Raw genomic sequence first — 71,750 nt, 5'->3', positions numbered from 1 at the left:
TTGCCAGATCATATGGTAGTTCTATTTTCAGTTTTTTAAGGAAACTCCATGCTGTTCTCCATAGTGGCTGCACCAGTTTACATTCCCACCAACAGTGTACTAGGGTTCCCTTTTCTCCACATCCTCACCAACATTTGTTATTTGTAGACTTTGTGATGACAACTATTCTGACAGGTGTGAGTTGATATCTCATTGTGATTTTGATTTGCATTTCTCTGATGATTAGCGATGTTGAACATCTTTTCATGTGCCTGTTGGTCATCTGTCTATCTTCTTTGGAAAAGTGTCTTTTCAGTCTTCTGACCATTTTTTTAATTGTTTTTTTTTTTTGATATTGAGTTGTAAGAGCTATTTATATATTTTGGATATTAACTCCTTATCGGTCACATCATTTGCAAATATTTTCTCCCATTCAGTAGGTTGTCTTTTCATTTTGTTGATGGTTTCCTTTGCTGTGCAAAAGCTTTTAAGCTTAATTAGGTCTCTTTTGTTTATTTTTGCTTTTCTTTTTTTTTTTTTTTTTGCCTTAAGAGAAAGATCAAAAAAAAAAAAGCTGCAGTTTTTTGTCAAAGAGTGTTCTGCCTATGTTCTCTTCTAGCAGTTTTATGGTTTCAGGTCTTACATTTAGGTCTTTAGTCCATTTTGAGTTTATTTTTGTATACAGTGTGAGAAAATGTTCTAATATCATTCTTTTACATGGGGCTGTTCAGTTTTCCCAGCACCATTTATTGAAGAGACTGTCTTTTCTCTATTGTTCAGTATTTGTTTAGTATTTTTTTCCTTTGAGGTAAAATGTCAATGAAAAGTACAAATATTAAGTGTACATTCTTTTTTTTTTTTTTTTTTTTTAAATTTATTTACTTATTTATTTATGGCTGCGTTGGGTCTTCGTTTCTGCGCAAGGGCTCTTTCTAGTTGTGGCAAGCGGGGGCCGCTCCTCATCGCGGCGCGCGGGCCTCTCACTGTCGCGGCCTCTCCTGTCGCGGAGCACAGGCTCCAGACGCGCAGGCTCAGTAATTGTGGCTCACGGGCCCAGCTGCTCCGCGGCATGTGGGATCCTCCCAGACCAGGGCTCGAACCCGTGTCCCCTGCATTGGCAGGCAGACTCTCAACCACTGCGCCACCAGGGAAGCCCTAAGTGTACATTCTTAACAGATAAACTTGCGTAACCCAAACTCCTGACAAATTATAGAACGTTACTGTCACTTCCAGAAAGTTTCCTTTCCCTGTTAATTCCCATTTCCATCTGCCTAGAGGCAGCCACTGTTCTGATTTTTTCCACCATAGATTGGTTTTACTAGTTCTGTACTAGGGAGTATTTATATATATGAATATATATGGATAAATGGAATCTCACATATACACTCTTTTGTATCTGGCTTCTTTCTTTTTTGTGGACAAGCATATTCATTTCTTTTGGGTAATACCTAAGAGGGGAATTGCTGGGTCATTAGGGTAGGTATATGCTTTAGTTTTATAAGATAACTGTCAGACCTTTTCCAAAGGCCCATCAACAAAAGAATGCATAAATACATTGTGGTGTATTCATATTATGGAATGCTGTGCTATGGTTAAAATCAAGTAGAGCCACATGTATCAACATGGGTAAATTTCAAAAACATAATTTTTGGGGGGGGGCATATTTTAGATCAAAACATGCAGTATGATACCTTTATATAAAATGTGAAAGCTCGTGAAAGAAATATTATATAATAGTTATGGATACTTACTTATGCAGTAATAGCATAAAAGCAAGCTTTGCAAAAATAATCAATTTCAGGATAGTGGTATCTCAGGTGGGGGTTGGAGAGACGAATGGGATCAGAGGGGTTCATGATTGGCTTCAACTATATCTGTAAAGTTGTATTTCCTGAAAAACATCTGAAGCAAATATGGTAAAAGGTTAAGATTTTATGTAGTTGGGTGCTAGATACATGTTCCTTTTATTAATCTCTAGTTTTTGGTTCACCTTATCTAAGGTGCTGCCCCTGCCCTCTACTTCTGCAGGTGGTGGAGACTGGGCTGAGCCCGGATGTGGGAGCAGAGCTGCTCGCTCCCACTCTGTCTCACTCACGTGGCTGCCACGGTTCAGGGGAAGCTCCCCAGAGACCCCAGGTAGGACGGCCTGGCAGACAGCACCCTGACCTGCTCCCGGTTACCGCAGCCTTGCAGATGACTTCCAGCCCTGCCTTCTCCACCTCGCTCCTAAATTTAGGTCTGTGACCTGGACCTAGCTCTCCCTCCAATCCTAGTTCCAAACCCTACTTAAAATTGAGTTTATTTTAAAATATCTGTTCTGTTCCATTGTTTTGGGGTTTTTTCTTCAGGAACTCTGACTTTACACTTGTGTAATTTCCTTTGTCTGTCTTCCCTATCACTCCCTCTCTAATGATTTTTATTCATTTCCATTTTATCTTCTTCACTTTTATTTCTATTCTTTTTATCTTCCATGGTGTCCCTTAGAGTGGTGTCTCCTCTCTCTTGTGTTTCTTGTAATTTGGTTTTTGTATCTGAAATGTTTTGTATTTATTTTTCTTACACTTATTTAGTAAATCTACCCATATCTGTTCCCTGTCCTCCTCTTGTCTGTCACCTTCCGTTCCTTGATCTCACCATCACTTCCTTGAGTTATTTCTGCTTTGTCAGCTCCCTGCATAGCTGCCACTGCCTTGTTACATTTTTGAAAATTCATAACAGGATATTGGGTTAAAATTTTCTTCTGCTTTGTGGCCACATTTCTCTGATGAGTTTTCTTAGTCTGCAGGGAAGTTTTGTTACTCCTTTTCAGATTTTCTTCTGACGGTACCTTTGTATGGATGTTTTTCTTACAGTACCTTTGATTGGATGTTGAGTTATAAGTTTTTATCGTTTTGGAATGAGTTGGATTTTTCTAAAACAACTATTGGCAAGAGAATCCCATGATAGGAACAAGGGAGCTTTCCTCATTTCTCAGCTCAAGGCTTCCTTCTGTCGGTCTGGGGGTGTGTACTTTACTTTAGGGCACCTACCTGTAACGGGACCTCCTCTCAATTTAGGATTCTAACCTGGCTCAGCTAGTCTGGAGCTCCCCTGGTTCCTCCCCCAGCCACTGGTTTCCAGGCATTCTGCCCCTTCCTGCCAGCCTGCTCTTCTCTTTTTCCTAAGCTGCACCTGTGGGTCCTCCAGGCACTTACGGATTAATTTCTTCCTCTCCCAGTATTCGTGCCCTCTTCCTTCTTAATCCTGCTCACATCTATTCCCACCCAGGCTGAGCACTCTCCTGAGTTGAATTTTTGCTGAGAATTGCTGTACCTCCACCCTCTGGACTCTTGTGCCATTTCTGGTCTTCCCTGGGGCACCTGCTAAACCGCACGTTATGGTTTCCTGTGCTGGTTTGGGGAGGGGGGGTGATGCTATACACCATATGAAGTTTGTGAAATTTCTCACTTCCTTGTTTTACTGAAGATGTAAGCATGTAGGCGTTTCATACCCTTGTTCTCATTGCTCTGAATGATTTTCAGGAAAATTGGAAAGATTCTGAACAAAGCTGTCACCACGTACCCTTCAGGCTGACCTAGAGTCCTTAGCCAGGCATTCAAAGCCCTCCACAGGCTGACGTTGGTTTTTCTCCCTGCTCTTAGGTGTGACCACGGGTCCAGCCAGACTAATCTCCCACCATCCTAGGAACTCACCATGCACATTCCTTCCTCTGTGTTCTAGATGTTTTCCACAATTGCAGTGTTCCCTTCAGGGGCTTCTTTAAGGTAGCCATTGTTTTTGGTGACCCAGCATGTATTTCTCCCTTTCTCTACCACCCATCAACAGGGATAGATGCATAAACCCAGCTTGTTAATCATGGTGCCCCTTCCCTGGGCAACAGTTTCAGGGAAAGCTGAATGGTCCAAGTAGGGCCAGAGTCCCTCCCTGACTTCCTTCCACTAGAGCTAGCTGGGAAGCCTGCCTCTTGCCTCTGGTGTCACTGTGTCAAAGAATATTCATCTGGAAGAACACACCATCTGCAAAATTAAAGGATATGGTGATACAGAGAGAGAGAGAGAGTTTCCTTGTTTAAGTCCTGGATCCACCCTGAAGTTCCTGGTGACATAAGCCAGTCGATCACAGTTTAGATTAAGTGCAACTGAAAGACTCCTAACAAACACACCTTACTGTGTTCTCCCATCACCCTGGTGTTTTTACCTGTCGTAACACACATCACACCATATGGTGATTGTAATTGCCTGTTTATTTGTTTGTATCCCCCACTGAAAGCCCTTTACCACAAGGTCCACACTGTTCACCATTGGGTGCCTGGTACCTTGCATTATGCCTGGGCAGCATTGGGCCGTCATTTAGCATTCAGTTGAAACTTCATTTCTGCCTTTCCTAATTCTTCCCATCACTCAAGGTCTTAGACTCCAAGTTCTTTTTGACGCATTCCACATCAAGTTGAAGAATCTACATAAAATGTCCAGGATAAAGCAGGCTCTCATCAGAGCTGCATCCTCCTCGTCCCTAGTTACTCGAGTCAGAAGTGATGTCTCCCTCGTGGGAGCTCCTATATCTCATTTAATCAAATGATATCTACTCATACTGTCTTAAAAGAGAAATGCAAATGACTTATAACTAACGTAAGTTTTCAAATGTGATTGTAAATGCCAGAAGCAAGGACCTAGTACAGTGCCTCATATAAAAGAATCCACAGTTGTTGAATATACAGCTGAATATACAGCACAATGATCAATACTTTAGAGGTTAAATGGAAACCGGTAGTCTGTTATTGGCTGTGGGAGTCCTTATGTTAAGTGAGTCGCGGGGTAGATTCAAAGGAACCTGAAAGAAGGATAAAGCTGAATCACACTTTTGCAGAATGCGTGAATGCTGTTTGAAAATCGAATTAAGCCATAACAACTGACCACAGCTGAAAAATAGTCGTGGTTTTTTTCTACGCCCAAATGTCTCATTACTTGGTAAAGGCTGTTAACTTGTCCAAGCTGAATAGTTGGAAGGAGAAATGAGGCATGAGGAGGGCAAGTTAGAGTTTATTGTGCCTTCCATTTCGATAAGGGGAAACTGAGTGTGGCTAGGAAAAGAAGCCTGAAACTCTGGCTCCAGAACTATGTTCATACCTCTCATATCAGCCTCATATTTTTCTTTGGCTGTGTCTTCTATATATAATTAGTGATAGTCTGATTGATTCAATTCTTCTGGTGGGATGTAAGCTCCAAAAGGCCAGGGACTTGGTCTGTCTTGTTCAATGCTGAGCCTCCCAACACCTAAAACAGTGCCTAGTCCTTGTGTCTGGGGCCATAGTAGGAGCTCCATACATATTTATTGAATTCATATCTCTACAATACTGGACACAGCTTGTTTACCTTTTATGGATCTTGCTAAAATATTTATATGTCCCGATTTCCTTTTCTGATGCAGATGTTAAAAGAACATCTTCAACTCCAAGTTCTATGATATCAGTGACCTCCAGTGTCTTATTCACTAAAGTATCTCTAGTGCCTAAAACAGGAGACATTCTGTCAATACTTATGGAATGAATGATTTAAGTATTTGATTAGTGAATTTTAAATTGAGCGAAAAAATGGAAATGATTGGCTCAGACTTCTTGGGGTTTTTTTTGGAAACTGTTTATTTTCCGTCAACCTACTTTCATTTTACGAGTTTGCGGAAGAACAGTTTAAGACCACTCAGTGGTTGTTCCTACCCATTCAGTGGCCTGAGCAGTGGGAGCTGCAGACCAGTCTTCAGTGGCAGGCTGAGCACTCCAGTCTTCAGTGAGGGACTACTGAATAGGCACAGAGGGCACCTGCACACCTCGGACCAGTCTGCCCCCTCAGGTTGCGTAGCAGTGAACTCAGAAGCTGGAGCAGATCATTCACCCTGAAATTCCTCCATGGTCACAGCCTTCTCAGCTGCCGCCTGCTCTTCCTTTTCATTCTCTTCAGGATCTCCGTAGAAGCAGAGATCAGGTATGACCTCCCATGGGTGTTCGCGGGAGATGGTGCCACGCATGCACAGAACTTCCCGGGCGAGCGTCCACAACATCAGACCCCCTGAGTGAGCTCCCTTGTTGTTGCATGGGAGGCAATGTCCACATAACACAGAGGAGAGTCTGTGTTACACAGAGCAAAGGTAGGCAGGTTAGCGTAAGAGGCCTCTGTGAGAGGCTGGTGGTCAGCCCTGGGATCAGTAACCACCGGAAGTCTTGGCTCCCGGAAGGCTTCCTGGATCTGGTTAGTGAAGATTCCAGGAGAGAAGCAGCCAGCAATAGGAGGGGCTCCAGTGACAGCAGCAAACTTCAGCACAGCTCACTGGCCAGTATTCCTAGAGGATACGACACTGACATCAGCTGGGTTTTCAATGGCAACAGTGGCACGAGCTGCCAGCAGAAGCTTGTCCCAGGTTCTCTTCGGATTTATGTTGTAGACGCCATCACTTTTCCTTTTGTAGATGTACTGTTCCATTTGGAAGTCTAGGTTGGTGCCACCTAAGTGGGTTCCTGCTGCAAGAAATTTGAGTACATCCTCCTCCTTCATTTGCAGGAAATCAAGGGCTCCGGACATTGTGAAAGTTTCCCTTTAAGTTACAGTGGGAATCCAGAACAATGCCATATGGACCCCTGTCTGGGTAGTGCGGAAGGGGCTCAGACTTAGTAAGAATGTTCTGCTATGTTTGTTTTAACCTCTACAGTTTATAAGTACCCTCACAAATATCCCCTCACTTGAATCTTACAACAACCCTATGAGATTTATTTTGTCAGTTTTATAGATGAGGAAAAAGGCTCAGAGGAATTACGGGGCTTGTCTAAGGTTACATAGTTGGCAGATTGGGACTTGAACCCTAGACTTGACTCCAAATTGTATGATCTTTCAACTTTTTCATGGATACCAATTGAAGATGAGGTGGAATTATTAGAACACTGTCAACATTGTATCATTGGAATTATAGAGTCTTAGAGGTGGAAGTGGCCTTATGCATCACAAATTCCAAACCCCTCTCTAATTTTTCAAAATAGGAAAAGAAGGTTTGGAGAATTTCTATGACATGTCTAAAGGCACACCTCCGGTTTGAGAAGTCATTACGCCAAAGCTGGCTCTTCCACTGACTGCTTCTGGCTTGTCCTCAGATCTCATTGTCAGTTGGAGATTGTGGACTGAGCTTGTGGGAGACCAAGCTCCCCTCTGCTTTCCTGCATCAGAGGCCCTGGACACCGGGCCCTTTCTGACAGGAGCCTGGCCCTCGCTGAAGGAAACAGGGTTTTTCTCTCTCCCCCTTTCTGTCATTTCTTCTTCCTCTTTCTTATTTACCTAGCAGGTGAGGGGCGAGGGTTGTAAAAGAGGCATCCAGTCTTCAAGGTTCCCTACTCCCTCCCCTATAAGACCTGGTTTTGATAAAGGTTTCCAAGTTTGAAAGTTAATAAAAATAATGCCACTGACCTCTTCATTTATTTATTGTTTTTGAACTGTCTACACCTCAGAGTCCAGTTTTGTTTTCCTTTCTTTCTATGATGCCCTGGGTATAGACCCTGCTGGCTACCTGAGGGTGCGCTTTGCACAGAATCCAACAGAATCTTGCCCCTGTCTTGTAGGAATAGCTACCAGGCCTTAGAGAAGATAGATTCCATTGTTTGGCTTTGCACGTCACAGTTTTTTTATGAGTCAAATCTGATAACAGAAGAGCACAAATCTAAATTTTACCAGTAATCAAAGAAGTGTAATGAAATACCCTTTTGACCATCAAATAGGCAAAAAGTAGAGAGATTGATATTTTGTGCTGGCAAGAGGGTGAGAAAACGAGCGCTCATATGTTGCTGCTGTAAATATGAATTGCTGTACCTTTTGGGAATGAGGCCAGCTATCTATTTAAAAATACAGAGATTACATTCAGTACTGTCATTTTTGTTCATTTAGCCTGTGGAAATCAAGGTTCCAGTTTGTAAGGTTATATGTTCAAGAAAGTTTACTAAAGCTCTGTTTGTAATTGCAAAAACCTAAAAACCCCTTGAATTTCTGTCAGGAAACGTTGAATAAATTATGGTTTATCTGTAATACAGAGTATATCATATAGCAATAAAGTCACAGAGTAACGTTCATGGAATTATCTTACTTTTGGAAAAAGGAAGAAAATCTTCGTATGTGTGTATACGTGATTACAGATCTTCCTGGACTTATGATGGGGTTACATCCCAATAAACCCATTGTAAGTTGAAAATGCATTTAATACACCTAACCTTCCGAACTTCATAGCTTGCCTTCATAGCTTAGCCTTAGCCTTGCCACATTGGATTACTGGACTGAATGTCAATATTATGACATAGTATAAGTGTGCTTCATGTTTGGTAATTTCAATCATTGTTGCTTTTGTTGTGGTCATCCATGTACAATGCTTGGTGTCAGTCTATTTATCTCTTATAAAAATAAAATACAGTGTGTGTGTGTGAAAAAAAAAAAGAAAATGCATTTAATACACCTAACCTTCCGAACTTCATAGCTTAGCCTTGCCTACCTTAAACGTGCTCAGAACACTTCTATTAGCCTAGAGTTGGGCAAAATCTTTGAACACAAAGCCTATTTTATAATAAAATGTTGAATATCTCATGTCATTTATTGAATACTTTATTGAAAGTGAGCATCAGAATAGTTGTCAGGGTACAGAATGGTTGTCAGAGTATTGGCTGTTTCCCCTTGTGATGGTGTGGCTGACTGGGAGCTGCGGTTTGCTGCCACTGCCCAGCATCTCGAGAGTATCAGACCACATATCGCTAATCTGGGAAGAGATCAACATTCAAAATTCGAGTACAGTTTCACTGACTGCGTGTTGCTTTTGAACTGTAGTAAAGTCAAAAAATAGTGAGTCAGGGAGTTCCCTAGTGGCCTAATGGTTAGGGATTCGGCACTTTCACTGTGGAGGCCCGGGTTTGATCCCTGGTCACAGCTAATAAAATGTATGCCTCGAGGGTAGAATTGGGATTGGGAAACAGACATCAACATGTCTGTGTTGTTTGTCTTGTTATAACGAGCATGCATTGATTTTGTGATTTTTTTTTTAATAAAGTGAAAAAATTTTGAGAGAGTGGGTTTGAGAGATAGATGGGTTATAATCTATTTTCTGTCACTTAATAGTTGTGAGAGAGGTTTGGTGAAGTACTTAACCTCAGTCCTCATCTGTAAAAGGGAAATAATATCTACATCACTGTGTTTGATTAAAGGAAGTAAAGTATACAAAGCATGTAGCACATTGGAATCCATCTATAAATGTTAGTTTCTTTTTCCCTCCACACAAGCAATTTGGAGTAGACTATTAACACACACGCAAAATGTGTTGGCGCTGCTACCAGTGTGTGTTATCCTGATGTGCACAGTGTGGCATTGGCCTACCAAAGGGGTGATTTAGTGACTCTATTTGCCCCCTTAATCCTTATAGAGACGAAGAATAATGTACAATGGTGCCTTGGCCCTCTGGGGTTATTTACCTGGTACCTCAGTTATTAGTAATCCAGTTGCAAAGTAGGGAGGAGGGAAGAGGACCTCTGAATAGCCAAAACAGATGTCTGAAGTTCAAGCTCCTGCTGGATCATTTATTCTTATTTTAGGTAACCCAAACAAGCTTTTCCAGTGATGATGCTATGGCAGTTACCCAGAGAGCAGCCAGGAGGGTCTGAGCCCAGGGGTGCATGGTAGACTAAAATGCAAACACAAGTACTCAGGAAGCCGGATGGTCTGGGGCCAGGCCCTGTTTTCACAATTAATAACTGATCTTAATAATGATGATACTGGATTATTAGGGAGAAATTAATTCATGCTTCATATAATCTTGTAAAGGCCCCTAATTAGAGTATGATACAGTCTAGAAGTATTACCACCAAAGATGATTAAACTTTTCAGTTTCATTGTGTAAAAAGTGAGTTTTGTTTTTGTATTAGTGCCAGAATATAACAGAGGTCTTTATCCTATGAGGGAAAGATAGAGTAGATGCCTATAGTTAGAAATCTGGACAGCCAAGTGTGGCAGATGTTAGAAATTGTTCAAAAAGGATTTTAACCTGGAACAATGGAATGATGTCTCACAAGTGCATTATTTGCTTTTTGACTAAAAGAAGGTCCACAATCTATAATCCAAAATCCCTGGGGCCTGGTGAGTTTTGGAATTCAGAATTTTTCAGACTTCTTGAGAAGTAGTATGTAATGTAGTAGCCCTAGCAGGGTCTGAGGCAGCACACGATAGTCAAACATATTAATATTTCTGTAGTGAAGTATTTATTAGAACAAATAGTGTATAGTTTATTTAAATAACAAACCACTCAATGAAATAGTGGGATAAATATAGAATATAAATATTCTAATAATCTTATTTCTAAGAAAACATTTTATAAATCTTTAAATTTATGCAGGTTTGATTTCAGCTAAATGTGCTGGGCCATACACAAACCGTGAACATCCATCTCCTCTGGTTGCTTGAGCATCTTAGAGGAACCTCAGTGCCTGTCACCAGCAGCAGCTGGAGGGGCACCTGTGATTGCAGAAGCAGGACTAAGGGCCATTTTAAGTACTTTTTCCTGGGTCAAATGCTTCATTAATTTAGGTTTCCATCTAAGCAGTCCCTGCTAAATTATGAAAACCACCATAAGCTCGTGTTCATTGATAAATGTGCATGGTTCAAAGCTAGCCACTGACTGATCACACATTTTCACCATCTCATGTAGGGATTTTTTTTACCACCTGTGTTTACAAATTCGTCACCATCATCACTGTTATCCTCATGATTAACTATATTTAAAACCATTTCACACAACCATGAGGATAGTTACTATCAAAAAAAACCAAACAACGACATTCACAGAAAGATAGACAAGATGAAAAGGCAGAGGGCTATGTACCAGATGAAGGAACAACATAAAACCCCAGAAAAACAACTAAATGAAGTGGAGATATGCAACCTTCCAGAAAAACAATTCAGAATAATGATAGTGAAGATGATCCAGGACCTTGGAAAAAGAATGGAGGCAAAGATCGAGACGATGAAAGAAATGTTTAACAAAGACTTAGAAGAATTAAAGAAAAAACAGAGATGAACAATACAATAACTGAAATGAAAACTACACTAGAAGGAATCAATAGCAGAATAACTGAGGCTGAAGAACGGATAAGTGGCCTGGAAGACAGAATGGTGGAATTCACTGCTGCGGAACAGAATAAAGAAAAAAGAATGAAAAGAAATGAAGACAGCCTAAGAGACCTCTGGGACAACATTAAACGCAACAACATTCGCATTATAGGGGTCCCAGAAGGAGAAGAGAGAGAGAAAGGACCAGAGAAAATATTTGAAGAGATTATAATCGAAAACCTCCCTAACATGGGAAAAGAAATAGCCACCCAAGTCCAGGAAGCACAGAGAGTCCCATACACGATAAACCCAAGGAGAAACATGCCAAGACACATAGTAATCAAACTGGCAAAAATTAAAGACAAAGAAAAATTATTGAAAGCAACAAGCGAAAAATGACAAATAACATACAAGGGAACTCCCATAAGGTTAACAGCTGATTTCTCAGCAGAAACTCTACAAGCCAGAAGGGAGTGGCATGATACACTTAAAGTGATGAAAGGGAAGAACCTACAACCAAGATTACTCTACCCGGCAAGGATCTCATTCAGATTCAATGGAGAAATCAAAAGCTTTACAGACAAGCAAAAGCTAAGAGAATTCAGCACCACCAAACCAGCTCTACAACAAATGCTAAAGGAACTTCTCTAAGTGGGAAACACAAGAGAAGAAAAGGACCTACAAAAACAAACCCAAAACAATTAAGAAAATGGTCATAGGAACATACATATTGATAATTACCTTAAATGTGAATGGATTAAATGCTCCAACCAAAAGACACAGGCTTGCTGAATGGATACAAAAACAAGACCCATCTATATGCTGTCTACAAGAGACCCACTTCAAACATAGTGACACATACAGACTGAAAGTGAGGGGATGGAAAAAGATATTCCATGCAAATGGAAATCAAAAGAAAGCTGGAGTAGCAATACTCATATCAGATAAAATAGACTTTAAAATAAAGAATGTTACAAGAGACAAGGAAGGACACTACATAATGATCAAGGGATCAATCCAAGAAGAAGATATAACAATTATAAATATATATGCACCCAACATAGGAGCACCTCAATACATAAGGCAACTGCTAACATCTATAAAAGAGGAAATCGACAGTAACACAATAATAGTGGGGGACTTTAACACCTCACTTACACCAATGGACAGATCATCCAAAATGAAAATAAATAAGGAAACAGAAGCTTTAAATGACACAATAGACCAGATAGATTTGATTGATATTTACAGGACATTCCATCCCAAAACAGCAGATTACAGTTTCTTCTCAAGTGCGCACGGAAAATTCTCCAGGATAGATCACATCTTGGGTCACAAATGAAGCCTCAGTAAATTTAAGAAAATTGAAATCATATCAAGCATCTTTTCTGACCACAACGCTATGAGATTAGAAATGAATTACAGGGAAAAAAACGTAAACACAAACACATGGAGGCTAAACAATACGTTACTAAATAACCAAGAGATCACTGAAGAAATCAAAGAGGAAATCAAAAAATACCTAGAGACAAATGACAATGAAAACACGACGATCCAAAACCTATGGGATGCAGCAAAAGCAGTTCTAAGAGGGAAGTTTATAGCTATACAAGCCTACATCAAGAAACAAGAAAGATCTCAAATAAACAATCTAACCTTACACCTAAAGGAACTAGAGAAAGAAGAACAAACAAAACCCAAGGTTAGCAGAAGGAAAGAAATCATAAAGATCAGAGCAGAAATAATGAAATAGAAACAAAGAAAACAATAGCAAAGATCAATAAAACTAAAAGCTGGTTCTTTGAGAAGATAAACAAAATTGATAAACCATTAGCCAGACTCATCAAGAAAAAGAGGGAGAGGACTCAAATCAATAAAATTAGAAATGAGAAAGGAGAAGTTACAACAGACACTGCCGAAATACAAAGCATCCTAAGAGACTACTACAACTGTATGCCAATAAAATGGACAACCTGGAAGAAATGGACAAATTCTTAGAAAGGTATAACCTTCTAAGACTGAACCAGTAAGAAATAGAAAATATGAACAGACCAATCACAAGTAATGAAATTGAAATTGTGATTAAAAATCTTCCAACAAACAAAAGTCCAGGACCAGATGGCTTCACAGGTGAATTCTATCAAACATTTAGAGAAGAGCTAACACACACCCTTCTCAAACTCTTCCAAAAAATTGCAGAGGAAGGAACACTCCCAAACTCATTCTACGTGGCCACCATCACCCTGACACCAAAACCAGACAAAGATACTACAAAAAAAGAAAATTACAGACCAATATCACTGATGAATATAGATGCAAAAATCCTCAACAAAATACTAGCAAACAGAATCCAACAACACATTAAAAGGATCATACAACATGATCAAGTGGGATTTATTCCAGGGATGCAAGGATTCTTCAATATACGCAAATCAATCAATGTGATACACCATATTAACAAACTGAAGAATAAAAACCATATGATCATCTCAATGGATGCAGAAAAAGCTTCTGACAAAATTCAGCACCCGTTTATGATAAAAACCCTCCAGAAAGTGCGCATAGAGGGAACCTACCTCAACATAATAAAGGCCATATATGACAAACCCACAGCAAACATCATTCTCAATGGTGAAAAACTGAAAGCACTTCCCCTAAGATCAGGAACAAGACAAGGATGTCCACTCTCACCACTATTATTCAACATAGTTTTGAAAGTCCTAGCCACGGCAATCAGAGAAGAAAAAGAAATACAAATTGGAAAAGAAGTAAAACTGTCACTGTTTGCAGATGATATGATAGTATACATAGAGAGTCCTAAAGATGGCACCAGAAAACTACTAGAGCTAATCAATGAATTTGGTAAAGTAGCAGGATAAAAAATTAAGGCACAGAAATCGCTTGCATTCCTATACACTAATGATGAAAAATCTGAAAGAAATTATGGAAACACTCCCATTTACCATTGCAACAGAAAGAATAAAATACCTAGGAATAAACCTACCTAGATAGACAAAGGACCTGTATGCAGAAAACTATAAGACACTGATGAAAGAAATTAAAGATGATACCAACAGATGGAGAGATATACCATGTTCTTGGATTGGAAGAATCAATATTGTGAAAATGACTATACTACCCAAAGCAATCTACAGATTCAGTGCAATCCTTATCAAATTACCAATGGCATTTTTTACAGAACTAGAACAAAAAATCTTAAAATTTGTATGGAGACACAAAAGACCCCGAATAGCCAAAGCAGTCTTGAGGGAAAAAAATGGAGCTGGAGGAATCAGACTCCCTGACTTCAGACTATACTACAAAGCTACAGTAATCGAGACAATATGGTACTGGCACAAAAACAGAGACATAGATCAATGGAACAAGATAGAAAGCCCAGAAATAAACCCACACACCTCTGGTCAAGTAATCTATGACAAAGCAGGCAAGGATATACAATGGAGAAAAGACAGTCTCTTCAATAAGTGGTGCTGGGAAAACTGGACAGCTACATGTAAAAGAATGAAATTAGAACACTCCCTAACACCATACACAAAAATAAACTCTAAATGGATTAGAGACCTAAATGTAAGACCAGACACTATAAAACTCTTAGAGGAAAACATAGGAAGAACAGTCTTTGACATAAATCACAGCAAGATCTTTTTTGATCCACCTCCTAGAGTAATGGAAATAAAAACCAAAGTAAACAAATGGGACCTAATGAAACTTCAAAGCTTTTTGCACAGCAAAGGAAACCATAAACCAGACGAAAAGACAACCCTCAGAATGGGAGAAAATATTTGCAAACGAATCAACAGACAAAGGATTAATCTCCAAAATATATAAACAGCTCATGCAGCTCAATATTAAAAAAACAAACAAACAACCCAATCCAAAAATGGGCAGAAGACCTAAATAGACATTTCTCCAAAGAAGACATACAGATGGCCAAGAAGCACATGGAAAGCTACTCAACATCACTAATTATTAGAGAAATGCAAATCAAAACTACAATGAGGTATCACCTCACACCAGTTAGAATGGGCATCATCAGAAAATCTACAAACAACAAATGCTGGAGAGGGTGTGGAGAAAAGGAAACCCTCTTGCACTGTTGGTGGGAATATAAATTAATACAGCCACTATGGAGAACAGTATGGAGGTTCCTTAAAGAACTATAAATAGAATTACCATATGATCCAGCAATCCCACTACTGGGCATATACCCAGAGAAAACCATAATTCGAAAAGACACATGCACCCCAATGTTCATGGCAGCACTGTTTACAATAGCCAGGTCATGGAAGCGGCCTAAATGCCCATCGACAGATGAATGGATAAAGAAGGTGTGGTACATATATACAATGGAAAATTACTCAGCCATAAAAAGGAACGAAATTGAGTCATTTGTTGAGACGTGGATGGATCTAGAGACTGTCATACAGAGTGAAGTAAGTCAGAAAGAGAAAAACAAATATCGTATATTAACGCGTATATGCGGAACCTAGAAAAATGGTACAGATGAACTGGTTTTCAGGGCAGAAATTGAGACACAGATGTAGAGAACAAACGTATCGACACCAAGGGGGGAAAGCAGCGGGGAGGTGGAGGGGTGATGAATTGGGCGATTGGGATTGACATGTATACACTGATGTGTATTAAACTGATTAAAAAACAAACAAACAACAAGTGTTGGAAAGGATGTAGAGAAACTGGAAGACTTGTGCACTGTTGGTGGGAATGTATAATGGTAGAGTCATTGTGGAAAAGAACGTGGCAGTTCCTCAAAAAATTAAAAATAGAATTACTATATAATCCAGCAATTCCACTACTGGCTAAATACTCAAAAGAATTTAAAACTGGGTCTCGAAGGGATATTTGTACACCCATTTTCATGGCAGCACTATTCACATTAGCTAAAACATGGAAGGAACTCAAGTGTCCGTCACTGATGAATGGATAAGCAAAATGTAGTATATACAGCCTTAAAAAAAAGGAAATTCTGCAGTATGCTACAAGATGGATGAACCTTGAGGACATTATGCTAAGTGAAATAAGCCAGTCACAAGGCAAATACTATATGATTCCACTTATTTGAGGTACTTAGAGTAGCCCAAATCATAAAGACATAAATTGCAATGGTGGTTGCCAGGGGCTGAGGGGAGGGCAGGCTGGGGAGTTGTTTATATAAGGAAAAGGGTTTAAGTTTCACAGGATGAAAAGAGTTTTGGGGATGGATGATGGCACTGGTTGTACAACAGTGTGACTGTATTTTAATACCACTGAACTGTACACTTAAAAATGGTTAAGATGGTAAATTTTATGATGTGTATTTTACCACAAGAAAAAAAAATACATCCACACAAAATCTTAAAAAAAAAACCACTTCAGCAATTTCCCCACTCAAGACATGCATAATGGAAGCATCATTGTCAATGTGGAATGTTTCATTGATGTCAACTTAATTTATACTTTTAGCTGATAAACTTTTAGCAAAAGGTGGTCTTCTCATTAGTGATATGAAATCCTTCAAAGTATTCATCTGTGGATTTAGCTTCAAACACCACTGTAAACCAAAGCCCAAGCACAGACTTTTAATTTTGAAATAATCTTAGATTTTCAGAAAAGTTGCAAAGATACTACAGAGTTCCCATATACTCTGCGCCCATCTTCCACTAATGTTAAGTAACCATGGCGCGTTTGCCAAAACTAAGACATTAACAATGGTATCATACTATTCCTTAATGCCCACACTTTATCAGATTTCACCAGTTTTCCCATTAATGACCTTTTTTCTGTTCTAGGATCCAATCCAGGTTACCCTGTTGCATTTAATCATCATGTCTCCTTGGTCTCCTTGAGTCTGTGGCAGTTTCTCAGTCTTTCCTTTTTATCACCTTGAAACTGTTGTGGTGTGCTGGTCAGGTATATTGTAAAATGTCCCTCTATTTGAGTTTGTCTGATTTTTCTCATGATTAGTGTGTGGTTTTGCATCATATCAATGACAAGCACTTTTGATATTGATTTATCACCGTAATTCCAAGCCTTAGCGCCTGTATTAATGGCATCCTGAAGACTGAACTTTTCCAGGAAGTCTTTGATTCTGAGGCCCTCGTTAACTGCTGCAAGCAAGCACCTAGGGTAATTTTTGTCTTATTTCTTAAGTGATTTTACTTGTTCTTCCCGGAGGGTAAAATTTCACATTGGCATCACAAGAAGTTCAGGATGGGCATGTGGAACACTTCTCTAGGAAGAGTAAAACCTCACAGTCCTTCCTGAGCAGCCTGCCTGCAGTGAACGCCCACTGCCATGGTAAAATCCTTCTTGACCCGTCACAGTACAGTAAGTCCCCTACTTACAAAGTCTCCGTTCAGAGAGCACCATTCGTAAGTCCAATTTGTAAGTCCAGCAAAGTTAGCCTAGGTACCCAACTAACACAATTGGCTATATACTACTGTACTGTAATAGGTTTATAATATTTTTCACACAAATAATACATAAAAAATAAACAGAAAAAATAAAACATTTTTAATCTTACAGTATGGTACCTTGAAAAGTACAGTAGTAAAGTACAACAGCTGGTATACAGGGGCTGACATCAAGTGAACAGGCAAGAAGAGTTACTGACGGGAGGAGGGAGAGGAGGTGGGAGATGGTAGAGCTGAAGATCGTTGGCAATAGGAGACGGAGAGCAAGTTTCACTTTCACGCACGCCTGACGTTATGGCACAGGTTCTGGTTCCTTGCTGGATTCAATTCTATCTACCCTCTTCAAAAAATGATACAGTGATGTCTGGGTAGTAGCTCTTTTTTTCTCGTCACAAATGACACAGTAGCACTGGATTGCATACTGAATGGCTCCTGCAACCTTTGTGTACCATTCTACGTTTGGGTCCTGTGCCTCAGAACCTAACAGTACCTCCTCAAGGAAAATACCCTTGCCATTTCCTGTGCTGTGAATCTCCTCGGTTCTTTAGTTACTTCTTCTTCCTCTTGTCTGTCTTCGTCCTTTCTCTGGGCCTCCAATTGCATCAGGTCTTCATTAGTAAGCTCCTCGTTTTGCACAGCAGGGCGTTCAGTGAAGTTGTCCTCTTGCAGATCTAGCTCCAGCTTCTCGCTGAGGGTCACTCAGTCGCTGAAGACCTCTTTGGACTCCTCATCCACCTTCTCAAATCTACAAAAATAGTGAACAAACTGCAGGCAAAGTTTCTTCCAAACCTCATTCATGGTGACGGCTGTAAACTCACGCCAAGCGAAGTCAATGTTTTTTATGGACTTGTAGATGTTATAGTCCTTCCAAAATTGTCACAAGGTTGTTCCTGATTCATCACTTGCCTTTACTGCCTGATGAAAAGTGTGATGTGAATAATATTTCTTGAAAGTCTCTATAACTCCTTGGTCCATAGGTTGGATGAGCGACGTAGTATTCGGTGGTAGATGCATTACTTTGACATTGGGATGAAAGTCATCCATGAATGGGGGGTGTCCCAGAGCACTGTCGAGCAGCAAAAGAATTTTGAATAGGATGTCCTTCTTCAAGCAATATTTCTCTACCTCCGGGATAAAGTGGTGGAAAAACCAGTCCGGGAAAATGGCCTGTGTAACCCCGGCTTTGGGGTTACTCTTCCACATAACAGGAAGAGAGCCCTTGGCTATGTTTTTAAGGGCTCTTGGGTTCTCTGAATGATAAACTAAGAGAGGCTTCAGCTTCATATCGTCGGAAGCATTGCCACCAAACAACAGAGTTAGCCTATCCTTTGCTGAGTTATAGCCTGGCATCAACATTTCCTCCTTCCTGATGTAACTTCGGTCTGGCATCCTCTTCCAGTACAGTCCTGTCTCATCCACATTAAAAACCTGCTTGGGTAAATACATGCCTTCATCAAGAATTTCTAGAAGTGTTGCAGGAGATTCCCGGGCAGCTACTGTATCTGCACTCACTGCATCGCCACTTACTTTTACATTGTGAAGGTTGGTTCTAGCCTTGAACAGATGAAACCAGCCATGGTTGGCATGAAAAGATGCGCCCTTTGATACTTCACTGTGTTTCTTCTTCAAGTCTTCATAAAGGCTTTTAGTTTTCTCTAGAATCAGCATTAAGCTGAGCGGGACTCGATGCTGATGCTGATCCTGCATCCACACACTGAGAAGATTCTCCATCTCCTCCATCACTTTTCCATGCTTCGATATTATTGTCGACATCATCGGCACAGCAGACTTCACATGTTCCATGATCTTGTCCGTGTTCTTTAGAATCGTACCGATGGTTGAACGATTCATGTTATAAGAATGAGCGACATCTACCATCTTTTCGTCTCACTCCACTCTCTCAATTATTTTCGCTTTTATTTCCATCGTTATCACTTGGCACTTCTTAGCAGTACCAGCTACATCACCGCTGCTTTTATGCTTGCTTCCGGACATTCTGGGCTTGAAATAAAGATCCTGTACTACTGTACAGTAAAGTACACAAAAGCACAGCCACGTGTAGAGGATGCACACACGTGACAATGTACGCCAGACACATGAACTAACAACGTGGTTTGAAAGTTTGAAACTTGAAGGTTCACGTGTAGGGTACTTACTGTATTTCTCTGGTTACCTATGTTTTGTTTGCATAGTGCAGCCCAGGTAAGGCATGTACACCTTTTGCACATCTTGGATGCTGCTCTTTCCAGTCACTACCAGTTTTGTCTAACGTGGGCAGCAGCTGTGGCACACCCAAGACCTGTGCATCTCACTCTTCAGAGTTGTTGATGTCTTTCCAGGAATGTATCTCCAGGAAAGAGCTGTTTCATCAGCATTGTCAATTTGCTCAAGAATAAGGTTTTTACCAGATATGATTTTATCAAATTTACCCACATAATTTTCTGATGTTTTCTGATCATTAGAAGCTTTTTCCACTTGATTTTCAGATTATTTTACACAATGATGCTTCTTTAATATCTGTAGCCAATTCTAATAAATGTTCACACATAACTTCAGGTTCCATTCTTCATGGCACAGTCTAGCTATATTCTAGATATATGTTCCCTTCTTGTGGAATCCACTCAACCAAAACATGGTCAAGATCTTACATTTTTGTCCTATGCAGCGTTTTCTTGTTTTTATTAATTTTTGTTAATTATCACTATATATCTTAAACAACTTCTGTTTCTTTAAGTCATATTTAACAATTATTCTACTCCATAATCTTCAGTAAAATGCCTCACAGACACCAGGATCAAGCTTCTGTAATAACTTCACTGTCTGTGCTGTTGTTAATGAGAGACGCTTCTTTTCTTCTGTTTATCTTCTCACTGTTACAACAGGGGTATCTTTGACTCTGTTTGACGTTTTCATGGTTACAAAGAACAAAAAAAAGCAACAAAACACCAGCACTCAGCAGATATTTTGGGAGGAATGTTATGACACAACTGAGTCTTAGGTCAGTTCAAGCCAGGTTTTGCTGCAAAATAAGTTTTGTGCCAAACTTATGGAACAACTTTTGGTTTTAAGAGCTTTCAGACTTCAGAATTGCCAATAAGGAATATGGGCCTAATTTTTTGGAAGAAATTTTTTATGTAGTGAAAGAAATAACAGTTTCCTCATACATTCATTAAAACATGTTTCCTGAGCACCTAGGACAGTGACTCCCATTTTTTTTGTTTTTAACCAGAGACCCCGTTAGCCTTGGAGCTCTATATATACAACTGCCAAACACAGGTTCTGATCAGTATGGATAACCAGCTTAACCAAACTGAAATGTCATTTATAGAAACAACAAATATTTTGACTTGTATAATAATTCAGGCTATGCATAAAATTTATTAGCTTAATATATATTGTAGTTTAAATATATGTTGAAAATAGCATAGATTCGAAGTCCAAAGGTCTCAGGCTGCTAACTACCACATATGTCCCAGGTTCTGCACACAAAAGTAAACGTACAGTTCTTAGAAGTACAAAGTGAGTAACATGGAGCCCCCCATATGAAGCTGAGCCGTAGGTGTCCATGGCTCAGGACTTACAATTTAGAATGAGCTCTGAGAAGTTTCATAGATCTTGTACTCAAGGCGAAAAAGCAAGCAGAAGTAGAAGTGGGACTTCAGAGGAATGAGTGACTAGGAGTCCGCCTAGGGAGGTTAGGGAAGAAATAGGAAGACCTAACAGAGTTAAGTGTTGCCTGTCCTTGACTTTGTAGAATGAGTGGATTTTAGTGGATGAGTGGGAGAGATTTCTAGACATTGCCCACCCTGATATCTGTGCCCTCCCTCTTTATCAGTAGTAGATCTTCTTATTTGGCTGAAAGAAAGGCTAAACTTCCCATTCTTCCTTGAAGCTAGGAGAGGCCACTGACTGAATTCTAGCCAGTGGCACATAAGCAGAAATGGTGTATACAACTTAGGGAGTGAGACATGAACGTGTGGTGAGTCTGAAGGTCATTAAGTAGCTGGGGAAGTAGCAAGATGGCATAGAAAAGAGAAGAAATAAAGCCTTGTGCAAGTTCTTAGAGGCTGATGCAATACTTTTCCCTCTGTTGTTTCTCAATAGCAGTTCAACACTGAATCAACACAGCAAACAACACAGAGACCAGCCAGATCCTTGTCCCGTGGGATCAGTGCCACCCGACAGCAAGAAACTTCCTTAATAGAGACATTGTCCACCGGTCCATCCATCTGAGGGGGAAAGGCCAGTGCCCTGCCTTTAACACCTCATCAATGACCCGGCTCCTTTTACATCCCAGCCGTCATGTCATCCTGTCAGCCACTTAAGTGTATTTAGTATTTACATTTAAAGGAATTACTACAGAGTAGGCCCAATTTTAGCTTACTTTACTTATTCAAAACAAAACAAAACAGCCACAAAAGATAGACTTAGAAGACAAACCACTGAAAAGGGTGGTATCAGTGTACAAGTTCTTATAATAAAAATACTACAATCAGGACTTCCCTGGTGGTCCAGTCGTTAGGACTCTGTGCTTCCACTGCAGGGGGCATGGGTTCATCCCTGGTTGGGGAACTAAGATCCTGTGAGATGAGAAGCGCAGCCAAAAAAAAAATTTTTTTTAAAACAAACAAAAAACTACAATAATCTAAGGATTGCAGTCCTCTGGTTTCTACCTGTTCCCAAGGATCCTCATGTGACAGCCATGGAGGCACTTACTAACATCTTCAAATTAGCCTTACATCCTTGTGGTAGTTTCACATACTTACTGGAATTTCAACTACAACACAGGTGTTGCTGTGCGATACAACCAGAACCCACGTTTCCCAGTGTCTGACTAGGATATTTCCTCCCAATATAACAATTGGAAAATAGAAGTGAAAGTAAGTTCTGCCAAAATTGACAGTAAAACTTTGGGTCTGAAATGGGTTATTTTTATGTAATAACCAGCTATTTGAATTACCCGTAAGTGTATGGCAATGGCACCCCCCAAAACTGGTTGTAAAACTACAACACTACAGAGATTTTAGAAGATGTCAATAAATGTACAGAGTCTATTAAAAAAAAAAGAGGGGGGGCAAAAATTTTAGTTGGAACCTAAAACTAATGTCATCTCACTTTGTCAAGTCCTCCCCTAAATGTTATGGCCTCATGCATTAATGTTTTACCAATCCAATTTTATGACGGGGTATACAAGGAAGAATTCTTAAGTTTATTCACGTTGCTTTAAGAATATAAAATGTCAATTTCTCCATGTTTGCTTTTTATTTTATTTTATTTATTTATTTTATTTTTTTTGGCTGTGTTGGGTCTTTGTTGCTGTGCGCAGGCTTTCTCTATTTGCAGCGAGCGGGGTCTACTCTTCGTTGCAGTGTGCGGGCTTCTCATTGTGGTGGCTTCTCCTTGTTGAAGCTTCTCTTTGTTGTGGAGCAGGGGCTCTAGGCTCAGGCTCTGTAGTTGTGGCTCATGGGCTCTAGAGCACAGGCTCAGTAGTTGTGGCACACAGGCTTAGTTGCTCCGCGGCATGTGGGATCTTCCCGGACCAGGGCTCGAACCTGTGTCCCCTGCACCGGTAGGCGGATTCTTAACCACTGCACCACCAGGGAAGTCTCATCACGTTTGCTTTTTAAGGGCAAAAGTATTAATGGAAGTTTTGTTATGCTAATAGGCCCCTCAGGTACTTCTGCAGAACTCTGGGGCTGCAAATTCATTCTCCAGCACGTGTTGCCAAATGCAACATATTTTTGGATCAGCAAAACTGTTTTTTGTAAGTTGTTCCTTGGTTCCAAGACTTTCTAACTTGCTCTGGATTTCTGGATAGATATTTGTAACTTTTTTTTTTCCCAGAAAAACTACTGCCTACTTGTAAAACTCAGGAACTTCTAAGTGCAACATACTAACCAGTTTGACTCCCTTCCCGAGCAGTGCCATTGGCACTGTCTGGGCTCATCAGGGAGACAAAGCCAGGTGTTCTTCTTGTCTCCTGCGGCCCAGGCTTGGTTTGAAGCAGGGGACATTGGCCAGGGCCTCCCAGGGTTTCAGAGGTAATAGTGACAGGGTGGGTCCTGGGAGGCTGGTTAAGAAAAAGCTGTCCAGGGAAGCCACCACTTCAGACTCTGTTGCTGTTACTTTAGAGGCTTCGTTTATCACAGACAAAGCCTGGTCAGCTCTTTAACTACTAATCCATTTTTCAGCTTTACAAACATCTCTAAGGTGAGCTTGTTAGAAATGCAGAATCTCTGGCCTCACCCTAGACCTACTGGATCAGAATCTGCATTCTTAATAAGGTCTCCCAAGTGATTCGCTTGCACATTAAAGTTTGATAGCACTGGGTGTGGGGTCTTGAGGAGAGTAGAGAAGGGGAATTGTATAGAGTTGACGAGGGGCACACAACAGGACGGCCCAACAGTGGCACTTGAGCTTGTACCCCTGAGTGTCTCATGGCCCCGATCCCCACAGTTGGGTGATTTCCTCCAGTAGCTCTTAGGCAGCTCAGGTATAGAAACAAAGTCCTGCATTCGATTGACAGGAGGTTGGAGATTAGCAGAGCAGGCATGTCTGAAAGAGAAAAGATTCAGAGTTGAGCATGTTATCATGAGAATGGCCCAAATGGTGAAGAATGGCGTCAAGGCTGGATAGGAAGGAGGGTGGCCGTGAAGAAAGAGGATGACAGCCTGTATATTTCTAATAACTCGAAGCAGGTAAAGTGGAGGGGAAAGCTGCATGGCAGAGTAGTGGTCTGAGATTGCTACGTAGGAGCTGTGGAACTGTTGATAGGTCTAGAGAACACTGCCCAGTAGAACTTTATGGATGATGGAAATGTCCTATATCTGAGCTGTCTAATACAGTGTCCCCTGGCCACATGTGGCTGTGGAGCAGTTGAAATATGACTAGTGTGACTGAGGAACTGAATTTTAAATTTTGTTTGATTTTAATTAAAATAGCCACATGTGGTTAGGGGCTACCATACTAGACAGGCCAGGTCTAGATTTGCAGTATTATGGGATCCTAAATTGTAAATTCAGGCAGAAGTTTTTTTTTTTTTTTTTTTTTTAAAGGATTTTCTTATTTATTTATTTATTTATTTATTTTATTTTTGGCTGTGTTGGGTCTTCGGTTCGTGCGAGGGCTTTCTCCAGTTGCGGCAAGCGGGGGCCACTCTTCATCGCGGTGCGGGGACCGCTCTTCATCGCGGTGCGCGGGCCTTTCTCTATCGCGGCCCCTCCCGTCGCGGGGCACAGGCTCCAGATGCACAGGCTCAGCAATTGTGGCTCACGGGCCTAGTTGCTCCGTGGCATGTGGGATCTTCCCAGACCAGGGCTTGAACCCGTGTCCCCTGCATTAGCAGGCAGATTCTCAACCACTGCGCCACCAGGGAAGCCCCCAGGCAGAAGTTTTTGTTTGAAGTATGAATTTGTATGCTAAAGAAGGATACGTTAGTATTTTATTTTATTTTATCTTTTTTTTTTTTTTTTTTTTTGGCCCCGTGGCGTGTGGGATCTTACTTCCCCAACCAGGGATCAAACCCACGCCCCCTGCATTGGAAGGGCAGTCTTAACTACTGGACCGCCAGGGAAGTCCCCGATACCGTAGTATTTTAAACCTAAAATTAACCCAAAGACACACAACTCAAATCATACTGCTTCTCAGTTGCATATAATCCATGATCTAATGAGCCAGATGACTGAGGCAGTGCCACTAAAGGAAGAAAGGAGATCAAGAAAGAAGGATGTGACAGAAAACAGCACAGGGAGCAGTCACACTCTTTTCTGGCTGGCCCCCCGAGACCAAGAAGGAACTTTACGGTGGGGGTGCTGGTGCCTCCCTATGTCCAGAGCAGCAACGTGAACAAGCAGCCTTCAAGAGCCAGACCCCGTGGCTTCCTCCACTCAGCCAACTCGTGTCTGGGATTTCCTCTCCCAAGGAGAGGATTAGGGCTCTCGACTTCTGGGGAAGGAGGAGGACTGGATTCTAGCCCATGGAATTCCTGACAGCACAGTCTGCTGACTTCCCTCTACTGACACCAGGGGTTCTCAACCTCAGCTGCCTAAAAATCACACAGGGAGCTGGAAGAACCCAGATTCCCAGGCATCCTCCAAGATTCTGATTCAGTAGGTCTGGAATAGAACCAAAAAACTGAAAAAAAATTTATTTAGTTTTATTTAAGTAGTGTTAAATACAAAAGAATGTACACGGTGAAAAGTATATCTCTCTCCAACCCTAGCTCCTAGACCCCAGTTCTCTCTGGAGGAAGTTTCATGTCTAGCCTTTGGGAGGTATTAAATAAGTATGTGCGTATGTATCTTTTAAGAATTGTGAAGGGACTTTCCTGGTGGTGCAGTGTTTAAGAATCCGCCTGCCAATGCAGGGGACTCGGGTTCGAGCCCTGGTCCGGGAAGATCCCACGTGCCGTGGAGCAACTAAGCCCGTGCACCACAACTACTGAGCCTGCGCTCTAGAGCCTGTGAGCCACAACTACCGAAGCCCACGCACCTAGAGCCCCTGCTCCGCAATAAGAAAAGCCACTGCAATGAGAAACTCGTGCACTGCAACGAAGACTAGCCCCCACTCGCCGCAACTAGAGAAAGCCCACGCGCAGCAACAAAGACCCAACACAGACAAAAAGAAAAAAAAAAAAAAGAATTGTGAGATATTCATCCATTCGTGTATAACGATGTATAACACATAACTACAGTCTTATACCTAGGCGAAGAAATAGGACAGGTCCAGGGTTTTGGGAGCCCATCTTATACTGGGCCCTGTCAAACACACCTCCTCTGCCCTGCCTGCTAACCACCATCCTAATCTGGGTAGTAATCTTTCACTTGCTCTTCATATTTGTGCAGCTATGAATACTCTTCCAAATGATGTACTGTTAACTCAGCCTAACTCTTGAATTTTATATTGTTGAAATCATACTGCAAACATTCTTCTGTGATTTTCTTTTTTCACACATTTTAAGAATCATCCATTCTGATGTGTATGGCTACAGGTTGTTTACTTTCACTGTTATATAGTAGTGTATTGCACGAGTGCACCACAATTTATCCAGTCTACCACTGGTGGATATTTGGGTTGTTTCAAGCTTCTGGCTGTTGGGAAAAAAATGCCGAAATGAAAGTTCTGGTACATGAGTCCTGATGCACAGAAGCACACATTTCTGTATGATCTACACCTGGAATGGAATTGCCAGGACACAGAGTATGCATATCAACAGTAAACCATCTACACTTGTTATTGTCAGTGTTGAATTTTTGCCAATCAAATGAATATATAATGGTATTTCACTATGCTTTTAGTTTGCATTCTCATCATAATTAATTAGCATCTTTTCAAATATTAGTTGGCCATTTGAGTTTCCTCTATTTTGAAGTGCCTGTTCAAGGCTTTTAACCATTTTTCTATTACATTCTTTTAAACTAAATTTTATACCTAGTACACTCCGAGAAGAAATTACTTTTATTTATTTATTTATTTAGGCTGCTCCGGGTCTTAGTTGCAGCATGCGGGCTCTTAGTTGCGGCATACAGGATCTAGTTCCCCCACCAGGGATCGAACACAGGCCCACTGCATTGGGAGCATGGAGTCTTACCCACTGGACCACCAGGGAAGTCTTCTATTACATTTTTGAATTTTTTTTTTAATGTTTTGTCAGATTTCTTTATGTATTCTTTATGTATTTCTTTGTTGATTATGTGTTGTGAAAATCTTCTCCCACTTTGTGGTTTTTCTCTTCACTCATTGGAACATTTCTTATTTTGAAGTAATTTCAGACTTACAGAAAAGTTGCAAAAGTAATACGCTGCATCTAACATCCCCTAATGTTAAAAACATATAATCACAGTACAATTATCATGATCAGGACATAAACGCTAATGTATTAAATAAGATTACAACTTTATTTGAATTTCACTTAATGTCTTTTTTCTATTCCAGGACCCCACATTGCATTTAGTTGTTGGGTCTACTTAATCCTCTGACAATCTGTGACAGTTCCTCATTCTTTCCTTATTTTTCGTGTCCTTGACACTTGAGATGAGTACTGGTCAGGCGTTTTGAAGAATGTCTCTCAATTTGGGTTTGTCTGATGTTTTCTCATAGATCAAGATTAGGTCTTTTTGACAAGACTGCCACAGAAGTGATGTGTCCTTCTCAGTGTATCACATTAAGGGGGTACCTGATGTTAATATGTCCTATTACTGGTGATGTTAACCTTGATCACTTGGCTAAGTGTTGTCTACTGGGTATCTCCACTATCGAGTTACTATTTTTACCTTTGTACAATGATTGATAAATATAATGGGGGAGATACTTTGAGACTATGATGCCACATTTCAAATCTTCAAATCTCTGCCCACAATAATTTGCCTGTGACAGTTATTACTGTGGTGTTTGCCTAAAGATGATTTTGTATTTTGCTTACTCTATTTATGAACTGGAATTCTTCCATATAGAAGAGCTCACTCTTCTCCCCCATTTATTATTTTTATCAATATAGAGTCATGGATACTTATTTCATTCTATGAGTAATAATTAAATATTTAAAATTTTTTGTTCCAATTATTCCAGCTTTTCACCATTAGGAGCTGCCTCAGTTGGCTCCTCCATCTTCTTTACATACCCTCATCCTTTTTCAAGGATTTATTTTCTGGCTCCCCGAGATCATCTTTAATATTCCTTGTGCAGCCCTGGAATGAATCACTTCTTCAAGGAGCTCTGATTTCTCTTATTGGAGAAAGAGTATAGGAACCAAGATCTGGGTGCTAGGTGTTAACATAGCTACTCTCAGGGGCCCTCTCAAGGAAGTGTTTGTGTGTGCGTGTGTGTGTGTACATTAGCACACATACACATCTGTATTTATTTCTATATTTATCTGTACATCTATTAAAAATTAGTTCACCCTGACACCTTCCATTCCATTTTAACACCATTAAAGCCCATTCTAGTCGTCCCCATTTCCTTAGTTGTAACTTCTTTCTCCAACAGTTTAATGCATTTTCTATGCTTCATAATAAGTTACCACAAATGTAGTGGCTAAGAACAACACCCATTTATTATTTCAGTTTCTGTAAGTCACAAGTCTGGCACAGCATACTAGGTTCTCTGCTGCCTTCTCATCTGGAGGCTTGACTGAGGAGGGATCTGTCTCCATGCTCCCTTGGGTTGTTGGCAGATTCATTTCTTTGTGGCTGTAGAATTCCTAGCAGCTTGCTTTTTCAAACCCAGCAATGGAAAGAGAGCTTCAAGTTCATGACCTCTAGACTCTCTTTCAAAGGGCTTGCCTGATTGGTCAGTCCCATCCAGGAGGCTATTTTCATTTTAAAATCAGCTGATTAGGGACTGTAATTACATCTGCAAAGTCCCTTCACCTTTGCCATATTCTACTGGTTAGAAGCAACCACTGCACTGGTTCAGCCTTCACTGAAGGAAAAGGGATTACAGAAGCTGTGACTCACTAGGGGTCACTTTAGGGTATGTCTGCCTCATGGGGTGTGTTCAGTCCTAATATACACAATGACATTATACAAAATGACAGAATTATTAACTCATACCTCTGTGAACAACAGATTACTACTAGTTTATTTGTGCACAGTTCTTTTCATCTTAGCCTTATAGTACCCAGTCAAAATACTAATTTCCAGTTACTTAATTCTTTTCGTCCCAATTCCCTTCAGTGTGGTTATGTTATCATTTGTAATAGGTCCAGTTGTAATTGGTTCCTGTTTGGGGTTCCTCCTTCACCCACACACACCCTGGTTGATTTTCATTTTTTATTTTGGGAGGTGTTGGAAGCATTACTATGGTTCTAAAAGCCAAAGCTATACAAAAGGGATACTCAGAAATATTCCTCCTTCCTCACCCCCAAGAACCTGTTCCAATTCTTCTCTTCAGTTTTTTTACCTGCCCTCTGAAGATTTCGTTTCTGGTTTATTCTTCCTATGTTTTGTACAAATGAGCAGATACATGCATGTTTTCTTACATCTTCTTCTTTCTTGCATGGAGGGTATCTTACTCTAGATACTCATTTGCACTTTGCTTTTTTACACTTATGAGCCTCAGAAATCACTCCAAATCAGTTCACAGATCTTTTTTATTTATTTATTTATTTATTTATTTATTTATTTATGGTCTTCGTTTCTGTGCGAGGGCTTTCTCTAGTTGCGGCAAGTGGGGGCCACTCTTCATCACGGTGCGCAGGCCTCTCATTATCGCGGCCTCTCTCGTTGCAGAGCACAGGCTTCAGACGCGCAGGCTCAGTAGTTGTGGCTCACGGGCCTAGTTGCTCCGCGGCATGTGGGATCTTCCCAGACCAGGGCTTGAACCCGTGTCCCCTGCATTGGCAGGCAGATTCTCAACTACTGCGCCACCAGGGAAGCCCCCTTTTTTTTATTATTGATGTGCGTTGACCTCCATTGTGCAATGAACCACAGTATTTTCAACTATTCTCTTGTGTGTAAACATTTGGTGGTTCCTAATATTTTACATTTTACAGACAGTGAATATTCTTCTGGTCAGTACAGGTTCAAACAAAGGAGCAGATAATCTTAGGCCATATGTCAAACTGTGAAACCCCGACAAACCCATCCCCCACAAGCCACCGTTGCTTCTGACTCACCTACGTTAGACTCCATGCAGTCATTGCCCTTGAGATGTGATGGCGCTGCTAATAGATTCCTGTGACATTCTAGCCACCTTGTAAGTGGACCTTTTTAAACACTCTTCTCAGAAACAACCATTCACCTGCCACTCCAGGTTAGGCTCTTTCATTTCAAGCTGCTCCATCCCACGACAACTTTCATGACCTTATTTTCATCTTTGGAGTGACCCCCTCTTCTTCACCCCTGCCCCCAATCTTTTCATCTCAGCTGAGAGTCTCAAGAGATGATAAAAAATGTCTTGAAATAATAAGCTATAGTTCTAGAATGCTTATCTTCCCCAAGGATCCATTAATATAGGAGTTATTCCTTGTGCTTCCTATTCAAGTATTCTGAATGTTTACTGGCCTATTTAAACTACAGTGCCACAGGAATTCCCTGGCTGTCCAGTGGTTAGGACTCGGCGCTTTCACTGTCCTGGCCCAGGCTCAATCCCTAGTCGAGGAACTAAGATCCCACAAGCTGAGTGGTGTGGCAAAAACAATCAAACAAACAAAAAACCCAAAAAACACTACAGTGCCACAATACGGGGTATCAGTGGACCTCAGGGATGTCCGTATTGTCCTGAAATGTTTATGTAAGATTGTGTCTGCATTTATCTGGAAGAGGAGCTATTAAGAATTCACCAAGCTTGCTTTAAAAAGGCTAAGAACCAGTGTATTAAATTCTATATTTGTTTTTTAATACAGATTGGCTGGAGGGAAAAGGTTCTGGCTGCGGGTCATCCTCAAATTCATGTTCACATAAATGATTATTCATTTTAGATGAAAAATGTTAATATGCTAATTTATCCAAGTTAAAAAAAAATATTTAAAGTGCTGTACAGCAGGAACTAACACAACATTGTAAATCAAATATGCTCCAATAAAAATTAGTTTAAAAAAAGTATTTAAAGTGCATATTAAATATATCTTTTGGACAAGTAAAACTAAAAAAGCAAGTATTTTAAGTAAGTTGTACATAGTTTTAAGACTAATGACCATAAAGACAAAAATAAGAGAATCTGACAAATGTGAAGTTAAAGGACATTTTATTTACTGACAGATTAAAAACCATAACTCCAGGTAGTGCAAAATACACCACTGAACCCAATTACAAAGAACTGGTGTTAATACACAATGTTTAAGCAATGCTACACTTATTTTTGGCAAAGTGCTGTATCGTTTAGTCTGTGTATAAAACTGACCATCTATGAACTAATCAGTATAAAAACCTTCTATGAAAACAGAAAAAAATATTTAGACAGTGGCTCAAGAAAACAAGCTGCCATTTGTGCATAGATTGATGTACAGTATATAACCTAATCTAATGTCCCTTTTGAGTTTTCAAGTTGTCGAACAAAAATTGTGTCCAGAAACACATCAAGAAGGCACATAGTACAACCTACAATACTCTTCAGTCTCTAGAACTGATGCCCTGCCCTTGAAAAGCAAATGTGTTCACAATTTTACTTGAGAAACAAACAAACAAAAACAAAAAACTAAAGCCACTTAAAAAACACACACACAATTACTGATTAAGGTTCCAAACCTCTGGAGGAAAACACAACCAAAAAGCAAGCAAAACCACTCATACACAGCAAGCCTGGAAACACACACATCCAACCTCCCCAAGTACTGGTTTGGTTTTTAGAAGCCCTCCTAGAAAACAAATACTAAAACTTCAGGCAAATACTGAGCAAAATTGGGCATTTAACAATGATACAATTTTAAAAAATATTGTAAGGAAAATTCTCAGTGACACACAAAAGAATATCCACTTAAGCTGCCTTCCTTGGAATAGTAACTTCTCCTCCCACATAAAGGATACTGTTGCAAAGAGGAAAAGATATCCTTATCTGTATGCTTTCCAGGACCTCTTTCTCCACCCCAAACCACTGTAATTGGTGTCACATTTCAAGTGAAATTGGTACATGGCAAGGCTGACACCACTATATTATATGTTTTCTAAATAAAGCATTTTATATAAAAATTTAAGCATTAAGTAGATAAGGATGCCATTTATAATAACAGGGCCGATGGCAGTGAACCTATCCATGATAGTAGCCCAACGTTTTAAAGAATTTAACCAGTATGTATGGGACTTATAAAATAAAAAGATAATTTTAAGGTAACATTACAAACATATGCTAGTATCTCCAGTACAAGGAGCAGTCTCTTAACCGATTCTAAAAACAAAAACTAATACTTGGAAACTCTTAAACTTTCTCCACTAAGCTATTTAAATTTAAATGTCTATATTCTAGGTGGAGTCCTTCATTTTTTTTGTTTGTTTCCAACTCAAAGAAAATGAGAATAAGAAAGATACCCTTCTTTGCTCTCTTTTCTTAAAGAGTATATAAGACAATATATTTCCTTGAGGAGGAAGAGAAATAGCAAAGACACTCAGATTCAAGGAAGACATAGAGATTACAAACCAGTGTACTACACAGATTTGAGAAGTAAAAACATTAGGCAATGCTGAATGGCCCTCTCAAGTTTTAAGTAAACTGTCATCTCGCTAGAATCAAAGTACTGATACAACATGGAAGGTATGTAAACAGGAACAGTTTGCATGGGAACTGAAAACATGCACAGGAAATGAATGTTAAAAAAGCTCCCTGGAACAGTAAGTAAAAAATCCAATCACTTTGCACCTTCTGCAAAAAATTTCCCACCCATCCAAACATATATTATAAATTGCCACAGAAGATAAATAACGGGTGGTTAATCTTCAACTTACGGTGCAGTACATAATCAAACTAAGTGAAGAAGGAAAAGTAATAAACATAGGATATACATTATAAAATGTTTTATTAACAAAAAACACAAACTTTGAGAAACATGGTGCATTATAAAAACTAAGAAACTCATTCATGAAACACTGCTGTGTGCACCACATATTCCAGACTTTTTCCAAGTAACATTCTATATTATCAGTTTAGAAACAGAGCGCTAAATTCAAAGGGGTCTTATTTCTCACTGCTTGAATTTTTAAGGAATATGCACTAAAGCACATTGTAAACCACTAATATTTACAATAGCAAAAATAATAAACTTATAATAAGCTGCATGTCAGCCATGTTTCAAAGAATACTTAACAGGTCAACATCACTCTCTGTTATTATTGGTCTTATGTCTCGCACATAGTAGATCCCTAACAAACATCTAGTGACCAAGAACTTCAACTGCATTATATAACCACTTTCTTTAATGCTTACATGTGCCAATTTTAGACAGAAACCTTAGATACTGATACAGAAACGACAGTATGAAATCACGGATGGTGTGTGGTAACCCTGACACTGAAAAAACATCGCGAAGACTGAAATCATTTGTTTTCCAGGTACAAAGCATAAAAAACTTGGCCCAAATAAGGCAAACAAAAAGTCAATAACTGATAGAGATGTAAATGTATTTAAGGTATTTGGAAATCTGAAAAAATAATAGTAAAAAAAGACCATTGCAGTTTTATATACAAATCTGTTCATGCTGCCAAACAAATTCTCATGGCTGAACTTCTTTAACTCGTGAGGTACTAACAACTTGCATTTAATATATGAAAAAAGAGACCCCCGTGTATTCAGAGGCTTACATCTATGCTCAAGTTAGCAACATATGGCCCTTTTAACAGTCATGGTAGAAAACATACACACCTTCATGAAAACTCTACCTTATCTCCCAACTCTGGTAAACACAAATAGTAACAAAATAACTTCTAGCTCAGTTTGACAAAAGTTTACAGACTTGGCCTCTTATTAGAAAACAAATAAATAAAGGGGTAGCTGAAATGGAAGGGGACTAAGGAGAGAAGGGGGATCTAGACTCTTGTTCTAAAGAGACATTCCTGGCCCTTCGGCACAGCCAGTGGACGAACAATGTACCACCACCATGTAACTAAGCTATTTGAACCTCTTCTGACTCCACATACCCCAGACTAGTCAGAAAAGAGCCCAGCTCTTCGCTTAAAACAAGTCTCCCATGGTTCCCTGCATCCAACTGCTACAGGGTTACTGAAGTATATACTAATACTTCATGTAACTATATGCTGCTTTCTCCCTTGACAACACTGTATAGCCGTGTACTTATTTAATTAGGGTTGCAGAGGAGATGGAAAAATAAGCTATTTGATTATGAAGGTGATAGTACTGCTCTGTCTATGCAGAATGTGCTTTGGATTGTAAATACGTTTAACTTAATTTCAGAGGAAGCTGGTCAGAGTGCAGATGGCTCAGCAAAACCCATTACAGCTGCTAAAAAATAAAGTGAGTGGCTAGAGGTAAGGAAATCGATTTCCTCTGCGCTGAGTTAACTGGCCTCTGTGTGAACAGAGCCCTGCCCCGGCCTCATCAGCATCGCCCCTGAGGAGCAGCTGTGGCAGAGGAGTTGCCACAGCCCCACCCCCATCACCAGACTCGGCAGAGAGCCCCCTGGAATTTCACGCAAGGATCAGTTCTTGGCAGCCCCACTTCAAATCAGTATACAGTCCTCCCAACAACTGTGAGGGCGGTACATACCACTGCTCCCCCACTGGTGGAGGAAACAGAGGCCAAAGTGGTTAAAGATTTTGCCCGAAGCCCGAGTTAAAACAAAAATACGAAAACTCAAGGAAGCCAACCTGTCACCCTTCATTTAGATGCTATGAAGAGATGTCACCAGGGATCCCCTTCACCCTTGCTTGCCACTCGGCAGGACAGTCTCCGTGGCAGAGGATCTATCACTGCATCAGAAATATAAAGCCTCTCTCTTCCCTTGGGCACATATAAATAGGAAGTCACTCAAGTGCCAGGACAAGTACTTCTGAATTTACAGCTGATGCGAGGTGGCGAGTTGGCAGAGCTGGCAGGAAAGAATCCAAACAACTTCAACAGTAGACCAGTGGGTTAGTTATGGGCACACATTTTCCCAAATATAATTTCACAGGTCGAATTTAATCCCTCTGCATGTGAGACGAGTGCTGTTGTCCCACGATGCCTGTAATGTCTGTACCATGTCACACAGTCACGTCGGAGTTACTGAATGTACTGTTCACGAACACTTAATGTACCTGAATTCCGAAATGAACTGTACGGCTAATCTGGGAAATAAAAAACCCACACACACAGAAATATATCAAGTTTTCTTCCAAAAGAAAGTCCAGCCATGATTCCATTATATCTGTGGCAACCACATCACTTGTTAATGCTCGTGTTAGTGTGTAAAAATGTATTCGCCATATACAGAAAAGAGGATCAAGTACTGGTCAATAAAGTGTATGGCTGACCCTGAGAATAAATTTCTGCTTACTCAAAAGATTGATTAATACCAAATAAAATGAAATTGAAAGATGCCTATTCTCGTACTTGGGAAGAAATGTCTTTAAATTGCTAACCTGTGTACACCTTAATAGATTTAAAGACATCCCCAAACACTAAACACTGTAATTGTATTGATATGTTTCCAAAAATATTCTGAAAAAATTTACAACAAAGTAAATGTTAAGAGCAAGGCATTACGTGATATACAGCATGTAAATCTGGTCTTCAAGATAGTGTCTAAACATACCGATAAAACTGTGTGATTGGTCATCAGTTGTCTGTAAAGAGACAGCATATTCATCATCCATACACACACATGCACACACATATGCACAAACCAAGAGAAACCAACCAAACACACTTGAAATTCTTAGTAATTGTACTGACGTGGGCAGGGCTGATGGACAGCCCAGCCATTGTGCTTGATTTGCCGAGAGTGGCAATCCCTGGTAAGATTTTGGCGACGAAGGCTATTTCTGTTCAGAGACTGTCTTTCACTGTGTTCTTTTATCCACTGGGAAGGGCGAAAGCTCTTGGGTTGCTCCAGAAAAGCTGTATGAGCAGCGAGAGCTGCAACATAGCAATGAATGTGCTGCCCCATTTCATTCTGAGCTTCCACTCTGAAACAGAAAAAAATGGGGATGTATTAAGTAACAGAGTATGTTATTAATGAGACTGAAAAAGCTACCTGGCAATTCAGATTGCGACACTAATTTGTTTATGGTTTAATGAGAGCTTAGTGTCTCATGGCTGACAGACAAGTTTATATTTTGTGACCACACTGACTGATAATGGTAGAAAGGAGAAGCCAACTTTCAATCGAAATATGCCATAGAATCCACAGGTGGTTAATTAAGTGGGCTGTATTTTTTTTTAAATGCTTTACACTTTGAGTGAATTTCAGTTATACACCAAACCCATTTATATAAGCTTCCTAGGAGGGGAACTAACATGTGTTTTAATTCTCACTATAACCTTAAAAGGAAACTATTTTAATTCCCAGATTTTACTGATCAGAAAACTCAGGCTCAGAGAGGTTAAGGTCACAATTATTAACTGACTCAACCAAGATTCTAACATAGGTCACACTCCGAAGACCATGGTTATGAGGCAGGGTTGATACTGATGCACTGCACCAATAGCACCTTCACAGATGTTTTCTGTCTATAAGTAAAATGTTCTAGGAAACAAGCTTTAAATCTGTATTTACTAGAAACATGCATAAGGAAATTCTACTCATTTAAAATTCTCAGTAAGAAGCTACCTGCTTATTACAGAAAACAATTCTAAGTTTTAAATTTATATCACAACAGGGCACATTTTGTAATGGCATTTGCACAGCAATGTTATAAAAACCCTTAGGGAGAACACAATCTTAAAATATGGCTACAAACCATATAATTATTATATGTTTTCTATATTAAAAGCTAATCAATAGATCTAAACTATATTAACACATAATGAAGAACTTCAAGATTTTTAAGGGTTATTTTACACGGAAAGGCAGTTATATATTCTGCCTATAACCATTAGAGGAAAACACAATGATCTTTTTAAATATATTGTTTTTATTAAATGGCAGAATTAAAGCAGGTCACATTAAGAAACTAATAGAGAGCAGTTAAAATAAAGACAGTGGTTTTTAAAAGGTGGGTGCCTTGAGTCCTTCGCCTCCCTGCTCAGACTGATACACATATCACACAGTCTCAAAGGGAATATACTTACTCTGTGTCAGTGAGTCTTAAAAGCAGCTTTTCCTGGCCCTACAAATGTTAAATGGTGAACTATTAAATCACTAGTAAGGTTTAAAATGCTATTTAATTTTACTATTAGTATGTGGTCAACTTTTCTTTATTATAACTGGTTTACTATGGGTCATTAAAGGCACATGTATTACTTAATTCAAGATTATGATAGCACATAAACCTTCACAAACAATATTTATAAAGGCTAAAATGCAATAAAGTACATACCCTGAAGCCCACCTTTAATTATGAAGCACCTTACTTTTATGTGCTTTACGGAAATCTCTTCAAGGATAGACAGGATGGAAACAATCTAACTTTTAAAAGATATATGATTTATTTCTTGCTCAGAAAATACAAATATTTACTACAGAGCCATCCTCCTAATTTTGGTGACATCTTATTTCTATCTTGATTTAGTGGGCCTTTCTTATAAGAATTTCAAATCCAAATATAAAGATGTTAAAAAAATTTTAATTATTATAAAACTACAATAATTTGCAGTACTTTCTTATGTTCAAAAAGAATTCATATAAAATTGTGTTCACTGGGCTTCCCTGGTGGCGCGGTGGTTGAGAACCTGCCTGCTAATGCAGGAGACGCAGGTTCGGGCCCTGGCCTGGGAAGATCCCACGTGCCGCGGAGCGGCTGGGCCCGTGAGCCACAGTTGCTGAGCCTGCGCGTCTGGAGCCTGTGCTCCGCAGCGGGAGAGGCCGCGATGGTGAGAGGCCTGCGCAGCGCGATGAAGAGTGGCCCCCACTTGCCACAACTAGAGAAAGCCCTCGCACAGAAACGAAGACCCAGCACAGCCAAAAATAAAAATAAATAAATAAATTAATTAATTAAAAAAAAAAAATTGTGTTCACTTGATCCTTTATGTTTAACTACCCTATGTGTTATATCAAAACATATAACAAGATACAGTAACAAACAAGATATAAAAAAATGAACATTCTCACTGCATCAAAACTGCAAACACATAACCAAATGCAGTGCAAGGTCCTGAACTGGATGCTGGTTTGGACAAACTAGATGAAATATTCTGGACTCTAGCGAGCAAACCTGAGAATGGTTTGTGTAGTTGATGAAGGAAAATTTTACTGGAAAAAAGGTAGAGGTCATTGCCTAAGGAAGCAGATTGTAAAATAGTACATACAGCTTGATACCATTTAGGTTAAAATGGTGTATGTACCTGTGCATGGGCACATTCAGAAAAAACAATCTGGAAGGATATGACCTAGAGTCCTAACAGTATTCATCCCTTGGTAGTGAGAACGTCATTTAAAATTTTTTTGCATTTTCTAATTTTCTGTAGTGCATATGTACTGCTTCTATAATAAGTTGTCTACAAAGCTGCTGAATACATATATGTATACACACACAATTAAAAAAAATACTGAAACATAAATATACAAATGTTACTAATTTAAAGGGGCTATTAATCACGCTAAATTCTCAAGTGGAATTCCTCAGAGATGAGATCAAAATCAGGGTGGAAGGAATTTCTAAGAACTGAAGAAATTAATTTGCATCAACTGTAAAGCAATTAAATTAATACCACCTCCAAAAAATTATATTTTAAACTTTTGTTGGAATGCCTGAAACAATAACCTCTTGATAAATTTATAGTGTAGAATAAAGTGCCAGTTAAAGTAACATTTCCCATCAAAGATCTTACCCAGTATAAAGCCTGGGTAACTATATAAGCAAATTGTTTTTCAATTTGGTACAAGTGTATGTTTATCCTCATTCAAGATCATCTACAATATTGAGACTTGAGAGTGCAGCAAACTCTGGTAAAGTTAACAAATTAATGAGCTGCCTGGGCTTTGTTTATATTTGGCAAACAGGAAATAGAAGATATATACAATGGTCTAGTTAGTAGAGTTGGAACTTGGACAATCCAAAAAGAGGCCTTTTGGATGACAGCACGAACCACAATTCACCTGTTCCCTTGACAGGTACTAAGGGAACTAAGTCAGTACCAGCATCCTGCAAATACTTTATTCCCATAGGAAACCTTCCACTCACACGCAACACGGACTAGCTGGACTTTGAGCTAATTAACATGGCCATGGGTTTTATTTTAGTGGGTGGGAGCGATCTTGAGTATAGTCTCTGAGTAAAGGCCACAGACTGTGAGTTTGTTTTGGAACATATCACTGACCAGGCACCCTCCCTGAACCTTTCCAGGCCCTCAACCTATCTGCCATTCGAGCAGAGCCTTTCAGACCACTTGGGACACCCATATAATAGCAAAACATCGTTTGGGTAGGAAATCTTTCCTCTGTAAGGCAGAAAACAACTCTCTGAGCAAAATGTTTTGGTAAATCTGCCATTTTACTTCACGCTTAAGATTCCTCAGGTTTTAAGGTTAAGCGCCATTTGATGTGACCTAGTTAGGACTACTTGGAAGATCATACGAGATTTATTTTAAGATATACTATTCTTGTCGAATTTGATGCCCCAAATAATCCAGTCTATAAAGTGCCAGAGTTATATTCTAAGATACTTAGCAGAAATGCCAGTCTTCTCTTTCCATTCAGTAGCATGATTTTATAAATGAGACAGCTCTCCATTACGTAACTGGGGCCATGCTATAACTCACTTTTTTGAAAACTTGTGCTATAACTAACTTTTTTCATACCATCAACCGCCTTGTGCACTAGGCATATACTTTCATGAATCTCTGTAAGATTACTCTGCATCTTCTAAAAACTCAGCTTTGAACTGTAGTAGAAATAAATACAATGCATACTAAACAGACTGTCTGTGGAGAGCAACGTACCTGGGACTGCTTGGGTTATGAAATTCCTCAGTCCCACAGTGGGCCTCACTGAGGCTGGGGCAGGGGTTATGCACAGCATAGACAGACATGCTGGGGTGTTCGATAAGAAGGTTTTCCATAGGACTGGTTTCCACCTTGATAGTGGTTAATCCACCTGCAGTAAAACACGGGGGAGGGGTGATAAACCAGCTCTCCTCCATGGGACAGGACTCAAACTGGAGGAAGCAGGAATCACTTGGATCAGTTAAGCACTCAAGAGACGTGGGTAAACAGGAAAAGACTGAAGGGTGCTCGGAAGGTGACTCTTCACTGATGTCTTCTTCTTCCTCGTCTTCGGCTGCTGAGAAACCAGTGCAAGTGTCTAGATCGTAGTCCACACACGTCGTTGAAGTCCCACGGGATTGGAGCATCACATTGGTATCACATCAGAGCACAGAAAGAGAAGAGATGATGCTGTTAGCTGATGCTCACATGCCTCCCTTTACTTAGGTCAGAAACAAAACCACTCATATCCACTCGTAATGATTATAACTTCTCAGCACCTAGCATGTGTGTGCATGTGTGTGTGTTGGGGGGGTGTGTATCACTGTACGGGATGGATTATGTTGGTTTTGCAGGAACAGTTTTTAAGACTTTCTATTCTGCTGAGTAAACATAAAATGCGCCAAATGGGTTACTGCTTGTCTAGTATGAGGATTTTCTATTAACGTGCCTCTGATTTGATCAGGGTGTAAGAGCTGCAAAACTGCAAAGTCTGACATCAAACAATTTCCCTGACTGATCATCTGGCACAGAATGCTTCCTGCAATTTTTTTAGACAAATTCTTGTTTATTCACTTTTAAGGCTTAAAAACCTTCAGAGTTACTGGTTTACTTATGCAAAAACTAGATGCAAGAGTTTCCACTTTTGCTGTGATGATTAACGGTTAAGAATACCCTTACCTATGAAGTCAACAAGAATCCATTCATCATCTTCTTTCTCACTAAATTCTGGTTCTTGGTTGGAAGAAGTATTGACTTCACCCACAAACATTTTATTCAGTCTCTGAAACATTGTTAAGGCAAGATTGAGACTTTGGCTGGATGTCTTTATAGCTGAGATTTCAAAAACCTGTCTTCTGTCAGCCTGATGGCACTGACAGGGGATTAAAGTGCACAAGTTGCTTATTCAACTTAGGCGAGAAGCAAGAAGAGTCATTATCCCTAAAATAAAACAGAAAAAGAAGGTTATTTCAAATCAGCACGTTTATGTGTATGTGGTTTTAAAATACACACACATATCCCCACCCTTAGAAAAAAGCACATGCCTTAGCCTACAGCTATGGCTCTTACCTTCTTTCAAACACAAGATATGCAATATCTCTTTTTTACAAACATTATGAATTGAGTACTCAAATGCAACCTGTAAATATCTCAAAATGTGCAATAGAAGGGGTTGGTTCTTTTTCACATCTGTGCTTTCATAATAAGGGATGAATTTGAACAACGTATGTCAACTGAAATACTACTTTTCTGTAAGTAGAGCAAAAACTAGGTATTCATGGTTAACTGGCCAGAAGCTGCCAAATGAAGCCAGCAATAGAGGCCAGTGAGTGACCACTATCACGCCAGGCCCTCACCTTTCCCTGGCACCTTTTCTCCGCTCTGTTCTTGTATATGATCGTAAGCACACCTAATTACATTTAAAATCTGTAAGTACTCTGACCTTCAAAACAATTCCTACAGCTGGCATGGAGAAAGTCACACTGTACAAAACTCAGGTGAACAGCTACCAGAACTGGAAACGACCACTGTGCCTGGGTTCAAATGCTAGCTCTGTGGCTTGTGCCCTAAGAGTAAGGAAGTCACGCTATTTCAGGAGGCAATGGTTCTACTTCATGGAGTTCTCGTGAGTTCTAAATGAGGAACTCCAGCCTCATCTGATCTTATTCCAGAGTTCCAGATTTATATATCCATTTCTGCCTGCCTACCTGATGGGCATATCAAACCCCAAAAATAGCAAAGAGATCTTTTAATTTTCCCCTACAAACATACTCAGGCACACTTGCCCTTCCCCCCCCCCCCCCTACTCAGGAAGGCGAGGCAGCAGCATCCAGCAGTTACTCAGGCCAAAAGCCTAGCCCTTACCCTTGGCTCCTTTGGATCCTTACCCCCGCACCCCACCCCTCATCCAAACTCTCAGCAAGTCCTGTTGACTCTAGCTGCACACTTGGCTCGAATCCACCTACTTCTCTCCACCACTCTCACCCTAGTTGAAGCCAACTGGTGTCTCTCCAGACTTTGCCAATCACCACCTCCTAGACAGTGTCCCAGATACTACTCTTGTCAAATGAGATAGTGCAGGCAACCTACTTAGCAAGGCACTCGGTACAAAATTCTCAGTCAATGTCAACTATTAGTCACAAATATTTGCTGAGCACCTATTATGGGTCAGGCCGAGTGTGCTCAGTGCAGCGGAGGCAGCAGTGGACAAGGCCCTCCCATGGCAAGTGCAACAACTCGGTGTGATGAGTGCCACGTGAGGAGAAGTACCGGTGCTCCTCAAATCCACACAGGCAGAGGTCAGGGAAGGACACCTGAAATCAATGACTTCAATCGTGAATGGCTGAGAAGCTCAAGAGCGGAGGAAGGAGGAGAAAGAACACTGTGAAAATGTGCAGATGAGTGAGAACGTGGCGCCTGCTGTGTGGCTCAAGATCCAGGTGGACGGTCGTGAGAGCGGGCTCGGGGGCTAAGCGGGGACCAGATCCTGCAGGACCCTGTAAGCCAGAAGTGAAGGGGAGGGAAAAGTCAAGGATGCCCCAGGTTTTTGGCCTGACCAACTGGGGGGATGGTGGGATAGTTCAGTGGAAGAGGAACACTGCGGAGGTACAGGCTGTGCACCCTGGACACATGGAATTGTGGAAATCTGCAAATCCCACACCGGGGATGTCTGGAAGGCAGCTGAGTATAGGACTCTGCAGTCCAAGAGCGTGGTGTCTGCTGGGGGCACAGATTTGGGAGTTATCAACACAAAGGGGATGCCAGGAACCATAAGAGTGGGTGAGACCATCCAGGGAGTGTCAGTCTTGAATCCCTAACTTCAGACTCTTGACATTTCACTTTCAAGACAATCATCTTTAGCTGTAAATGTAGTTTGAATCTGTAGCTGATGAGGCTTCTGGTTCAGTTCTTTATGTGCACACTGCAGGCTACTGCCCATGTGCAGTACTACAAACGTGTGCTCAAATAAGCGGCATTGGAATACTTCTGTGGTCACAATCTGTCATCCTCAGCCATTCATTATGAAAAGCGGGTAAACAGGAAGTATCACTTGCATAACCAGTCTTCCTGAAACCCTTCTGGAAAGCAACATGGCCAGAAGTCTGGAGCTCTAGTACGAGAACACAAAGTCAGCTTTATGTTCCATGTAAGAGAATTTAGAAGAAAAGTGGGCTGTGTAATTGGCCTGACATAACCCAAAAGATGACCTACCCCATGTGCAAATAGCTGATGAGGTGATGTGTAAATAAAGGTTTTGAGCATATAAGCTAGGAGGGAAAAAAGGTATTTTCAAAATCTTTTCCCCATTTCTCTTAAACTATGGAGGCAGGTATTGGCCCCAACCACAATTCTGTGTCTGCTGACCCGGTTGGGAGAATAATGCCAATTCTCCAGGGTACAGGGCTGGACTCAGCCCCTGCACCAGTGAGAGCTGCTGGGTGGGGAGGGAGCACCCCACAGGAAAACCTTGCTCGTCTTGAATGAGCCCTTATCCCCCAAATGTGACACCACGTGAGGTAAGTCAGTGGGGCCCAGGCCAGTTAAGTGGCAGCTATAAGGCAGAAAACTTGCTGGGGCCACTGTGGTTGTGCAGCTGCAGGTTCCCAGCTGCAAACTGCACCCTCTGGCTGCAGCTCCAAAACCGTAACATGGAAGCCAGGTTTTGCCTGGAACACACGCAGCTCTGCCACAGGAAAGGTGTCCCCGGAGGAGCTTTCCATGGGCCGGCACAAGTCAATCTTCTTTTGGTTTCCTGGAGTGAGGTTGGTCTAACTTTGCAAAGCTCCTTTGGCCCTGCTTTCTATAGCTGTCACAAAGGACGAGGAGCTGCTGGAGAGACCCCAATACACTAAAATTGTTCAGGGAGGTGGCTGCCAGGAACATGAGGTGAATGAACATTTGAAATGTGACTAGTGTGACTGAGAAACTAAATTTTTAATCTTATTTAACTTGGGATATATTAGGTTAAATAAAATATATAAATAAAATTAATTTCACCTATTTCTTTGCCCCTTTTTAATGTGGCTACTTAAAAATTTAAACATGCATATATATTTTTATTGGACAATACTGTTTTAGAAAAGTCTTTCCAATGTCTTGATGGCCTATCCTCTCAATGACCCAGAGACTGTCCCTACCAATGCACTGCTACTCTTGACCTTGGCTCCCACCCAGGAATGGAGGCTCTCCATGGGGCTGGTTCTATGTGGAGCTAAAAGGCAAAGCAGAACTTCTGACTTCACTCCTCACCACATATCACTGACTTTTTCATATTCACAACTCTAGGACAATGATAAAACTAAAGTGAAAAATTTCCAGAGAAAGCAAGTGTCCTAAGAGGACAAATTTACAAATACAGCTCTGCAATTTAGGAAAGAGGTAGAGGAATGAAGGCTAGGTTAGGTGGTGCTGCTGTTCTCTGGGGCACCTGCAAGCCTGGCAGTCTCACCCCAGTGGAGAAAAGAGACAAAGTGTCTGGTCCCCAGCATTTCGAGAAGGCAGCTTTGTCCCTCTTCTGCTTGGCTCAAAATACCTCCATTCCCTCCCTTTTAAAAAATGTCTTTTTCATTATAAAATGAACCAAACCACATTATAGAAAGTTTGGAAAATAAATAAGGAAACTAGTTATTATTCTATTCTATGCTTTGTTGCAATCATTGTTAATATATTGTGCATTTTCTTCAACACAGTTTCTTTTTGTCACAATTGTAGGCTAATGCATGCGCAATTTTGTATCCCGCTTTATTACCTAACATTTTATCATCAATGTTTTCTTTTTTTTTTTTAATCATTAATGTTTTCATATTTCATGAATAGAAATGCTCTGTGGGCAGAGAAAGATGGCTGAGTTTAATACTTATGGGGTACAGCATTCTAGTTTGAGAACTCAGAAAAGGAGTTACTAGTCTGGAAGAGCTTGTTCGTGTGATTTATTTTCTCATTTTTGAGACAGGCAACCAACCTAGAGGCCACATGGCTCTGGAGTTGGCCTGCTTTGTTTGAAATCTTGACTCTGCTCCCTGGAACTTGTGTGTACTTAGGATATATAGTAACTTCTCGGTGCCTCAGTTTTCTCAGGGTAGTGCCAATGTGAGGATTAAGTATGTATCACTTAAAAGCAGGCACACAGCAGGCACCCAGTAAATATTAACCACAAGTTCACTTCAAACCAGTTGTATGACTGTGAGCAAGTCACTTAGCATCTTTGGGTCTGAGTGTCTTTATCGACAAAATGTTTATATAATAATTAGAGCTACAATTTACTGAATGCTTATTATATGTGACAGACTTGAGGTACTTATTTGTCCCATTTGACTAATAAGGAAACTGAGGCTCAGAAATTAAGTAACTTGCTCAAAAGCGACAGAGCTGGTCAGGGCTGGGGCCAGCGTTAGAGTGTAAGTGTGTCTGGTCCCAAGGGCCTTGCTTCCCCCTGCCCTCCATCCCCCACCCCAGCACAGGATCTCTCGGGCTCCTTCCAGCCTCAACTCTGGCTCTAAGAACTTCAGAGAACAGCACTTTTCTGTTGGTTTTGGCTGCCAGTAGGCGGCTCCAAAACAACATTTTAAATTAAAAAAAAAAAAAAAAAAAGATTTAACTTCTATGTGTACAGTTGTGGCTTCTTGACAGTTTTGAAATATCAAGTGGCTAAATTTACACATCATCATCAAAAAGCAGCCTCAAAATGATCGTTCTCTCACTAGTTTAGAAAAATAAACATGCTGATTCGAGTGATTTTAAAGAAATTTTAAACTGCATTAAAACCAAGCCAAGAAAGTTGTCTTTGCTTGTTCCACTCTACCCAGCCTATTCAACTGGCTTACAAGGGGGTTATTCTCCCCGGGATCCACCAGGTTGGCTCTGAAGGCTGAATGACAGCGGACAAAGACAGCAGTAAGTGGTAATTCATAGCCTGTTCACCTTAAATTTTGAAAGTGGGAGCATTCCCAAGAGAACTATGAGCCATCGATGGAGCAGTCACAAAAAAGAACAAAAGACAGGATGGAAAAACAAACGAGACCTTAGTCATAGAAATTCGTAAGGTCCTGGTTCCAGGCAGGAGCCTTTGAAAATTACGCTGCCAATTCAGGATTACAGTGGCTGTGACTTAAAAGCAAAAGCTTCCTAACGCTTTTCACATCTGCAATGAAATATATATTTCATTTATCAAGCAAGTGATTGCAAGATCTTGGGGCACCTCACTATTAACTCTGTTCAATGATCCCATGGGTCACTTTCCACTCCCCTTTCCCAAAACTACTTTGTATTCAGAAAAGGTTCTTTTCCGAATGATGGAAGGGGGAAGGGGAGCTCTTCCTAAATCTACTCTAAATTGGAATTAACATAGAAGATAATGAGCAGGTGTAATTAGGAAATACAATAAAAACAAGGAATCCCTAAGTAAAATTCATCTGCAACTTTTTAAAGAGAAAAGCCAATTCCTTTTAACTGTCTGCGTGGTCTTGAGTAAGTTACTCAATCTCTCTGGGCCCTCAGGTTTACCTATGCGTAATACAGCCTACTTCATAAGGTTATTGCGGGAATCAACTGCGATAACGCATGTAAAGTCCTCACATAGTATATGGCACATGAGAAGCACCCAATCAGCGCGACTGATCAAAACGATGAGGGTTTTAATTGTGATGGGCAGGGAAACTGCTCTTTCCACACGTGCAACCTCAAATAGTGATGCGGAAGATCAAGCAGGGTCAAGGAACATGCAACGAACAGGCGGACACTCGGCGGGCGCCGGTCGCCGGGTAACTGAGCCGCTGCGCTGCCGAGCGCGACCCTGCGCTGGGAGGGCTGCTGGAGGAGCAGCGGCGGCGCCGCGGGCCTGGGGGGGATGCGTCCCGGGGCGGCGGCCGCGCTCGCTCCTCCGGAGCCGGGGGCTCCGACGCCGAGTCCCGAGCGGGCAGCTACAGTCCAAAGGCCGAGGGCAGGAGGAGGAGTGGAGGGGAGTGAGGAGGAGGAGGAGAGAGAGGAGGAGGTCCCGCCGCGGCCAAGAAAACAGGCCACGCTCGGGGGAGGAGGCAGAAACCGAACACCCAACCGCCGCCCCTCGCCGGGGCTTGGCCGGCCCGTGTCCGGGCGCCGCCTCCGCCCGCACCCCGGGACCAACGAGGGTCCACCGAGGGGGTGGGCGGCCGGCCCGCGGCGGCGAGCGGAGGCAGCGGAGGTCGGGAGCGCACTGACCGCGGCTCGCGGGCCGGCCCGAGGGCAGAGCGCGCGGGTCGGGCAACGCTGCGGGGCGGCCGGGCGCGAGCGGCCCTGGACGCCGGCCCCGCCCGCACTTACGTGGGCCCGACCGGCAGCCGGACGGGCGGCGAAGGCAGCGGGCGCCGGGTTCGGCGGGGACCGGCGGGAACCGGTGCGCTGGCGGCGCGGGGCGGCTGAGGTAGCTGCGGCTCCCGGACGGCGGGCGCGGGGCTCGGGGCGCGGAGCCGGTCCAGCCCTCCTGTGGCCGCGCCACTGGCCGCCGCCGCCGGCCCGTCTCGTTCCTTTTGTTGTTGTGCAGCTTCGGAACAGCTGATCGGCCGCTGCGCCCGCCCGTCGGGCCCGCCCGCCGGGCAGCCCCGCCCCGCCCCGGGGCCGCGCCAGGCCCGGCCCACCAATCGGCGGCGCGGGGGCACCGGGGCCGCCCTGCGAGAGGTTGTCACTAACGCACGTGACCTGGAGCCGAGCCGGGCGACGCTCTCGAGTTAGAAACAAGCCCGGGCAACAAAGCCCGGGCGCCGAGGGGATAGAAGAGGGGCGAGCGGAAGGGGGGTGGGGGGTGGGGGGCTGGTACCGGGGCGCATGGGAGAGAGGAGAGGAGGGGCTGGGGGCGAACAAAAATGGGAACCCACTGGAGTGTGAGGACGAACTGGAACTGGAAGGGGAGAGGAAGAGCCCCGGCCCCAGCTATCCCTTTGGCCAAGTGAGGGGCCGAGCGTTTGGGGCGTAAAGGGACACAAAGTGTTTTCTGCTCTGAGAGGAAAATTAAGGGCATTGAGGAGGGTGATGGAGGCCAAAGACTGTGACGCAGGCCCACTTAACTTTTTGGTCTTCTTAGGAGAGAAAGTCTGGGCTCCAGATACAGGGATGCCGCCCACCCAGCCTCCTTTTGAAGACCAGGAGTCAGGCCCCACCTCGCTGTGGTAACTGACACTGGGAGCTGACTGAACTCGCCTACAAGCTCAGGATTCAGCCCACAGGCCGGCGAGGCAGAAGAGGCCATCAGACCAGACCTGAAGGCAGAGACGTCAGGAGCCTGGAGGCCCTTTGCTCCGGAAGACAGGAGCATCCTGGAGGAAGAAGAGTTAGGAGAGCGGCTGCACCCAGGCTCTCCGGTGACCTAGGGAGCCCATGACCTCTATTCTGCTGTTTACGCAGTACAGACTGTGGGCATTCACACGACGCCTACCTGCTCACCGCGTTATTTATAGTGAGAGGAAAGTAAGACAGTGGGCTTGAAAATACTTTCCAAACCAAAGCTCTGTACACGTATCGATGGATTCACTGTCTGGCAAAGGCAAGGGAGTCATTTTGATGTGTCTCCACTCGTAGATGGATCTTGTTTGGACTGAGATGCGGTTCTCTAACCTAGGGTGAAATTTATAGCGACCCTCAACAGGTGTATCGTACATTAAGTATCTGAAAGTATCTGACTCTCACATTCTGGCCCTCACAAGTATCCTGTGGTCAGTCTGCTTCCAACAATACTGGTTTTTTTTAAAATTTTTTTTTAAGAAATTCACGTTCTTTTATTTATTTATTTATGACTGTGTTGAGTCTTCGTTTCTGTGCGAGGGCTTATCTCCAGTTGCGGCGAGTGGGGACCACTCTTCATCGCGGTGTGCGGGCCTCTCACTGTCGCGGCCTCTCTTGTTGCGGAGCACAGGCTCCAGACGCGCAGGCTCAGTAATTGTGGCTCACGGGCCCAGTTGCTCCGTGGCATGTGGGATCTTCCCAGACCGGGGCTCGAACCCGTGTCCCCTGCATTGGCAGGCAGACTCTCAACCACTGCGCCACCAGGGAAGCCCCAACAATACTGGTTTTAAAGGGTGTAAATCAAAGTGTGGGGGATTGTCTGATACCCGGAAGTAATGACCAAAATTTGGGAGCCATTTGACTTTTTCTCAGAAAGTAGACCAAACCTTTAACTTGGATTTTAGGTTTTGGCTAATCCTAATATTTTCTCTCAAATGTCACTGCTACATTAGGAGCCCCATGATCTCTTGTTTCTTCTTAGCAATTCGTGAAGAGACCATCTTCCCATTCAGAACCCAGGCATGATGATAATTTTAAGGGTCTAATTTTTAAAAGGTCACATGGAGACCTACCTTTTTCCAACTTGATAAGATTTATCACCATTACAGACAATGTGAAAGCATACAATGCCTTGTTATGATAGAAAAACAATGTGAGGTAGATGATTCCAAAGATGGTCACAACAATATCACCATCATGAAGTGAAGTCTATTTTTTCTTCCCGTTGAATCTGGGCTGACCCTGTAACTGCTTTGACCTATAGAATGTGGCAGAAATAATGTTTGAGGTCTCCCAAGACCAGACATTAAGCAAGCCTGACAGCTTCTGCTTTGCAGTCTGGGGAAAGCCAACCACCACATAAGAAGAGCCCATCATGTTGTGAGGAAGTCCAAGCTATGTGGAGGGACCACATGGAAAGAGAGAGATGCCTGACTAGCCCCTAGATGTTCAGTCTGTCTCAGCTGAGGTACCAGACTTGTGAGTGAAAAAGCCATCCAGGAAGGTCCAAGCCCAGCAGACACCACATGGAACAGAGATGAGCCATCCTCACTGAGCCCTGCCAAAATTGCAGAATTGTGAGCAGATAAATGATTGTTGTTTTAAGGCACTAAATGTTGGGAGGGTGGTTTAAAAGCAGCAATAGGACACCAAAACACAAAGCTAAACAAGAGAAAGGCCCATAGCATGTAGATCAACCTTCTGTAAACTTCACAAAGCAGAGTTTTGGGGATAATTTTTTTAAATCTTATCTCAGGAGTCATTTGCTTTCTGTTTACTCTCTTGCTGATTTATAATCGTCCCACCTGGTGCTTGTTTATCCCAGTGTTACACCAAGGGTGGGAGGAGGGGGCGTGGGAGAAGTCTGCTTCTATGAGGGAGGAGTATTTTATCACTGTACATTGTTTGGAACTGTTGGAGCATGAAAATAATAAAAAGCAAACTGAATTTTAGTCAGTTTTTAAATTGTTTTTAAATTCTATACACACACACACACACACACACACACAGAAATTCACTGCTTGTTGCCTGCATGTAGAGTGGGTGGCTCCCATTGCCTTCCTCCGTGGTGTGCCTGGTTTACATACATACATGCAGTGAGACTCAGGAGTAATGTCATCTCCACAGCACAGAGCTGTCTGAACCCAACCAAACTGTCAAATCACACAGCTGCAAACCAGCCTCTTGTCTGTTGGCTGACAAAGACTCAGCCAGGGCAGACCCAGTGAATCCAACCATCCTTTAATTCACAGGGTAATTCTCAGCGGGTTGCTATAGTACCCACTTCTAGGCTGAGCCCCTGCTGTGGGCGTGACCCTTTCCCCATCTGTCAGCGTCCTCCTGTCTGTTTTCCATGGAGCTCAATACACTGCCTTATCTACCCCAACAAAAGAGATTCAACCTCAAGTTTTGCTCTGAAGGACCACAGGGCAGGACCACATTTCTGCCAACATCCAGAAACAGTACAGCTAATACCTCTGCCTCCTGTTAACAAAGGGAGTCTATGGCCATTACCCTGCCAGTTGCATCAAGGCTGCTGAAGAATGTTGTTTCCTACCAAGCTGCAGATGGAGAACCCCATAGGCTGGCTGCTCAGGGCAACCTTGGAACAACAAAGCAACAAGTCGTTCAGTCTGTACTGAGAAGACTCCAAACATGAAGTATGCCCAGGTAATTTTCAGTCCGTCCATCAACACATATGGTCTAATGGGCTTCTACCATCCGACCAGCATGTTGTCAAGTATTTGGGAAAGACTTTGGTTTTTTGGGGGGTTTTTGGTGAATTTTGAGAAAACAATCATTTGGAATTCCAGTGAAATCTATTGTCATAAGAGAAAGAAAGAAAGGGTCTGTCTTGGTCTCCAGAAAGCCTGGAACAGAAGGAAGCGAGAGGTTTGGTGAACTCCACTGTCTGAAATAAAAACAGGCAACAGAAATCTAACTGGGCTGCCAGTTACCATCTCAGGAAGAAGTCAGGAATGATACTAGGGCTATTGTGTGCTAGCTTTTCAAGACTCTGGAACCTTTGTAACTCTGGCAGATTCGTTTTTTTAAACCCTGTATCCACATGATGATTGATTAGAAATAAAATCCTTAAAATGAAAAGGGTCTGTATTCTGGCTGAGGCTCCAGAAAGGAGAGGGGAAGCCGGACCACCTCACTTAGCAGCCAGTGTTTGGGGAGAAGAGCCCCCAAGAGCTGTGGTGGCATGTGCTGGATTGTGAGTGATTGATGACAGTTCCCCAGACCTAGTGTGCTTTCTCCAGTTTCTGTAAAGTCCTGGCTTTAAAGGCTTTTTATTTTCTAGGTGAATGCACAGAAAAGTGTCCAGTTATTTAAAATTATATTAAAACTCATCCTCACAGCAGAGCAGAAAGTGAGTCATCCCTTCATGGATGTGGCCTAGATCTATGATCTAGAATGGCCCTCCGTATGCCAGCACACACCCCAGGGAGCCATGAAGCTGAAGAGACCCGCTGCGTGGGGCAGTCATGACCAGTCCCAGGGCAGTGGCAGCCGTTATCTGAAGTGTGTGAGCAGAGGTCTTTTGTAGCTTCTGCTGCTAAAGCTACCGCTTCACTCACAGGGCTACTTCTGGGTCATTGCCCAACAGCCTGCCTGTGCCAGAGGTAGCCCCAGGTGGGGTCTGTAAGCATGAATCACTCTGTTATGGGGACAGCTTGAGCAGAATGTGTCTTGCTGCCTTTCTCAAAAAGGTGACGCAGACAATGTGATTGCTACTTATGTAAGTTGCATACTGCCTGCATAGTCTGCCTATTTAAGGAAAACTTGTTTATTGGCTTATTCTTTTTGCTGGAATTAACTACCTTAAAGATCCATTACATTTTGCAAGATTAATTCGTGTTCTTAAATGTCCACGTTTTTCATGGTTTTGTCCATGAAAACCTTGCTCAGCAGAGGCAGGAGGGTTTTTGATTTCTATTCTTTTGGGGTCTCTTTTCCTGTTTACTTCTCTGGCAGGAGTAGTCGTATCTCTCCCTTTGTAGCTCAGACAGAAGGGGGATGTGAATAGTATAGCCCCATAAAGACTGAACATCACCCACCCATTCATTCAGGCCTGCTGTGTTTACAACATCCATTCATTCATTCAGTAATTATTTAATGAGCACCTACTCTATGCCAAGCACTGGAGATACTGCAGTGAACAAAACAAAGTCTCAGCCCTCAGGAAGCTTCCCTCTAATGGAGGAGATACAATCAGCTGATAAGTATGGTATGTAATGAGTGCTGTGAAGAAAAACAAAGCTGGATACAGGGTTAGAGAGAGGCTGGTGGGGAGGTAGGATGGTCATACGGGCTTCTCTGAGGACAGAAGGACATGAGGGAAGAGGCAGCCCAGGCAGCCAGAAGAGCCAGTGCAAAGGTTGCAAGTAGAGAGTCCCTGTGCTCAAGGAATAGCGTTGTTCTCGTACTAAACAGTGTCACTGAGAATTTAGCACGATCTGGTATCTGACGGTTACCTGAGTTGAAGAGGACTGGCCCAGAACTTTAAATTCCTTTGTAGTCTTTTGGGTTTTGGCCACACTTCCACAAAGGCGTATAGGTCCCTGAGAAGTAACTTTTCGTGTTTATCATTATATCATGGAACTAAATTTCAGAGCCCTAAGAACAAGTGTCACAGAATGGCTCTCAGGTAGTCAATTGTGTGGCATCTTGGGAAGGCAAAACCACTTTGGGGCATGTGCTGTCTGGTAAAGAAGGAAGGAACAGGAAGTTGCAGATTTCCTGTGCTGTAGTGGGGATAGTTATTTATCTTCTGAGTGCCTCAGTTTCCTCCATCGTAAAAGAGGGGAAATAATACCTACTTAAGAGACAGTGAAAGCAGGAAAGTGCCTGGGACACGTAAAAGTTTTTGATAATGTTTGTTCTCATCAGCACATTGACCTTTTTCTAAAGATTTTACTTTAAGGATTTTATTTCTAATCACCTTCTAGAAATAAGATTTTTTAAAAAGAAAAAACCTAAGCTTATAAGCATTAATAGCTTTGGAGAACTTGAGTGCCCCCAAACAACTAAGTTAAGAGCCAAATACCCTCATCTTCTTTAATAAGTCTATAAGCAAGAACCACAGAGGTGGTCTGAACCCATGTTTGAATTTGTCCCTATGAAGCCTGCATTTTGTATTATCTGAATGTTTAAAACCAGAGTTTGGAAAATAAACCCTTCCCTAGCACACACTGATACACCAGAGTTACTTTACCTCCTCAGACACAAGTACAATTGAAACTAATTAATCCTGGAAAGTAAACTCCTAGAAGCCATATTGTCCATAATAAAGAACAGCATTTAAAGAGAGAAGCAACTGAATTTAATGGTTAAGAGCACAGTTCTGGAATCAGACCTTAGTGCAAACTATATGATGTTAGGTCTGACCTTTCTTAGCCTCAGTTTCCTCTCCTATAAAATGGGGATGATAAGAATGTCTCATTAGGTGGTTCTGAAGATTAAATAAGATCATGCATGTAAAGCATTTAATATAATGCTGGGTACTATAGTATGAGCTTATTAAAATGTTATTAGTGTAACCTAATAACATGTTATTAAATGTCATTAGTGTAACACTTAGTTCTACAGCCTTCAGGAGAGTGATATTGAGACAGTGGGTCAAGAAAATCCTCTCCAGAAGGTGAATTTTGAGTCAAGCCCTGAGTGATGTAAAGGACAAAATAGGCTCTGTGAAGCTCTAACCAGTGACTCGTAGGAGAGGCAGAAGGAACAGTAAGTGTAAAGGCCACCCCAGCTGTACGTAGAGGACCGGCAGTGTGGCTGGAGGGTGGTGAGGGAGGGAGCAGTGGAAGGAGATGGGGTCCGAAGAGTAATGAGGGAACGTGCAAGCAGGGATGAGAAATTTGGAGTTCATTCTAAATGTGATGGGAAATTAGAGCCTGGATTTTCAGACATGTTGAGTCTGAAATGCTCTTGGGATATTCAGGAGAAATGTTCCAGGCAATTGAATATTTGAGCCTGGAGCTCGAGGGCCAGCTGGGGGCTGCTGGTGCAAATGTGTGACATGTCAGCTTTTTACTGATATTTAAAGTCATAGAGCTGGGTGGAATGACCTAGGGAAAGACTATGGACAGAGAAGAGGGCTGAGGCCGGCCTGGGCCTCTGACATTTAGAAGATAGAAAGATAAGGAATATTCAGCCAAGAAGACTGAGAAGGAGCAGCCAATGAGGTGAGTGAAAACTTAGAGTGAAGTATCCTGGAATCCAAGTGCTGAAAATGGTATCGGAAGGAAAGTGCGACCGACTGCAGAGAAGCTGAGTCTGATGAGGACGGTGAAGTGGCCTCTGGAGCCAGCAAGTTGGTGGCCAGCGGTAACCTTGGGTGAGCAGGCTGGTGGATCGGTGGCTACGGAACCCTGATTGGAAGAGAAGGTTAACAAGAGAGAGGAAAATCACGAGAGAGAGCTAGGAGAGGAGGAAGCAGAGGCAGAAAGTCTAAGTGTGTCAGTTTGCTAGGGCTCATAACAAAGTGCCACAGACTGCGTGGCTTAAACACCAGTCGTTTATTTCCTCACAGTTCTTGAGGCTGGAAGTCCAAGATCGAGGTGTCGACAGCAGAACTGGTTTCTCCGGAGGCCCCTCTCCCTGACTTGCAGATGGGTGCCTTCCCTCTGTGTCCTCACATGGTGTCTCTCTGTGTTGTCTGTGTCCCAATATTCTCTTCTGCTGAGGACACCAGTCATATTGGATCGGGGCCCACTCAGACTGCCTCAGTTCAACCTAATCACCTCTTGAAAGGCCCTTTTCCAAATGTAATCACATTCTGAAGCGCTGGGGGTTATAGCTTCGACACATGAATTTCAGAGCAGGGGGACACAACACTAAGCAATTCTTTCTCAGGGATTTTGCTGTGAAGGAGAGCGAAGGATTGCACTAGAAGTGACAAGAGAGACAGGGAGATTTTGTCTTTATTTTGGATTTTTACTCTGGGAGAAGTTCCAGCCGCTGGTACTGCTAGTGAGAAAGGCACAGCAGAGAAGCGGAGACCATGGTGTGGGAGAGAGGAAGGAGGTCATTACAGATCAGGGTCCTCCAATGCTTTGAGAGGGGATGGGATCAAGAGGTGTTAAAGTGTCAGGTCACTAACGTAACCAGGTCACTAACTTGACCCTGAGACTCACTGTCTCACCAACTCCGTTTCAATACCAGCAATAATTGTAATAATTCCCCAGGAAAGAAGCAGAGGAAACACGATCACATATGGAATTACAGCTGTCCTGGCTATGTACTAGCACTGCACTCAGGGCTCTTCTGGGGTGAGGGAAGACTTGGGTCCACGGAAGGGGAAGGAGGAGAAATAGGTGAGGCTCTATCTGACTGATTGATGAACTGAAACACCCCCAGGAAGTCCAGTTCCAAAAGTGGTTGAATATTTGGAATCTGTGACCCAGCGTTGGCCTATTTATTTGAACTGAGCTGGGCTTCAGGTCACCACCAGTTTCAGCTGGTTACATCATCAGCTTTTCACATGCAGATTGCTACCCTCTTTCACCAGGCCAAGGAGCACGTGGCTTTGTGATTTTGCTTCTATAAGCTCTCTTATCACAGCACGTGTGTGTTGGAGCCCAGATGTTAAATCAGTCAGTAAATAAACCTTGGCTTCACATTTTGTACAAAGTTAACTGACACATGGACACACAGTCTCTGAGTTGCTCACTGCCTCTGTGTCACAGGGTCTCTGACTGCAAACATTTCATTTTTTTTTAAACTGCTTTATTGAGATATAATTCAGCTGTCATAAAATCCACTCATTTAAATTGTACATACACTGATTTTTAGTGTATTCACAGAGTCGTCAGAACTTCCTTCTTGACACTGTGGTTTTCACCTGAGCAGACAGGTCACGCTCCCAGTGTTGGTACAGCTCTGCTATTTTAGTCATGGCCAGTTCCTAACCTGAGAATGTTATCTGAAGGCAAATGTAGATCTGACTATGACTTCCCTGGGGCCTAGTGAGTAGCTGATGAAGTGGCCAAGTTCACCAGTGAAAACCACTCAGTGTCTGTTACATGGGCAACTGCTGTGGAATAAATAGACTGAGTGAGCAGGTTTTACTACAGTGAGGGATGGACACTCTACTTGGAACTCAGACAATGGGGTCTTAGTATGTTTAATCCAAATGGCAGAACACCAAATCCCTTCTATTTGTTCCACATCTTCTTACCAACCCTTTCCCCTAAATGCTCCATTTCATTATCCTCCAAAGTATTTGTTTTGAAACCACGTATGTCCTCCTTCCTCTCATGGAAACCACCTGTAGCAGCAACCACTGGGGCTGCTGCAAACATTTGTTTTTGATAACAGTGTATTTTGAACGTCTGTGGTTTCAATTTCTATTTTTGTCCCTTACTGTCGTAACTTTTCAATCTCTTCATACCTTTTATGGGTAGTTTTGCTTTTCCCAGGCATTTGCAGTCTGCTGAATGTGTCAGCTACATAAACTGTGAACTAAGAAATTTATAATTTCAAAATTAGTGTAATTGTCCAATGACTTACAGCTCTCAAGACGTTTTCATCTACAATATTTAAACTGGTCCTTACAACAACTCAGTGATCAGAAAACCAACATTTCCTGGCTGGCCAGTAACAAAATTTATAATAAAAAATGGGTGATTTGAATTCTTGTCTAGGATTTTTCCCTACGAGAACACTGGCCATCATATATGGCTATGGTTCTCCAACTTCAGCTGAATCAGAATTGTTTAGGGGGCTTGATACAACACAGACTGTGAGCTCCACCCACAACATTTCTGCTTCAGTAGGTCTGGGCTGAGGCCCAAGAATGTTCTCATTCACACCCAGGTTCCTCCACTTTCTCCCTCGCCTTCCCCTTCTCAGCTTCCCTTGCAGCTACGGGTGGTCATGTGACATATTACGGCCGGTGAGATGTGAGCAGAAGTCTGGGAAAAGCTGTGCTTTCCTGATGAAAAGGGACATAGTTGGCTCTTCACCCTTCCCACTTCTTCTTGCTTAGAACTTATATGTAATGCTTGGAGGTACAACAGCATCTATGACCAACACATTGAAACTAGCGGGATAGGAAGATAGGAAGAGGCTGGGTCTCTGACAGCCCTAGGTTGCTTACCTCCAGACTTCTTTTCGAGTGAGAAAAGTAAATCTCTATTTAAACCAGTGTAGTTGGGTTCTCTGTTACTTGCAGCCAAATACATGCCTACCTGATACAGAGAAAAAAGAAGGATAGAAAGGTGCATGAGAAGTGGCACTTAACAAGAACTTGGGAGACCCTATTCTGTAGCTGACATTGTGCCAGGTGAATGAGACATGGTTCCCACCCCTAGGGTGTTCATAGTCAAGGTGAAAAGGCCACCATGTAGCTACACAAATAATAATACATGTGACAAGGACAAAAGTAGAAGCAAAATGTTGTGGAAACCCAGAGAAGGAAACGCTACCTAGGGAGGTCAGGGAAGTTTCCCAGGATGTGACATTTTAGCAAAGTCCTGAAGGATGAATAAAGTTGCCAGATAGAGAAGAACAAAAAAGAAGGTTTCTTCACTGTGTCCCTTCTCACTCCTACCCTCGTGGGGCCAGAGGCTGGCCTGGCTGGGGGTATGTTGGGACAAGCAGCCAGCAGAGTCAACAGCTATGCAGGAAACTCTAAGTCCAAAGAACCAGGAGGAAAGTTGTGAGGATTGGCAAGAACTCCTTGTAGCGGTCCAGGGAGCCAGAAATCTGGGGCTGAAAGACAAGAGCAAGAGATCAGAGGGCACATGGGCAGGGACAGGGCAGGAGCCCAAGAAGATGGGTGGAGACTTGCTTCTCAAGCAGGTAAGGAACTCAGGGCGCTATATACCCCATTTCATGATTTCTTGTCATTCAACTTCATTTTCACTCTCAGCCCCCATTCTGTTAGGCTTGCAGGAAATTCAGTCTTAGTCCTTCCCGGGGCTTCCAGCTGCACACAAGGCCATGCTAATATCCTGGTGTGTTAGCCTGCAGGGCCCTGCAGTCCCCTGTGCTGCTTTCTCTGACACAGGAACCCTGGCTGGAGGATCCCATCACCCTGATGTATCATGGCTATTTCCACCAACTGCCTGATATATCTTCTGGTGTTTCTAGAAAGCAGGGCTCAAGTCCCTGCTGCTGGTGGGCCCCAGAGGCCTCTCTTTCCTCTCCCCAGACCCAGGCATCTCTTCTTGGTTTGGGGGAAATATCTCTCTCTGGTCCTGTTTCCACCAGAGATACACTCCCTCACCTCAAGCCCTAGTCAGCTCAACGAGCTTAGGGCTGGGGAAATACAAGCCAGGTAGGGAAGTGTCTCCAATCCAACTCTGCTGTCCACCTCCCCTGAGACTAGGAACAGATCCTTTTAGAATGGGTGAAGGCAAAAGGGGAAATGCAGGGAGAGAAGTTTAAACTACTGGGCCACATATTGATGATGATGGTATGGTCTAAGGGACGGGGGCAGCACACACACATCCCAAGAGGTGTGAAGACAGAGTCAGGGAAGGCCTGATATGTTTGGAGAATGGTGAGTACCTGGGGAGGGAGGAGGAAGGGGTTGAAGGGGACACCTTGGATGATCATTTGTAGAATTTGTATTTTATTCTGTAGGCAACAGAATTCAGGAAAGATTGATATGATATGTTTAGACAAGACCCTGTTTTTTTTTTTAAAGGGGCAACTCTGATAGAAGGTAAGTTGTGAAGAGCCTGTGGTTGACCATAGGAATAAGCCGGACAAGGGTTATAAGAGTTTAAAGCAGGGAGTAATAATGGAGATAGATAGAAAAGCACAGTCACAGTTCTGGGATAAAAGCAACAGAATTTAGTCATTGATTGACTATGAGGGAATAATGGGGAATGACAGAGAGAGAAGCTGAAGGAGAGTCCAAGATTGCTAGCTTGAGAGATGGGGTAGTTGGTAAAGCCATTTACCTGAAGGTGAGAGAACAGAAGGCAGAGGAGAGGGTGGAGGGGGTGATGGGGAGGAGAGAACTAAACGAATTTAGCGCTGGTTATATGCCAGGCACTGTTTCACATATATTTTTTCTCATAAAAACCCTATGGGGCTTCCCTGGTGGCGCAGTGGTTGAGAATCTGCCTGCCAATGCAGGGGACATGGGTTCGAGCCCTGGTCTGGGAGGATCCCACATGCCGCGGAGCAGCTGGGCCCGTGAGTCACAATTACTGAGCCTGCGCATCTGGAGCCTGTGCTCCGCAACAAGAGAGGCCGCGATAGTGAGAGGCCCGCGCAGCGCGATGAAGAGTGGCCCCCGCTTGCCACAATTGGAGGAAGCCCTCGCACAGAAACGAAGACCCAACACAGCCATAAATAAATAAAAGAAAATACTTTAAAAAAAAAAAAAAAAAAAAAAAAACCCTATGAAGCGCAAGAGGGAAGGGATATGGGGATATATGTACATATAGCTGATTCACTTTGTTATACAGTAGAAACTAACACAACATTGTAAAGCAATTATACACCAATAAAGATGATGAAAAAAAAAGATAAATTACAAAAAAGAGAAAATAAAAATAAATCTCTAAAAAAAAAATACCCTATGAAGTAGTATTATTATGTTCATTTCACAGATAAGGCTCAGAAAGGCTGTTGCTCATCCCAGGTTTCTCGGAGGGTAACAGAGTCAGGGTTGGAAACGATATCTACCTGACTCCACAGTCCATGCTGTCCCCAAACGTGCTTTTAAGTGCCACCCAGTGGGGATATCTAGGAGTCACTTTGGGAGCTTGGGAGACAGGCAGGAGGTGCAGGCATCAGTCTGGGCGTCTTTATTACGTAGATGGTTCCTGAAGTTGCGGGAGCAGCCGGGAGAAGTGTGTGGTATGAAAAGAGAAGACAAGGACAGACTCTAGGTTTAAGGGTTACATCAGTTACACTACAGGTAACAGAAAAAACAAGGAATAAGCTTAGGACTTGTAATTCTCTCATCACAGAAGTTCTGAGGTGAGGTTCTCAGGGTTAGTATGTTGGCTTCATTAGAGAGCCAGGCTCTTTTCTTCACCATATTTAGTGTATGTATTTCCTCCTCAAATTTACTTCAATCACAAAATGGTCATTTTAGGTCCAACCATCCCATTTCAGGCAGAGGGAAAACAGAAGAGGCCAAGAGAAAAGTGTATCTGCCTGCCAAGTGAACCTGCTTTGAAGGAAGTCTTTCTAGAAGACCCACTCCGTAGCTTACATTGGCCAGAATTTAGTCACATGACCGATCCTCAAGGGCAGCTGGGAGATGTAGTTCTTTAGCTAGGCCCCTTACTGCTCCAACTAAATCGTGGTTCTTTTGGTAGAGAAGAAGGGAGAATGGAAACTGGGTTGACAACTGTAATCTCTGCCATAACGGGGTAGGCAGAGGAAAGAAAAAGGTAAAGAAGAACATATGGGGGCAGGGGAGAAAATGATGCCATAAAAAAATGTAATAGTATGCTTTTAGTTTCAAGTTATTGAAAACTCAGCCCAGGCTAACTTAAACTTTGCTCAGATAACCAAAAAAATTTGCAGGTAGGGCAGGTGTGTTAGTTGGGGCTCTGGTTTTGCAACTTTGCTGTTTTCCTGGCTCTGCCCCCTCTGTGTTGGCCTTGCCTTCAGGTTGGCTTCACAAATGGTAGTAAAATGGCTGAAGTAGTTCTGGGACTCAAATATGCAAGCCACATTGTCCAGAGCAAGACAGACCATCTCCTTAGCACAAGTCCTGAAATTCATTCATTCATTCACTCACTCAGAAACATTGCTGGGTAATATTATGTGCACTTTTCTAGATTTTGGGGATAATGTGAATAAGACAAACAGAGATTCTTCCCCCATTGGACCTTGTCTTAGTCATCTATTGCTGCATAACATATTACTCCAAAACTGAGCAGCTTAAGGCAACTAACATTTATTATTTCCCAGTTTCTGTGGGTCAGGAATTTGGACATGGCCTGACTTGGGGACTCTCCTGAGGCTGTAATTAAGATATCAGCTCGGGCTGCCATCATCCCAAGGCCTTCTGGGGAGGACCTGTGTTCCGCTCACTCAGGTGGCTGTTAGCCTCAGGTCCTCACTGGCTGTTGGCCAGAGACATCAATTCATGGCCATGTGGGCCTTACCGTTTGGCTGGAGGTTACGGTGAGGTAGGATAGAAATTAGTCTTTCTGTAACCTAATCTTGGAAGTGATATTCGATCACCTTTTCCAGGTTGCATTTGTTTTGAAGTAAGCTGCCAGGTCAAGCCCACACTCAAGGGGAGGAGGGCATTACATAAGGGCATGTATACCAGGAGGTGGGGGTCATGGGGAACCACTTTGTGGTGCTCTACCCCAGAGCTATATTCTCGTCAGTGGAAACAGACAACAGACATATCATATGTAAGTGATAATAAGTGCTATGAAGAAAAATAAAGCAGAGTGAGGGAAGGTGTCTCTCACGAGAGGACATTTGAGTAGCATCTGAAGCAGATGGGGCAGTAAGCCATGGGTATGTGTGGAGGAGCATTTTGGGTGGCGCGAAGAGCAGGTGCAAACTCCCTGAGGCAGGAGCTTGCTTGGTGTCTTTAAGGAGACACTCAACCAAAATGGCTGGAACAGAGTAAGCAAGGGAGGAGATGGGGAGGTGGGGTGGGAATCAGATTATGTGCAGACTTATAGGACACAGTAAAGTCTCTATTGGAAGGTTCTGAGCCATGGTGTGACATGACCTACCTTACTTTTAAAAGGCTGTGGTGTGGGAAACAGATGATACAAGGGCCAAGAGTGAAAGCAGGAAGACCAGTTGGGATTCTACAGCAGTAGCCCAGGTGAGAGATGATGGAGTCTTGGATTGGGTGGAAGTGAAGGGATTGGATTCCAGACATATTTAATAAAACTTGCTGATAGACTGGATTTCGGGTATGACAGAGAGGAGTCAAAGACGATTCAGGCTTCTAGCGCGTGCACCTGAGAGGCTGAGGTTGCCATTTGTTGGGATGCGGAGGACAAATCTGGGAGGGTAAATCAAGGATTTGACTCTGGTCTTGTGGCCACATTAAGTTTGAGATGCCTGTTAGATATCCAAGTGGAGATATTGCAGAGGAAGCTGGAGTCTGGAGTTCAGGGACAAGGTTCAGGTTGGCAACAGAAATTTGGGAGTCATCAGCATCAAGTTGACATTTAAAGCCAAAGGACTAGATGAGCTTACTCACCTGGGGAATATGTCTTAATGGACAAGAGAAGACATCTCTCAGAACTTTTGGAAATGGGAGGATGAGGAAGACCTGGTGAAGGGGACTGAGAAGGAGAAGCCAACAAGAAACAGTGGATGGTGCTGGCGAGGCAGGCAACGGGCTCTACCTTTGAGGCCGTGGGGAGAGGTGTTCTCCACCTCCCAGATGCCTCCAGGGGGTCCAGTGGGGCTATGGGACTTGAAAGGTGGTAGAAGGTCATTGGTGACATTAGAAAGGGTAGTTTGCAAAGCGTCCTGGAGTCAAGAGCTGGATGATGGTGAATTTTGGAGAGAATGAAGTTTAGAAAGAGACCTAGTGGGTATGGGCCTCTCTTTTAAGAATTTCAATGTTAGAAACAATAAAAGCGTGAGGGAAAACACTTATTAAGTTATAAAAAAATTGGTAAATGTCTGTATCAATAAGCAAACACTATAACATTAAAACCCTTACTGCAGAAAGAGGGAAACTGTTCTTAGTAAATATAGCAAGAGTTAGAATCTTCATAATGGAAAAAAACTCATGCAAATTGATAAGAAAAATACGAAGACCCGAATAGATAAATTGACAAAGGACATGAACAGGCAATTCACGAAGGAGGAAATACAACTAGTAAACAAAGATAAAGAAAAATGTTTGGTGCCATTAGCCAGGAAAGAAATACAGATTAAAACCGCAAGATGATGTGTTTTAAACTATCGAATTAGCAAAAAGCTGTTCATACCCTTTAACCCAGTAATTCCAGTTCAGGGAATCCTAAGAAACTAAGCCAAAATGCAGATGAAAGAGCTGGCCATAGATTTATTTATAATAGTTAATAAGAGGAAATAATCCAAATGCTGAACACCAAAAGAATGGCTTAGAAAATTTTGGTACATTCATAAATGGAATATTGATCAACCACATATGCATACCAAAAATGAGAAGAATTTACGGTAACTGTGTCTTAGTCCATTTGGGCTGTTATAACAAAATACTGGAGACTAAGTAGTTTATGAACAATGGAAATTTAATTCTTACATTTCTGGAGGCTGGAAGCCTGAGATCAGGGTACCAGCATGGTTGGGTGAGGGCCCTCTCTGGTCGCAGACTTCTCATAGTATCCTCACATGGTGGAGGGGGCAAGAGAGCTCTTCAGGGCCTCTTTTATAAGAGCACTAAGCCCTTTCATGAGGGCTTTACCCTCAGGGCCTAATCACCTCCCAAAGGACCCACCTCCAAAGTGATGACCCGCCATCACTTTGGGCATAGGTTTTCAACATATGGATTTTGGGGAGAGGGGACACAAACATTCAGACTGTAGCACACATGAAAATGCCTATATCGTGTTAATTGAAAAAAAAGTAGGATTGTAAATGGTGTCGTATATTCTCACCTAAGGGAAAAATATTTATAGCCAAAAGGAAACCCATCACAATGTTCCCTGCAGGTCACAGAGGAAGACTGGCTACCTTCTTTCCTGCAGCACACCTTTGTTGAGTTCCGTGCTGATTTCTCTGTGCCAAATCCTGGGATTACAAAGATAATCCCAAAAATTCTGCCCTTGAAGAATTTGCATCTAACTAAAATTTGAAAAACTGTTTTAAAAGTCTCAAAAGATATAAAAATAACTGAGTGAATTCCCTGGCGGTCCAGTGGTTAGGACTCTGTGCTTTTGCTGACAAGGGCCTGGGTTTGATCCCTGGCCTGGTCACGGAACTAAGATCTCACAAGATGCGTGGCTTAGCCAAAAAAAAAAAAAAAAAAAGTCACAGCAAAACTGAGCCCAGGGCTTCCCTGGTGGCGCAGTGGTTGAGAGTCTGCCTGCCAATGCAGGGGACACGGGTTCAAGCCCTGGTCTGGGAAGATCCCACATGCCGCGGAGCGACTAGGCCCGTGAGCCACAATTACTGAGCCTGCGCGTCTGGAGCCTGTGCTCTGCAACAAGAGAGGCCGCGATAGTGAGAGGCCCGCGCACCGCGATGAAGAGTGGCCCCCCCTTCCTACAACTAGAGAAAGCCCTCACACAGAAATGAAGACCCAACACAGCCATAAATAAAAATAAATAAATAAATTTAAATAGCACTTGGCAAACAAAGAGAGGGAAGAAAAATATAGTTATAAAAAAAACCCCAAAAAACTGAGCCCAGCCACAAACTGAACCTCAGCCACACAGCTAGCCCTTTGATGGCTCTGTCCAGACCTGCAGTCCCAGGGTCAAAGGTGACAGGGCATTGGGTGGTCAGTTGATGGAGACCCCAGTGCTGGAGTTGATGTGGCCTTGACCCCAAAGGAATGAAAGTCAAGGAATAGCTAATGGAATCAGAAAATGAAGCTGGTGTTTCTTAACAGGACTTGTGATCTAACTTCCTGCTATAAGAGGTTTGGTGCCCAGGAGCACCTGAAACCGAAGGTGAGTCATTATTCTTCTTCCCTCTGGGGTTGCTTCTCCATCCCACCTATTTGGCAAAGACTGGCTTGGAGGCTCCTGCTGTGTTGTCAGGGTCATTCCTGCTGCGAATGCTTCTGTTTTCAAGTTTCTCATGGATGGAGAAGACAGAGAACCATACCTTCTATTTCTAGAGTCCTTTACGTATATTTCAAAGAAATTCTAACTCACCAGCAAATTGAAGAATGGTGTCGTTGGCTGTGAAACCAACCGTGTTATTTATTTTCTGGCAGGGCCACCTCAACCTTGAGTCCTTCACCTATCAAATTGCAACTATTTGACAAATGCTAAATAAGAAAAATAATGGCTCTGATAGCATCAGGGAGAAAACTCTCCTGGAAAGCTGTTTTCTGAAAAGGTGAAAGAGGTTATTTTCAAATGGTTAGGTGTTTTAGTCAATGACATAGCAAGACTGATTTAGAGAGCAAAGGCATGATCTTTAAAAGAGATCCTAAAGGTCAACCTAAAGGAAAATGAGTTTTTGATTGTAAAAATAAGTTACATTTAAAACATTCAATTCTCAAAAGGAACTCTCAGTAATTACCATATAATTAGGACTGCAATGTCTAAAGACAAACTGCCTGGGTTCAAATCCTGGCTCTTCCACTTACTAGCTGTGTGACCTTGAGCAAGTTACTTAATTTCTCTGTGTCTCAGTTTTTTCCTGTAAAATGGGGACAATGATAGGACCTACCCCGTAAGGTTGTAATGAGAATCAAATGAGTTAGTATTTTGTAAACAGCTCTCAGCAGTACCTGGTATGTGACACCCGCTGTGTGCTTGTTAAATAAAACCATTAATAAACTAAAAGTAAATGCTACTTTTTCTTGCTATCAGTTGTTAAAAATAGCAGTCACCGCAAGTAAAAATAAGCACATGAAATAGTTCGATAGTGACAATGTATTGAAGTAATCATCTAGGTTTCTTCTTCCTCTAGTTGTCCTGTTCTCCCCCTTTCAAGCAGGTAGCCATGCTTTCTTGTGTCTGTGTGTTGAGGGATTCTTTTGGAGCAGGAAGCCCATGGGAGCAGCAGGTGCCTGAAGCCAGGGGCTCTTCTAGTCTTTAAGGAAAGCCTAAGCCCATTGAAGTGATGGGTGATGCTGAGTGTCCCAGGAGAGGTGGAGGTGGGTGAGGCCTATGAGTATAAGAAGAGAGGAGAGACGGGGAGCGTTCCTTACAAAGGCTTAGGGGCTGGGAGCCTGTGCAGGGCCCCAAGTGGTGGCGGCCCCTGAGAGGGATGGCTGTGCTGTGTGCTAAGGAAGGTGGCACCCATCTTCCCATGCCTTGTGGACCAGAAGCAAGGAGCTCCAGATGGACTAAGACGATGTCAGCCTTGACTATGAGAATGCAATGGATAGAGCAGCACTGACCAATAGAAGTATAATTTGAGCCACATTTGGAATTCCAAAATTTCTAGCTACTAGAATCTAGTAGCCACATAAAAAACCATAAAAGGACACAGGTGAAATTAATTTTAATAATATATTTTATGTCTAACATATTATCCTGTCAACAAGTAATCAATATAAAAACTTACTGAGGTATTTTACTTTTTTTCTGTATCAAGTCTATGAAAGCTGGTATGTAGCTCACACTTACAGCGTATCTCCATTCGGACTGGCCCCATTTCCAAGTGCTCAATAGCCACATGTGGCCGGTCGCTACCATATTGGACAGGCCAGGCTAGAGGCTCTTCTCTTGTTTTCCTGGTTGTACATAGCCTTCCTGGATTCTAGTGTGACTTTGACTGGGAAAGGGGACCCCGAATTTTTTACCCAACAAATATTTATGGAATGCCTACCATGTGCTAGGCCCGTCATTCTCAAAATGTGTGTCAAGGCATCCTAGCAAGCTGCAGTGAACTCACAGAGGCTTCAAGGAGTGTTCTACATTTTTGAGGGAAGCATGTGTTGAACACCAGGCACTGCTAACTCAAGGAGGATCAATTTCAGTATTAGGCCAAGCTACATTCCTCTTTAGATGCTGTTCATCTTTGCGAAGCTGGGTTTCCAGCAGCTGCTGTGATAAAAGCTCAAGTACTATAGGAAAATCAATGTGGAACGGAAAGGAGGGTGGCAACGTCCAATCTAATTCCAACGTGGCAGGAGTTTGCAGTGCCTGGTTGGTACACATGTCCTATTGGTAAGTAATGGTGCTTATAAAAAGGAATGAAATAATGCCATTTGCAGCAACATGGATGGACCTAGAGAATACTATACTTAGTGAATTAAATCAGAGAAATATTAGTAGTGTATAATATCACTTATATGTGGAATCTAAAAAAAATGATACAAATGAACTTATTTACAAAACAGAAACAGACTCACAGACTTAGAGAACGAATTTATGGTTACCAGGGGGGAAGTGTGGGCGGGAGGGATAGATTGGGAGTTTGGGATTGGCATGTATACCTTGCAGTATTTAAAATAGATAGCCCACAGGGACCTACCGTATAGCACAGGGAACTCTGCTCAGTATTCTGTAATAACCTAAATGGGAAAAGAACTTGAAAAAGAATAGATACATGTATATGTATAACTGAATCACTTTGCTGTACACCTGAAAATAACACAACATTGTAAGTCAACTATTTTCCAATAAAAATTTAAAAAAGAATGAATTAAGAATATTTTTCTTTTAGTTTGTGTGATGGTTTCTTTCAAACAACTGCTAAGTTTTTAGAATGTAATACTTATAGTTTGGACCTAACTACTTAATAAAACAGAACTTTTAGGTATTTCTTTTGGCCTAGGAACTCCATGAAAAATCTGCTGAAACACCAGGGGTGCTGAGAAGGTCAGGAAACACTGTACCAGGCGCTCATGTCGACTCCCGGGATGCCTGGTGCACAAAACCAAAGATCCTGCTTTGTGGAGCTTACGTGGTGGGTGCGCTGGCGGGACAGACAGTAAAAACTTGATGACAAGCAAAGTTTGAGTTGGGATTTCCTCTCAACCCAGCAGGACAGGGTTTGGAAATCAGAGTTAGATTGATTTAAAGGGCATGTAGAAGGTGATATTTCTTATATACTAGACTTTGTAGACGTTGATTTATTTCTTATACACCTGGGCTGGGTTGTGTGAAGTTATTTTTTTAAATACTTATTTATTTTTTGGCTGCATCCTGTCTTAGTTGCGGTGCATGGGCTTCTCTCTAGTTGTGGCATGCGGGTTCCAGAGCTTGTGGGCTCTGTAGTTGTGGCACTCAGGCTTCTAGTTGTGGCATGTGGACTTATTTGCCCCGCAGCATGTGGGACCTTAGTTTCCTGACCAGAGATTGAACTGGCATCTCCTGCATTGCAAGACAGATTCTTAACCACTGGACCACCAGGTAAGTCCCGTGTGTGCAGTTATTTTAATAGAAGATTTATTTTAAGGGTGTTCATGGAAGTGAGGAAAGCAAATATCTTCATGGGAACTCTGGAAAGCCCTTCCATCAGTCCTCAGGGTTAGAACAGGAACACTGGCGGCTCTGTACCCCGTGGAGACTGGTCATTGGTCAGGAACTGGAAGGTCACTTGGGACAATGCTCAGCTCTCTTGACTGGGTCACCTTTTCGCCTCTTTGCACCAGGAGTTGTTGGTGTCCACCTGGAGCCATATGCATTTCTTTTCTGCATGTCTGTTGGGTTCTGTTCCCAAGACTAACTGCTCTCTCCCATGCATGCCTCCTAGCTTCTGTTTTCCTTCTTTGTGTGTTTCTTCACTTCTGCTTCTACTGTAGCCTGGTAACTCTTTCCACATATCTCTGGTTTAACTTTCAGAGAGAAAGTTACTAAAAGGTTCATTTAGTAACTTGTCCCTACTGGGCAAGGCTCTCATTGGTGCCGACCTCATCAGCCATTTGTTGCCCAGGGATCAGTAGTTCTTGTGCCTTCCCTGGCCCAGTCCTCTGTGGTCACCGTTGTAAGCAACGTGTGAGGAACCATCTAAGGATTCTTCTCAATAGAATTGTGGATAGAACATTGCAGACATGCTGAGCCTTACATTCTCAGAACAGTCAGAAAGATCTTACCCTCTTCTGATTTGATTTTGTTTTTTAAGGATTACTCAAATTATTCACCAAAATTAAAAATACAATATATCATTTACAAATGCTCAAGAAAAAAAGAGAGAAATACTTAGAAATAAACCTAACAAAACACGTGTAGGACTTATATCTTGAAAACTACACAATGCTGATGAAAGAACTCAAAGATCTAAATAAATGGAGACACGTCATGGTCATAGATTGGATGACTCAACCTAGTAAAGATGTCAGTTCTTCCCAAGTTGACATACAGGTTTAATGCAACTCCTATCAAAATACCAGCAAGACGTTTTATAGATATAAATGAGATTATTCAAACATTTATATGTAAAGGCAAAAGGAACTAGAATAACTACAACGATTTTGAAAAAGAAGAGTCATGTAGGAGGACTCAATCAAACCAAATTCAAGGCTTATATATAGGTACAGTAATCAAAATTGTATGGTACGGGTGGAGGGATAGACACAGAGATCAGTGAAACAGAACAGAGAACGCAGAAACAGATCCAGACAAATTGGTCTAGCTGATTTTTTTTGATGAAGATGAGAAAGCAATTCAATTGATGAAAGATAACCTTTTCAACAAAGGATGCTGGAACAATTGGACATCAAGAGAAAAAAACAAAAAAACAAAAAACAAAACACCTGGGTCTATGCCTCATACCTTGTACAGAAATTAACTCAAAATAGATTATGGGCTTAAATGTAAAATGACAAAACTTTTAGAAAAGAACATAGGAGAAAAATCTCAGAATCTAGGGTTAGGCAAAAAGTTCTTAGACTTAACACCAAAAGTAAGATCCATAAAGGGAAAAATGGATAAATCAGACTTCATCAAAATTACAAACTTGCTCTGAGAAAGACCTTGTTAAAACAATGAAAAGAGAAGCTACAAAATCAGAGCAAGTATTTGCAAACCACATATCGTATAAAGGACTAGTATCTAGAACATATAAAGAACTCTCAAAACTCAACAGTAAAATAAAAAATCTAATTAAAAAATGGGAAAAACACATGAAGATATATACCAGAGAGGATATACAGATGGCAAATAAACACATGAAAAGATGTTCAACCTCATTAGTTATTAGGGAAATGCAAATTAAAACCACAGTGAGATATTACTTACTACACACCTTTCAGAATAGCTAAAATAAAAAATAGTGACAATACCAAATTCTGGTGAGAATGCAGAGAAACTGGGTCACTCATACATTGCTGGTGAGAATGTAAAATGGTACAACCACTCTGGAAAACAGTTTGGCTATTTCTTTTAAAATTAAACATACAACTGGGACTTCCCTGGTGGCACAGTGGTTAAGAATTCACCTGCCAATGCAGGGGGCACAGGTCTGGGAAGATCCCACATGCCACGGAGCAACTAAGCCAGTGCACCACAACTACTGAGCCCACGTGCTACAACTACTGAAGCCTGCGCGCCTAAAGCCCATGCTCTGCAACAAGAGAAGCCACCACGATGAGAAGCCCACGCACTGAAGGGTAGTCCCCACTTGCGCAACTAGAGAAAAGCCCGCACACAGCAACGAAGACCCAATGCAGCCAAAAATTTAAAAAAACAAAACAAAAAACCTACAACTACCATATGGTGCAGCAATTGCACTCCCGGGCATTTATCCCAGAGAAATGGAGACTTATGTTCACACAAAAACTTGGACACGATCCTTTATAGCAGCTTTTTTCTTAATAGCCCAGAACTGGAAACTATGAAGATGTCTTTCGATGAGTGAACTGTTAAACAAACTGTGGTACATTCATACCATGGATACTACTCAGCAGTAAAAGAGAACAAACTGTTGAAACAGGCAATGACCTGGATGAATCTCCAGAGAATTATGCTGAGTAAAAAAACCCAACCCCGGAAGATTACATATGGTATCACTCCATTTATATAACATTCCTTTTTAAAAATTGAAGTATAGTTGATTTACAATATTGTGTTAGTTTCAGGTGTACAGCAAAGTGATTCAATTATATATATATATATATATATTTCAGATTCTTTTCCATTATAGGTTATTACAAGATATTGAATATAATTCCCTGTGCTATACAGTAAATCCTTGTTGCTTATCTATTTTCTGCATGGTAGTTTGTATCTAATAATCCCATACTCCTAATTTGTCCCTCCCTCCCCACTTTGGTAACCGTAAATTTGTTTCTGTTTTGTATATTGACTCATTTGCATTATTTTTTAGATTCCAAATATAAGTGATATCATATACTATTAATATTTCTCTGTCAGACTTACTTCACTAAGTATAATATTCTCTAGGTCCATCCATGTTGCTGCAAATGGCAATATTTCATTCTTTTCTATGGCTGAGTGATATTCTATGGTATATATATATATATATACACATATGTGTATACATATATATATACTACATATACTACATGTTCTTAAGCCAGTTGTCTGTTGATGGGCACTGGGGTTGATTCCATGTCTCGGCTATTGTAAATAGTGCTGCTGTGAACATTGTGGTGCATGTATCTTTTCAAATCAGAGTTTTCATCTTTTTTGGATATATGCCCAGAAGTGGGATCGCTGTATCATATGGTAACTCTTAGTTTTTTAAGGAACCTCCATACTGT

At 42.0% G+C, this 71,750-nt stretch overlaps 1 protein-coding gene and 1 pseudogene across 4 annotated transcripts; both read right to left on the bottom strand.

Moving 5' to 3' along the window:
• Nucleotides 1–5,660: 5,660 nt before the first annotated feature.
• Nucleotides 5,661–6,551, bottom strand: LOC114236770 (40S ribosomal protein SA-like; annotated as a pseudogene).
• Nucleotides 6,552–31,187: 24,636 nt separating this feature from the next.
• On the bottom strand, nucleotides 31,188–47,800 carry TP53INP1 (tumor protein p53 inducible nuclear protein 1). 4 transcript variants are annotated; one of them, XM_057532150.1, is made up of 5 exons: nucleotides 47,543–47,799; nucleotides 42,403–42,558; nucleotides 40,925–41,185; nucleotides 39,983–40,343; nucleotides 31,188–36,069 (listed from the first exon to the last, which is right to left on the bottom strand). In XM_057532150.1, exons 3-5 carry the CDS (start codon nucleotides 41,034–41,036, stop codon nucleotides 35,820–35,822), a joined length of 723 nt encoding a protein of 240 aa, XP_057388133.1. In that variant the 5' UTR covers nucleotides 41,037–41,185; nucleotides 42,403–42,558; nucleotides 47,543–47,799; the 3' UTR covers nucleotides 31,188–35,819. The 4 variants fall into 4 exon arrangements, with proteins under 4 accessions (XP_057388133.1, XP_057388132.1, XP_007164999.1 ...); XM_057532151.1 differs by lacking the exon at nucleotides 42,403–42,558 and adding an exon at nucleotides 37,175–37,212 and having other exon boundaries at nucleotides 35,945–36,069; nucleotides 47,543–47,800; XM_057532149.1 differs by lacking the exon at nucleotides 42,403–42,558.
• Between the last annotated feature and the right edge of the window lie 23,950 nt (nucleotides 47,801–71,750).

The sequence above is a fragment of the Balaenoptera acutorostrata genome, chromosome 17 (genome assembly GCF_949987535.1).
Source record: "Balaenoptera acutorostrata chromosome 17, mBalAcu1.1, whole genome shotgun sequence".
NCBI lineage: Eukaryota > Metazoa > Chordata > Mammalia > Artiodactyla > Balaenopteridae > Balaenoptera > Balaenoptera acutorostrata.
Note: the sequence above shows the minus strand (reverse complement) of the source record. Positions and strands in the feature narration are given on the sequence as shown.

What these genes read in the sequence shown, in the direction of transcription:
- TP53INP1 (XM_057532150.1), bottom strand. Translation starts at nt 41,036, where the DNA reads ATGTTTCAGAGACTGAATAAAATGTTTGTGGGTGAAGTCAATACTTCT. An exon ending in GATTCTTGTTGACTTCATAG is followed by an intron (nt 40,344 to 40,924) that starts GTAAGGGTATTC and finishes ACTACGATCTAG; the next exon opens with ACACTTGCACTGGTTTCTCA. An exon ending in CATAACCCAAGCAGTCCCAG is followed by an intron (nt 36,070 to 39,982) that starts GTACGTTGCTCT and finishes TTTCTGTTTCAG; the next exon opens with AGTGGAAGCTCAGAATGAAA.